The sequence below is a fragment of the Cornus florida genome, unplaced genomic scaffold (assembly GCF_030987335.1).
Source record: "Cornus florida cultivar Cherokee Brave unplaced genomic scaffold, ASM3098733v1 CherokeeBrave_3.0.0_Hap2_Chr01, whole genome shotgun sequence".
In the NCBI taxonomy this organism is placed as follows: Eukaryota; Viridiplantae; Streptophyta; class Magnoliopsida; order Cornales; family Cornaceae; genus Cornus; species Cornus florida.
In genome coordinates, this window is record NW_026775571.1 from 62,189,320 (window position 1) to 62,261,408 (window position 72,089).

Consider the following 72,089-nt stretch of genomic DNA (forward strand, 5'->3'; position numbering starts at 1 on the left):
TCATCAATTTTCACATAGATTTCAACTTTGCCATTAAAGGCAAGGTTGACAAGCTCGACGATGGGTACGTTTTGATCAGGACCGATCTTCGTTTCACCCTTTGGATTTCGGGATTGGGCTGATTTTGTGTTAGCTTTGGGTTTCTTGCTCTTCATTGTGAGGTAGGGGTCTCTAAGCCTCATTTTCTTTGGTTTTTGGTGAATTTGTTGGGATATGTGTGCCCTAGCATAGCAAATTCTTATTTTGGATTGTAAAAGTCATGGTTCCTTATCTGAATATTATTATTAAAGCATTATACAATTGGTGAGTGGAATGTATTATTTTTCGATTCATTATGGAATTGATTGTGTCCACTTGATTACAAGATATATTTATATATGTATATATTGACAATTAATACTAAGTTATAAATTAGTAATCATAAATGGTTCAAAGTCAGTAATTATGGATGGACATTTAATTTATTAAGACTTGAACCGAGTCCACGATAGAATGAGATATATTGCGAGAGCTGTCATATGCAATTGCTCTCTATCACAGTCATGACTTTTGACTCTCAAGCATGAGAGAAGTATAGACTCTTTTATTAATTAATAATTACTTTCATTTGTTCGGCGGATACCTCGGGATCCTTAGATCGACACATTGGATAGTTATATAATTAATAGTTAGAGGTCTATATTCTCAATATTTGCATTAGTGCTTTTTGTATTTATTTTGTTTTGATTATGGTTGATCACAAATTAAATTCGAAGGCCTTCGTATGTTTTAGACAAATGTTTTCTATATATATTTATTTAGTAAATTATTATTTTTGTCAAATAAATATTTTATTGTGATTGTGCCAGAAATAATCAAAGATAACAAAATAATTATATTAATTATGTTGTCGGATTTATGGCTTTAATTATTTACTATTTAATTGGAGTGCAATTAATTTCTTTTAGTGGAGTAGAAATTAATTTATGAATTAATTGAATTGGGTCTATGGTTTACTGGACCGGACCAATTATTAATTTATAGGAGCCAAGAAAATAGTAAGCCCAAAAGGATTCTCACCAATAACCCAAGTTGATATTGGAGTCCTGTTAGAATTGAGAAAGTTGAATTAGAGATGGAGAATGATTTAATGCTTCCTTTTCTTATTTTTATTTTGCCTATATATATATATGGGTCAATGTATATTTTAGGTGTGACTTTGAGAACAAGAAAAAGAATACACTTTCTCTCTCTAAATTTTAGGGTTTGTTTTCTCTTCTAAAGGAGGCTACCACAAGCCTTGATTCCATGGTCATTCATTAAGGCATATTGGTGATTCATAAAAGGAAGATCATAATCAAGAAGAAGGAGAAATAATCTTGCTAAATGGATCTACACTAAATGGGAACATTCACTTTAGAGGAAAGATTAAAAGGTTTACTCAGACCTTTGATGTAAGTTTTCAATCTGTTTATTGAATGATACATCATCTTTTATTTATTTTTGCATAAAACTTGTCTCTATGTGATGAATCAAGATCTATAATTGCAAATCCCTCAAAAATTTTTAAAAACTTGCACATTTCCTAATAGAATTAGCCCCTCTAAATTTCATTATAGCATGTAATAATTGTAAATTTGATTTATAGTCTTTAAGATTTGTTTTGTGAAGCATGATGATTTTGTTTTGTGTGATATTATGAGTTGAATTACCTACTTAAATGAAATTATGTGAGACTACATGATTAGTGGAAATTGCTATGTGAATTATTTGCCTAAAATAGCATGTTTGTGATGTGAACTCTAAGAATAAGTGCTATATTAATTATTACCATTAATCATGCAAGTACGTTTAAAGTTTGATGCATGAATTTTTATATTAAGGACGTTGATATGCTGTATGAAATTTGGTATGGTCATGGCATAAAATGCATGAATTGTACATGCATTTCATTGGGAAAGAAAAAGAAAAAGTGTTTTAAAAACAAATGAAATTGTTTTTAGGAAAAGTTTTTTTAAAAAAAAGTATTTGCGAAAACCGAACGCTTAGGAGGTGCTTAGTGGTCCGTGGTATTAGTGTGGTCTAGAGGGGACTAGGGAGAAACCCTAGCGTGGTTGAGCTAACTAGGCCGGATACGGCGCCTTGGAGGTGCCTTGTGGTCGTGGATGGTTAGTCAATCCTCCTTTCGTGTTGCCTTGGAGGTGCCTTGGGTTAGATTACACTGATGGTTTGGAAGGTGAAACGGTAGTGTTTCGGAAATGGGGAGCGACATTGCATAGCATGACATTTAATTGACATACATTGCACACTTGGTGATTGGACGACTTATGTATGTATCTATTGATGTTATTGTTGATTTGCTTGTTTTTTTCGAGATATAATCCCGTTCTCTCGTATCCTATTCATTGTATGGATTCACGGGGTCGTAAGAGTTGTGTCTTAGGTACATCCTACTGAGATTTATGCTCACCCCATCATTTTAACATTTTTCAGGTCACTGGAAGGAAGTGGCGGATGACATTCTTCCATAGGTTTGTATGGGTTAGTAGACTGTTTTATCATCTTTTATATTTGTGATTTCATTTGTTTTGTATAAGCCTTGGGATGGCAAATACATTATGTATCGAACTTGAAATTTACCATAGTGCCCTTAGACGACCTCGGATTCGGGTAAGGACCCGGTTAGCGATTTTGACCCTCGGATTCGGGTCGTTACAAAAACCTCACGGTGGGTAAATTGTTGGTTTCCTCTTCTTGGCATCGTCTCACCTTTTACTATTTCAGGTAATGTTTCCCGAGGCGGTGAAAATATTGATGCTAACTAAGGATCTCGGAGCTTGTAGATGGAATTAGTTTGTGGTTACATGACTACTTGTTGGAGAAATTTGGCTCTTCTATATTTTGCAATGGCATGTAACATTCTAAATATGTGCAAGGCATAAATCTGTATGCACAGTGCTGAAGCCATGTTGTTATGTCACTTTGGAGTAATTTGGTGGCATGTAACATTCTAAATATGTGCAAGGCATAAATCTGTATGCACAGTGCTGAAGCCATGTTGTTATGTCACTTTGGAGTAATTTGGTTTAATAGAACTTCTGGTCAAATGGTTACTAAATCAGAGTTTATTGATGCACCATTATTAGTCCATCGTCTGAGCACTATCCGCATTATGTGGAGGTTTGAGATTGAATATTTGATCCACCATTATTAGTCCATAGTCTATTCGTGGTGGATCATTGTCTAATTGTTTTATAAATTCAGTTAATAATGTTTATGATCACTCTATCACCGTTGGACTTGATTCTACCTTTTGCTGTGGTGACTTTATACTTATACCACATGCACCAATGACCCCAGTGATTAAAAGAATTCAATTTTGACCAAAATTACATTTACCTTTTTTTTTATTATAATAAATACGGAGTATTTTAAAAAGAAAATCATTCTCGTAGCACATCCCTTTTACGAAAGAATAATGCTAGAAACAATCCCGTTTTTATTTTTTTATATTATTTTTTATTGAAGTTCATTAAATAGTGTTCAATAAAAATTCTAATTAGGACCCCTTTAGTATAACTTTTTTCTTTTAAATAGAAGCGGAAGAGAAATAGAAGCGATTGGAATTAAATTTTGACTCCATTGAAGAAAGAGTAAGCTTATTGATTTATGATTTTAAGACTAATAGTTCAAGCGACTCGGTTCTTTCAAATTGTTTCTCGGTAACCAAGATAAAATATGAAATTGTTTTATAGCAATTGTAATTAATCGTTGTTGTTTCAAGGTCAATTGATTCACTCGCCTACATAATATCTAACATTATTGAATCACAGTGACTGTTCATACCACTGTTGTGGTCTTGTGAGGTTGGCGTGATTGCATTTAACCCCATGTCAAGCTTTGTTATCAATCAGTTTTCGCATATATAATTAATTATATTACAAGTCGGTCAAAAGATATTAGGTTAGCTAGGCATTCTATGTCATTGGTGCTGTGAACAAATTCCGACAAGTTCTTATGTACACACATTAATTGTCTCGATATACCAATGACATCACACAACACAATAAATATATCCTCAAGTTAGCAAGTTCGATCAATCTGCATCCACTGCATCGTTAAACATTGTTATCGCATTGTCAGGAAGTGCCATACATTGTTAACCATTAGATTATTCTATGCCATTTTTTGCGACTCCGGCTGCAGCTACCGTCCCCAGTATTGCATTTATTTTCTAGGCTGTTTAGTTTCAACATCTAAGAGCATTCGGGGCGGCACTCTCTTTAGAGTATATATGTGTGAGTTAAGGGAGAGAAGTGGACGGTATGGTAAGAGAAGTGGAGTATCTGTCTTGTGGGACCTACAGTCATTGTCTAAGCCTTTGTCCACATATAAAGAAGCTTTTGGAGAACACTCTATTTTTTGTTTCCTTTGTTTAATCAATCTGACTGAAAGGAAAAAAGCAAAAGGCAGATATGGATGAAATAAAATAAAAATAAAATAATAAATAGAGAATGTGATAATTGGGTTCCACACCATGGCACATATGGATTAAAAAAAATAGAGTACCACATTATCACTTTTTAGCTTACGTAACACTCTACTTTTTAAAAAGTAGGTAGATAACTTGTGTTGCCGACACCAAATGCTCTAAAAGTGTCATGCGAATCCTCTCTCTCTCTCTCTCTCTCTATATATATATATATATAGATATATATATTACATCTCAATCAATTTCTTATACGTAATCAACTTTGACTTTTCTTTGTCATCGTTGGAACATTAATATCACAATATATATATATATATATATATATATATATATATATATATATTTGGCTATTATATACCTATTAAAGTATTGTTATATTTTATTTTATTAAATATTTATAATTTTTTAAAATTCCCTCCACTAAAATTACAAATAAAACATCACTATTACCCTTACAACTTGTTATTAAATATTGACCCCGGGGGCTTGGCTCAGTTGGGAGATGCTTGGTACTGGCTCACACTAGGCCAGTGTTCAATCCCTGCCAACCGCATTATCACCCCCGACTTTCCCGGTGTATCCTTGGACGAGGCTTTGCACCCCCAGATTTGTAACCTAGGGTGGATCCCGAAGGGGCCTTGCCTAGGGGAATTCCTGGTGCTAATAAAAAAAAATAAAGAACAACTTGTTATTAAATATTGACCTCCTACATAGTTTCTAGGTCGGTCCCTAAACATCAAAGCGTTATTTAAACAAACATAATGTTCATTTTTCCCTAGTTTTCCTTCCATTTTCAGAGATGAGTTCAGCAACATCACCCTCACTCTACACACTAATCACATTTCCATTATTCATTACCTTGCTCCATGTTACAACACACCACACTACTGCAACCGCCCCTAGTACTTCCTCAGGTGGAAATATGACTGATCATCTTGCGCTGCTCGATTTCAAATCATCGATCACTAATGACCCTCAAGGGGTCTTCAGATCTTGGAACGAGTCCTTCCATTTCTGCGAGTGGGAAGGTGTTGGATGTGATCTCCGACACGGAAGGGTCACAATTTTAGACCTCGGATCCAAAGGCTTGGTGGGTTCCCTGTCTTCTCATGTCGGAAACATGAGCTTCCTTCACGTGCTGAGGCTCGAAAACAACACCTTTCGAGGCGAGATCCCCCCTCAACTCGGCCCGCTGTTCAGGTTGCAGAGATTATATCTGAGCTCCAGCAACTTTGAAGGTGATAATATCTGAGCGCCAACATATCTCACTGCTCCAACCTCACACACCTTGTAGGTGACAATAAGCTAGTTGGAAAATTTCCGAACGAGCTTTGCTTTTTCACCAAGCTCAAAGTTCTTCACATTCATAAAAACAATTTAACCGGAGGGATCCCTCCTTCCATTGGGAATCTTACTTGTCTGGAAACTCTATCGGCTGCTATAAATCATTTTGGAGGTAGTCTGCTAGATTTCTTCGGTCAGATGAAAAACCTAACAACAATCGGATTTGCTGGCAATGGACTCTCCGGTACACTACCTCCTTCCATTTTTAATCTCTCCATGCTTACTAATATGTCTTTTGCTGTTCACCAACTATGCGGTAGTCTTCCACTGAGTTTTGGTATCATGCTCCCTCATCTTCAACTGCTTCAATTATGGGGTAACCAATTTTCCGGAGCCCTTCCATTCTCAATATCCAATTGTTCAGCACTGCAGACCCTAGAAATGCAACGAAACGATTTCAGTGGGAAAATAGGAATTAATTTTGGAGGTCTTCCGGATGTCGTGACAGTTAGACTGCACACGAATAATTTAGGAAGCGGAGAGCAGACGAAATGAGCTTCATTAGTTCCATGACCAACTGTAGCAATTTGAAAACATTAGTTCTGCTTCTTAACCAACTGAGAGGGTTTTTACCCAATTCTGTGGGTAATCTGTCGAGCCAGCTTGTTACTCTAGCGCTTGGTGGAAATCTCCTCCACGGAAAACTCCCTTCAAAAATAGGTAATCTTGTCAACTTAACGTTGTTAGGTCTAGAAATCAATCAATTCGTGGGCACAATTCCTACGGATATTGGTAATCTTCAAAATTTAGAAATGTTAGCTCTTGACAGAAACAACTTATCTGGGAAAATCCCAGATTCTTTGGGAAACGTTTCATTGTTGATTCAACTTTTCTTGGGGAATAACATATTAGAGGGCAACATACCCCCGAGTCTTGGAAGCTGCAAGAAATTGTTGTTGCTAGATCTTTCTCGCAATAATCTTAATGGCACCATACCTAAAGAACTCTTGAGAGTTTCAGTTCTATCAATTTCACTAAATCTTGATCATAATCATTTGTCCGGATCCCTCCCTTGAGATGTTGGGAGTCTAAAAAATTTACTGGAATTGGATATATCCGAGAATGAGTTGTCTGGTGAACTTCCGAGTAGCCTTGGAAGCTGTAATAGCCTGGAAAACCTCTACATAGAGGGGAACTTCTTCAATGGATCTATTCCTAGATCATTGAGTTTCTTGAGAGGAATTCAATATTTTGATCTCTCTCGCAATAATTTCTCCGGGCAAGTTCCAAGTTTCTTCGTGAATTTTTCCTTGATGAATCTTAACATTTCGTATAACGATTTTTAAGGTGAGGTACCGATGGAAGGAGTTTTTCGAAATATTAGTGCTATATCAGTTGCCGGGAATAGTAAGCTTTGTGGGGGCATACCTGAACTTCAACTACCCAAATGCAACTTCAAAGAATCGAAGAAACAAAAAATGTCTCTTGCACTGTGACAGTAATCTCGGTAGTGAGCACAGTACTGTGTGTAATGATGGTGCTGTGTTTCTTATTTTGTATTTGGCTCAAGAAGAAAAGAAAGAGTCAACATTCTGAATCACTCTCGAATGAATTGTTCTTGAAGGTGTCTTACCAATGGCCTCTCAAAGCAACTGGCGGGTTTTCTTCAGTGAATTTGATTGGTGTGGGGAGCTATAGCTCTGTCTATAAAGGAATTCTTGATGAAGAAGATGAGACATCTGTTGTTGCAGTCAAAGTCTTAAACCTCCAACATCGAGGAGCTTCCAAACGTTTCATGACAGAGTGCAAGGCCTTGAGAAATGTTCGGCATAGGAATCTGGTAAAGGTCATAACTTCTTGTTCGAGTGTTGATTTTCACGGTAATGATTTCAAGGCTCTGGTTTACGAGTTCAGGCCCAATGGAAGCCTAGAGAGGTGGTTGAATTTGGATCCGGGAACAGAAAATGGACAGAATATTGAGATTCAAAGCCTAAACGTGCTTCAAAGAGTAAACATTACGATTGATGTGGCTTGTGCACTAGAATATCTTCACCATCACTGTCAAACGCCAATTGTTCACTGCGATTTAAAACCAAGTAATGTGCTTCTTGATGATGACATGGTTGCTCATGTAGGAGATTTTGGGGTAGCAAGGTTTCTTCAACTAGTTTTAGATCCAAAACAAAGCAATTCAGTTGGAATAAAAGGAACTATTGGCTATGTGGCTCCAGGTATGTAATTACAATGCACTATTTTTTTTTTTTACTTATTTATTTATTTATTTTTATCTATATTTTTTTCTTATTGGGTTACTTCAATATAGCATCACTCAAATTTATTAATGTTCTTATTCCTTTTATCCACTTATTTTTCAAATTTATTAATCAGCAATAACCTTCGTTTTTCTATTATTTATTCCTTTTTTAGCTTCTTTTTCAAATTTATTAATGTAATTTTATATACTTAATGTCTGTATTTTGTGTCTCTGAATTTTTCTTTACTGTACTTTTATTTCAATAGGCTTAACATGCTATTTGACTTTCGTTTACTGCATTGTTAGTAAACTACTATTTATTTATTTATTTATTTTTATTTTTTCGTGTTGTATTGTTGACTGTGTTCCTTGAAATTAATTCCTGGCTCTTTCGCTTAGCATGTCATGTCAACATGCACGTTCCAACTTTTTCGATTCATTATGGAATTGATAGTGTACATTTGATTACAAGAGATAATTATATATGTATGTGATGGCAATCAATACATGTATATAAATAGTAATAATAAATTGTTCATAGTCGGTAATTATGGATGGACTCATAATTAATTAAGACTTGAACTGAATCCGCGTTAGATTGAGATATATTGCGAGAGCCGTCGTATGCAATTGCTCCCTATCACTGTTATGGCATTTGACTCTTAAGCATGAGAAAAGTATAAACTCTTTTATTAATTAATAATTACTTTGATTTGTTCGGAGGATTCTTCGGGATCCTTAGACCGACACTTTGGGTAGTTATGTAATTAATAGTTAGAGAGTTATATTTTCGATATTTGCATCATTGCTACTTGTATTTATTTTGTATTGATTATGATTGATCACAAAATAAATTCGAAAGCCTTTGTATGTTTTTAGACAAAATGATTTATTATATATTTATTTATTTAAATTATTATTTTTGTCAAACAAATGTTTTATCGTGATCGAGCCAAGAATAATCAAAAGTACCAAAATAAATATATTAATTAAGTAGTCGGATTGATGACTTTATTTATCCGATAACTAATTATGCATAGAGGGGTCACAGTGCAACATTGACTTAGAGGTTATTTATTATTTAGTTGGAGTTCAATTAATTTCTTTTAGTGGAGTAGAAATTAATTTATGAGTTAATTGAATTGGGTCCATCGACAGGGCCAATTATTAATTCATTATAGCCAATAAAATAATAAGTCAAAAGATTCTCACTCATAACCCAACTTGATATTGGAATCCTATTAAATTTGAGACATGTGAATTAGAGATTGAAAAAGAGTTACTGTTTCCTTTTCTTTATCTTTATGTTGCCTATATATATATATGGTCTATGTATATTTTAGGGGTGATTTTGGATGAGAAGGAAAAAGGAATATAGTTTATCTCTCTAGAAAATTAGGGTTAATATTCTCATCTAATGGAGGCTCCCACAAACCTAATTTTCCAAGGTCATTCATGAAGGCTTATGAGTGATCCCTAAAGACAAAACAATTACCAAGAAGATGAAGATCCAAGGAGAAGGCATCTTGCTAAGGGATTTACAATAAGTGAGAATATTCACTTTAGAGGAAAGATTTAAAGGTTTACTCAGACTTTTGATGTAACTATTCAATCTGTTAATTGAATGATACATCATATTTAATTTTTGCATAAAAACTTGTCTCTTTGTGATGAATCATCTATGAATCAAAATCTCTCGAAAAGTTTTTAAAACTAGCACGTTTCCCAACAGTGGTATTAGAGTATGATTTGATTCATTACCAAAGATCTTGTTTTTATCAAAATCATCATCATGGATCCAAATTATATATATATTGATGTATGTTGATGTATGATTTAATATATTGATACATGATGATGTATGTATAATTGTGAATGGATGATGATGAATGTTTGGGTTATGGATGAAGCTTATAGGTTCATTGAATGTAATTTTATCTTTGGATGAATATAATTAAGGCTTTGATTTAGCCGTTTGAAAGTTCAATGATGTAATTTTATTTTTTCCATTGTATTTCAAATTGTAAATATTTGTTAAAGCCATGTAATATTCATCAAAGGATGCTATGAAGCTTCAAGAGGGTCCGAAAGGGTTAAATTATGATTCAGTAATTTTCTGGAATTTTTCCGAATTTTTCTGGAATTTTTTGAGGCTTAATTTAATTTTCTGGGAAGACATATTGGCGCGTGCATCACACGCGCCAGCCAAGTTGATTTTTTCCTCCACGCGCCTGGAGGCGTGTCCCGGCGCGTCCCATGCGCAGCAACGCGCCCCAGGCGCGTGCAAGAGCGTGGGGGCGCGTGCCTTGCCCTGCAGCCTGCTCTAAGCGTGTGCGAGTGCGTGTGGGGTCCTCCGGGTGCGTTCCAAGCGGTGTTTTGTTTCTCTAGACGCGTACCAGGTTCCTACAGGAGTTTACAAACTGTTGAAAGACGCTGGTATTATACTTAGAGCAATTAAATGTTAAAAGCTGAATCCATTGGCCATTTAAATTGCTTCTGTCTGTGGTCTAATTATTTATTGATATATGTGATGCATGAAATAGATAATTGTTTATTAATTATTATTCATGCATTAGATCCATGATATTTAATTAAATGACTTGATTTATATTAATTAAAATTATGAAAATTAATTGGATTTGATTACTAATTAATTTGAGGGCGCTTATTGGGAAACGAAAAATTCATTTTTTGTAAATTATCTTTAAAGTGTGCCTCAAATTAAATATTAGTGAATCATTTAAAGTCCAAATATTTTCTAAATTTAATTGGATTAAAATCAAGACGTTTTGCATGCATTATATCATGTAAATGATTAAATTGAAAACCCTAATTATGTATGATTAAAAATTGAGTGGGAGCGGGGATTTTTATACATTACCACATGGCTTTTGTTATTAAAACCATTGTAATTAGAACTTAAAAAATAAGGCCCCACGCATGATTTGAAGAGTCTTAATATTACAAGAATGGTTGCCTCATGAAAATAAAAATATTAAATGTTCATTGTAATTAGATCTTTAAAAATAAGGCCCTACGCATGATTTAAAAAGTCTAGATTATAATGACAAGATATTTAATGTTTTATTTATCGTTAGAGCTTTAATAACGTTATACACTCAATTTAAAATCAATAGTGTTAGCTCCCCAACGGAGTGGTCTACACTAGGTGATTTTAGAAAGGCTAAACAAAATTGGGAATCATTTCATATGATAGACAAAGCATTGTCTTAAGAGATATGTAAATGATGGGATTTGCCCACCAATAGCAATAATGAACTTCGCCAACCGAATAAGTTATTAGCGTATTGGTTATCCGATTTTTCATGCAGTGGTTAAGGGATCCACATATTATTATTTTAAAGGAAGTGCTTACCTAATAGCAAATGAATCTCAACAATAGTAATAATGAACTCTTCCATCAAGATAAGTTATTGACGTATTAATTGTGTGATTTATTATACTATAAAGTTGAGGGACCCACATTAATTAAAAGGGAATGTTCACCAATAGTGATAATGAAATCTTATTCTATTGAGATTTATTATATTATGTGGTTAACAAACTCATTTTAATTTTAAATATGCATGATAGGATTAATAATTCACCTTGCATATTGTATGAATGCATTTATATTCAGATTAATTATGTCTAACCTTGTTTATCTGCTTGCTAACATACTCAATGTATGTGGATCTCATTTATAATGACTGGAAAAGGAATTTAGATATTTTTTTCACAACGTAAGGGTTTAAAATGTATTTACTACTCCTATAACCTAATCTTTTTACTTTGAGATACCAAATTTGACATTAATGCTTTTAATAAATTAGATAAGGCAAATGATATGACTTGGTGTAATATTCTAGAGTTTATCTCAAATACGCTCCGAAGCTAACATTTGCATTATTTTATTTTCTTCAAGCATCATGTTAAAAATCAATGAGAGGTTTTGGTGAGATTAGATAGAGTTTATGCCTTAGTACTGTGTCAGACTTGATTACCATTGAGACAGTCTAAGGAACTCCAGCAAGAAATTGTATTTTGAAAATGATTGTTTATTATTTAAAAATTTAACTGGAGGTCAATAAGGCTAACTTGGGTGGTAAGTTTTAAGTTGACATGATTATTGCCTTGTTACCAAACTCGTTTGACTCTTTTAGTGTGAACTAAATAAGGAAACAGTTTGAGTTTACACTTGCTGATATTCTTATAGAATTGGTAATAGACGAAAGGATAATCAAAAGTATAGGCGTTCCTATTAATCTAACCTAGTCTATACCATCTTCTTCTAGGCCCAAGTGGACGGGCAAAGGAAAGAATAAGGATGATAATAGGACTAGGGTAGCACAAAACATGGGTATCCAAAAGATTAAAGGGAATAAGGCAGTGTATGTTGAGGGCGAATGAAACTGTTTCTTTTGCCGCTAACTAACACACTAAAGGAGAGAACTGTCTAAGCAATGACGTGGTATAGGAAAATGTATATTTAATCATTGAGCCATGTTATGTGGTTGTATCTATTAATTCCTGATGGATAGATTCTGGAGCCACTAAATATGTTAGCAATTCGTTGCAAAGATTTCAGGAATCCAGAAGCCTCAATGATATGTATATATATTTGTCTTTTAACCTGATGCCAGGGTTGTAGTTAAGTCAGTGGGAGTATAACATCTGCAATTAGAGAGTATGAGGATATTAGTATTAGAGAATTATCTTTATGCACAGATGTTAGACGCAATCTAATTCTTATTTCACTTTTGGTTTATAAAAACTGTATTGTTATTTTGTAAAACTAGTTTTATAAAATTGAATAGATATGCGATTGCTTCTGGTGCATTGAAAGATGGTTAATGTACTATAATCACAAACTCTTAAGATTTGCAGGATGTAGAAACTAATGTTGCATCTTCTAGATTGAATGTTAAGAGAAAAATTGTTATTCCTGACTCATTGTATTTTTAGTGTCTATTTTTGGGTTGTAATCAGTCAAAATGAGATTCAAAGATTGGTCAAAGAAGGTTAATTACCTAGTGAGGTAGAGGAGCCTAAACCAAACTTGTGAATCCTATTTTGAAGGATAGATAACTCTAAGGGCTTAATTAGCCATATGAAATAGACATAAAGGACAATTGGAGTCGGTACACACAGACACGTATGATCTTATGAACATCCAAGCAAGTTTACTCACGTTTTGGATAAATTTACCTGATGCGACACAAGTCTTAAACTTTTGGTATATTGCGAGAGTGTTAAGACTGATGTGCAGCACAGATTAGGTAAACTTATCAAGACACTTCGATCTAATAGTGGATATGAGTTTTTCTTGGGATAGTGCAAAGACTATATGGTCAATGAGGGTGTTGTGTACCTATTTTCCGCAACTGACGCTAAATTGATTTAGGTGTCAAATAGGAATAACAGAATTCCGCTTAACATGGTTAGATCTGTGATCAGTTATACTACATTATCTCTTTCATTTTAGAGTTTAGCATTAATGATATCGATGCGTATTAAGAACTGTATTCCATCTTAGTCTGTCTTAAGAATACCATTTGAGCTGTGTTTTTGACTAAATCTTAATTTGAATCACATGCACATATAGGGTAGTCTTGTACATGTGCGATCTCAATGATAAAAGTTGACTATTTACACTCACTGTTTATCTATAGGAGAATCATATTATGAATCACATACCTAGTAGCATAATGTTAGAGAATATGGTATGAGTACCAGATGTACCACATATGAACACACTTATTATAGAGATTGAGAATAATATATGAATTCCCAATTGATGCGTCAGCATCATCTAATACACAGATTCCTGCATCGGTACATTATTGTAGTGGGAGGATTATCATCCAATCCGATAGAATCATGTTTTTAGGTGAGACAGTTATGGACATCCCTGTTAAACATGAGTTGGACCCAGTAAGCTACATGGAAGTGTGAACCGATATGGATACAGATCATTTTCGCGAGTTGCTATGAAATCAGAGTTGGAATCTATGTATTCTAATAAAACCTGGGATCTTGTAGAACTTTCTAGTAGGGTGATACCTATGGAAGATAAGTTAATCTACAAAAAGATACTAGAAGATTTCTTAGTAAATAAATCATGAGTGTACAAGGGAATGTCATTATTTTTCTAATTCTATATATATTGATGACATCCTACTCATTTAGAATGATATGGAAAGTTTTGTCATCAGTAAAGAGGTAGTTGTTCAATTATTTTGAAATGAAGGATTTTAAATATGTAAGCTATATTCCTAGGATCAAGCTTTTGCAAGATCAGGTTAAAAGGAAAATAGACTTATCTTAATAATCTTACATTGATAAAGTTTTTTACTAGGGTTGGTATGCATAACTCAAAGAATGAGTTTTTGCTTTATTGATATGGAGTGCTCTCTCTAGTAAGTAGTTTTCTAAGACTAGCAGAGGAGATTGAGCAAATGAGACTGGAACTGTATGCTTTGACATATGGGAGTCTCATATATATATTCCATGGTCTATACCAAACAAGACATCCGCTACATTGTAGGGATAGTCAGAAAATATCAGTCCAATCCTGGACTTGATAACTGGTTTATTGTGAAAAATATCATAAAGTACTTTAAAGAGAACCAATAATCTCATACTCATTTATGGATATGATGATGTGGTTCTAGTCAAGTATGCTAGTTATGATTTTAAATCAGTTGTAGATACTATGAGGTTCATTACTCAGTGTTTGTTTTACTCAATGGAAGGAAAATTAGTTAGTAGATTATTAAGCAGATTTCAACTGCTGACTCAAACCTGCAGGTGGAGTACATTGCACCCTTAAAGGCAGCAAAGGAAGCCTTTTGGTTTGATCTCACTGATTTAGAGGTTGTGGAGTATACTACCTTGCCTATCGAGCTATGTTGTGGCAATAGTGCAGAAGTAGTCAAAACTAATAACCCAAGGTTCCATAGAGGAACAAGATACAATGAGACGAAGTTTCATATTTTATTTGATATTGTCCGGCAAGAAAATGTACTCGTGGCTAGAACATTGCATTGGAACACAACTTTGTTGATCCATTAACAAAGGTGTCATTAATCAATAATTTTGATCGTCATCTGGATAACATTGGAGTTAGATGCAATTTGAATTGGCTATGAGGGCAAGTGGGAGCTGTTGGGATTTATATGCCCTGGCATAACAAATTCCCATATAGATTATAGTGACATATGTTCCTGACGTTTCTGAAATATTTATGCTTTATACAATTGGTGAATTCAATATATTATGTTTCGATTCACTATGGAATTGATAGTGTCCATTTGATTACAAGAAATATTTATATATGTATGTGATGGCAATCAATACATGTATATAAATAGTAATTATAAATTGTTCATAGTCGGTAATTATGGATGGACTCATAATTAATTAAGACTTGAACTGGATCCGCGTTAGGTTGATATATATTGCGAGAGCCGTCATATGCAATTGCTCCCTATCACTGTCATAGCATTTGACTCTTAAGTATGAGAAAAGTGTAAACTCTTTTATAAATTAATAATTACTTTGATTTGTTCGACGGATTCTTCGGGATCCTTAGACCGATACTTTGGGTAGTTATGTAATTAATAGTTAGAGGGTTATATTTTTTATATTTGCATCATTGCTACTTGTATTTATTTTGTATTGATTATGGTTGATCACAAAATAAATTCGAAGGCCTTCGTGTGTTTTTAGACAAAATGATTTATTATATATTTATTTATTTAAATTATTATTTTTATCAAACAAATATTTTATCATGATCGAGCCAGAAATAATCAAAGGTACCAAAATAAATATATTAATTAAGTAGTCGGATTGATGGCTTTATTTATCCAATAACTAATTATGCATAGAGAGGTCAAAGTGCAACATTGACTTAGAGGTTATTTATTATTTAATTGGAGTTCAATTAATTTCTTTTAGTGGAGTAGAAATTAATTTATGAATTAATTGAATTGGTTCCATGGACCGGGCCAATTATTAATTCATTATAGCTAATAAAATAATAAGCCCAAAGGATTCTCACTCATAGCACAACTTGATATTGGAATCTTATTAGATTTGAGACATGTGAATTAGAGATTGAGAAGGAGTTACTGTTTCCTTTTCTTTTTCTTTATGTTGCCTATATATATACATGGTATATGTATATTTTAGGGGTGATTTTGGATGAGTAGGAAAAAGGAATATAGTTTATCTCTCTAGAAAATTAGGGTTAGTGTTCTCATCTAATAGAGGCTCCCACAAGCCTAGTTTTCCAATGTCATTCATGGAGGCTTATGAGTGATCCCTAAAGGCAAAACAATTACCAAAAAGATGGAGATCCAAGGAGAAGGTATCTTGCTCAGGGATCTACAATAAGTGAGAACATTCACTTTAGAGGAAAGATTTAAAGGTTTACTTAGACCTTTGATGTAAGTATTCAATCTGTTAATTGAATGATACATCATATTTTATCTTTGCATAAAACTTGTCTCTTTGTGATGAATCAAGATCTATGAATCAAAATCCCTCGAAAAGTTTTTAAAACTAGCATGTTTCCCAACAGTTACAGAGATCGTACATCTAATGCTCATGAAGACTAAAGAAGAGGAGTCAACAACTATGCCCAGAAAAATTCAGGTTCCAAAAGAATCAAGAAATGACATCAGAAAAAAGTGTCTCGTATCCTTGATTAGGATTGGAGTTGCATGCTCTATGGAAAATCCGCAAGCTCGAATGGATATAACCAATGTCCTTCACCAGCTAAATCCGATGAGGGACAATCTTGGAGGAAATTGAAACTTAAATGTCTTTTATCATTCTTGTTCCCCAAAAGTCTTTTTTTTTTTTTTTTTTTTTCTCAAATTTTTGTGTGTTAAATGCTTGTATATGGAACGTTGTTCCATCAATTAATGAGATCAAATTTGAAAGAATCACGAATCAATATTAATGCTTTTGCATGTAATATATATATATAGTAGACATGAATGATCACTCACTGTTTTCTTATGAAGATCTAACACCAACTCTTTTTAGATTGGAGAGTGTACAGGTATTAATAGACGCGAGAGCGAAATCAGATCATAACGGAAGAGATAGACAGATTGTTAGAGGCAGGTTTCATAAGAGAAGTGCAGTACCCCTCCTAGTTGTCCAATGTGGTGGTTGTCCAAAAGAAGAATGGAAAATAGAGAGTTTGCATTGACTTCACAAACTTAAACAAAGCTTATCCTAAAGACAGTTTTCCCATACCAAAAATTGACCAAATGGTAGACACAACCACTGGGTATGAGCGTTTAACATTCCTAGATGCATATTCAAGCTATAATCATATACCCATGCGTCCGGACAATGAAGAAAAGGCATCTTTCGTGATAGAGCGAGGGATCTATTGATACAAGGTGATGTCGTTCGGTCCAAAGAATATAGGTGCCATATATTAGAGGTTGGTCAGCAAAGTTTTCAAGGCCTAAATGGGCAAAATCGTGGAAGCATACATTTATGATTTGGTGGTAAAAAGTACGAAAAAGGAATACCACCTCCTACATTTATAAGAAGTGTTTGACGCATTGCACAAGCATGGCATGTGGTTGAACCCCTCTAAATGTTCTTTTAGAGTTGGCCCTGGACAGTTCTTGGGGCATATTGTCAATAACCGGGCGATTAAAGTGAGTCTTACCCAGGCAGAGCACTACAAGAAAAATGGGCTTTTACGATATAGTGTTTACGGGGCTTTTTTATTTTGCGTCGTGATTACCACAATTTACGGAGTTTTTAAAAGAATCCTCATAATAGGACATGTTTTCACGAGGATTTTATAGAATCGTCGTAGAAAAATATTTTTACGGTGTATTAAAGAGCCCGTGAATATTTAGATACATTTACGGTATATTTGTACACCTTTAACGGGATAAATGTTCCTCGTTGATAAAGCACACATCTACGACACCTTTTTTGCTCTGTAAATAAGCAATAAAAATTTTCACATCTAAGGCACCTTTTTTGCCCCGTAAATAAGATGAACTTACGGTGTATTAAATAGCTCGTGGATAAATTTCACATCTACGGCGCTTTTTTTGCTCCGTAAATAAGCAATTAAAGTTTTCACATCTAAGGCGCTTTTTTTGCTCCGTAAATAAGCAATTAAAGTTTTCACATCTAAGACGCCTTTTTTTCTCCGTAAATAAGTGGATAAATTTCACATCTACGGCGCCTTTTTTGCTCCGTAAATAAACAATAAAAGTTTTCACATCTAAGGCGCCTTTTTGGCCCCGTAAATAAGCTTTTACCAGCACTCCTTCCACTTTTTCCCTTCCCTCCATTTTTTTTCCCTTCCCTCCATTTTTTCCCTCTGTTGATTTGTAATATTTGGGCCCTAAACTACGTCATTTTTGGGGGCCAATTAACAATGTATTCCACTTTCCCATTTCATTTTGCAATAGCCCTAACTCCTTTAGCCGCTCTCTCTCCTTCCATCACAGGTCTCGCCCTTCTAGATTACAATCTATATACACACACAAACACACACATATATATATATATACACACACATGTAAGTATACTACAACTTTCATTTCCATTCTGCAATCACAAGGTCAAGTATTCAATTGCTCTGACTTCTTGTACAGACATAATGTTTTTGGTTTTGTGTCCATACCGTTAGTTTTTCTTTTTTCTGCTAATTTTAGCGGTTTCAGAATCGATTTTTGGGTTTTTTTTCTTGTTAATTTTCACTAATTAGATCTCACTCTTGCTGTTTAAGGTCGTATGGTTCAGTGTGATTGCTGTGTTTAGCTGATTGAAGAGCTTTACGTTTCATGAATTTGTGTTGATCTGTTTGGGCGAGAACTGTCTAAGAGTTTGTTGAGTTTGGTACATATATAGGTATATCTGGAACTCAATCTAGATTTGAGGGTTTTAGTCTTGCCCTTCTATCACCAGTGGTTTAGAGAGACAAAGTCATTGCTACTACGTCAAATGGGGTTTTTGGAAGGTTCTGCAGAGCTCTGATGGCTGCGGCCGCGGGCATTCCTAAGGACACTCGGGAAACCAGGGTCTTGAAGGTTGGACCCATCTCCCCGGAGCTGAAAAAATTTCTAGGAGTCCCTTCAACGTGTCGCACCGATGCCGTGAGAAAGGTGTGGGCACACATAGTGCAGCACAAGCTTCAGGTATGTTCATGTCTCTGTGATTCCATTTCATTATTGTTCGACCAAATTTTTTCCTTTTCTGTTTACAGATTTATATATATATATATATATATATATATATATATGTTTCCACTACACAATTTTCTCTGTGTGCTCTTTTATTTGTTCATGATTTTGAATTTTTTATTTTTTATTGGTAAGTTATATTCTGAATTTTTACTTATGCAAGTTCTTGTTATTTGAATCATTTTATGTGCTTGATTTTTCTCTAGAATTTTCCAATACCTTCTTGTATTTAGTTGGTTTCAATTCAATGCTGTATGTTGGTGACAAAGCACTTGTCATTGAGTTTATTAATCTTTGAGAGTCAGTGAATTCTGGGTTCTTTACTGTAAAAATCAGATAATTTTCTTGATAATTTTATTTTAAAGGTTGTGGTATGATATTCTTTAATTCCAGATGGGACTAGTTGGTTAGAACTGGAGGAAGCTGTTGAAGATGGTCCCGTATCAGGTTTTGGGAAAAAGCTAAGCTCAATCTTAGAAACCTATATTTCAGAGTAAGTTTTCAGTCCCTATTATATGAAATTAAATAAAAATCTTCCTAAACAAGGAAAGTTTTCATTGCTGACCTCTCTAATCTGAAGGCATTTTTAAAAATTGAAGAACTGTCAATAAAATGTACGAACCATTAATCTGTTATTGTATGACTGCATCATTCAAATAAGATGGATTATTCATTATTCAAAAGGCTTAGAATCTTTTTAGGGAAAGCAACTGGTGAACCTATTTTACCGTTTATAGAAATATGCCAATTATATTGTGACATCTTTCAGAAGTTAAAAGACCCTTCAAAATATACTACTGTAGAATTGGTTCCAAATTGATTGTTATCCTCTCCTTATATTTTTTTATTTTTATTTGTTTACATGTTATTTTTGTCTAGTTATTATTATTTTGTCACTTATTGTATTGTCTTAATAAATAGTCATCTCAGTTATGCTCCAAAACTTCATGCAACGCTTGTTTTGCAAATTGAATACTTGACATTATTCTAAATGTTAAGGGTGCTTAATCTGGTAACTTTGATGTCTTTAAGTCCCACTGAACTGGCATGTGTTATGGGAGGCATGACTTATAGTAAAAAAGAATGAAAGAAGATAATTTATGTGGCCAATCCCATTTGATTTGGACCAAGGCAAAATTGATGATCATTAATGGTTTTGTGCTTCTCAAGAACTCATTCTTGTATTGGTTCTGCTTTTTAGGGGTGGAAAGTTCAAGTGAAAGTAAAAATTAAGACCTGTTGTACTTGTTTCAGTTTTTGTCCTTTTGAACTTTCTAAAACTTTATAATACTTTTCTGAAATCAAAATTGGAAATGTTGATTTTTTTGCTCTAATCCTCTTGTTTATTTTTTGAGATAATGTTCCTTTACTAAATTGATTTGGATTACTCTACGTTTTTGTTTATATGCATATGAACTGGAGGCCATGTACTTTGATAAAGGCGTGAGAGATGCAAAACGACGAGAATTGGAGTCGAAAATGTTGCAGGTGACACATTTTTAATCATTTCCATCATATTTTTTTTTAGGTCATTAATAGATTCCTTATTAAGTTGTGGCAATGGAATGCTTTGTTGCTGGAACTGGTTTGGAGAAAATATATTAATGTATATATATTTTTTTATTTGTTGTGTTTGTTTCTCAAGTTGTCTAACCCCAGATTCCTTTATGTGTCTAGTACTTCTGAAATTAATTCTGTGATTTTTGGCCAAATTGGTATTTATATAAAAATCCAACAGTAGCTACTATTTGATTTTTTACACTAGTTGTAACTTGATTTTTGAACATTTTACTTGACTGACTTGTTGACCTCTGAAAATTCCAAGAACTTATAGATTTATAATATCTTAAGTCAAATTTCAAAATAAATTAAGTTTTCTCAATTTGGATATCAAACGAATGTTCTAAATATATTTGAAGTATCAGCTGCTCTGATTTTCTTCGAACTGGGGACTATGGTCCCAAGTTGCATTCTAACACCACTATGGTTATTTGGTCTCATTTTCAATGTCATGTATTTATTGTGATCCTGTGTCAGTAAGTTATCAGACCTTTTTGACTCTTTTAAATGGCGTAATGTGCTCTACTGGATCATTTATATGGATGATTTTTTATCACTTATTGTTGTAAGGCAAGCTTAGTAAGAATATATTTTTTGTAGTGGCCATGCTTGATATCTTTGTGAGTGAAAGAGATGTAGTGGCATTAGAAGGTTAAAAGTAAGGATATATTAGACATGAATTTTAATGTTGAAAATTTCTGGAAATTGAAAAGGACAATTTTCTGAACTATGTTTTATCACAGCCTATGGTTCTGGGTCTTTACAAAAACTACATAGAGTTAAAACCGTGTTAATTATATTATGTGGATATGAATAAAAATAAGTGCATTATTGGCAAGTGGATATGAATAAAAAGAACAGAATTATTAGCATTACTCTTTTCCCTTTCATGAAATGAAAGACTTCCAATACAAAATGCTTCAGCTATTGTTGCAATCATTTGTGTTCTGAACTAATATGTGTGTAATGTTTCATCCCTAGACTCAATTACTTTTAACATTCTTTACTACACTTGGATAATATGGTCTAAATATGATCATTCATACTTAATCTATGTTCCTAGTCTTACCCCTAATGTTTCTTACTTAATCTATGTATTTGGTGGCATTACATTTTTGAAATATTTTTTCCTGACAGGATTGATTATCACTAGTTCATTAGGAGCAAAAGAATCAGAATTTCTATGATTCCAGTCTACAACAAAGGTCAAATACTATGCTTCTTTTATGATTGCACAGTAATGCTTTTTTATACTCATACTTAGGGGGGTCACGTGCCTTCAAGTGACCAATTTTGCGGTGTATCTTGAACTTTATTACCTTATTGGTACATCGGCTTGTGTGGAGGCCATTTTTATTTCTTGTTTGAAAATGTTGAAAGCATGGGAGTATGGGATCATCGTATGTAGAGGTTTTGATTGATTGTTGTGGAGGAGAAATTGTTGATATGTTGTTTATACCTTTAAATAAATTCATAACATTTTATGTAATGACTAAATTTAAAAAAAATTCAATCCTAGGAAAACAATATTTGTAGGTAAATTGGAGAATGACTTCTCCATATTCTAATTATTTATGACCCTCTACTAATGAGCAGACATACCACATATCATCAGAGATAATGAGAACCAATCCTAGAATTATAATTTATTTCAATCAGGCTTTATCATGAAAAATCATTCCTGAGCACACTAGTATGTTGCATCCCACATCTAAAAGGATTTAGACTAAAAAAATATCATACTAAAACCTTTAAAATAACACTTCCCATGCCCTCTCTGGAGGGTAATTGCTTAGTTATATATGGCCAGTTCTATTGATCCATGGATAATTAACGTGTAAAAGACTTGTTAACATAGCGTAGATGTTGAAAAAATATTCAGGTTAATTGGACTTGGAAAACTTACTACCATAACTTAGGTTACTTTGCTTATGAAACATGTGAACATAATTACAGATTTTGTTCTCAAACAAAATTTCTACCTTCCAATGGACTGAAATTGTGGTATAAGATTCGCCATCATCGATCAAATGGAACCATATACAGATTTGTGAAGTACAGTTCGAATATTATAGATCTAAACAACAAAACAAAGAAAATCAGTTGTTAAGTAGTTGAAGTGTAAACCTAGAGAGAAAGAGGGAGGGAGGAAGAGAAAGCAGACCTTTGCCGATTGGAGTTCCGTCACCATGCAAATTGATTATGAATAATAGCTGAAACTTAGGTTTACACACAATAGGAAGATGAAAATGATTTAATTGGGTAGAAGATTTAGGTGCTAAGATCCCGTATTAGTGGGCATAACGCGGCAAATTTTATTTTTCAATAACTCATTGTGCGAGGGAAATAAAAATTTTGGCCCGATATACACGACTTAACAAACAAGTCATTAAAATAAATAATGCAAGTCATTAAAATAAATTTAAAATAAATTTGAATAGGCAAATAAGTGTAAACTATTTTTCCATGAGTCATTATGCGAGGAGTGATTATTATCATTTAAGAACCTTCAGATTTTGATAAGATGTCATCTGTTAGTTTTCACTTTTTAGACATTACTTTTAAATAGCATGAAAGAATTATCCACACTACAACTGATTTTATCAAACGAGGACAAAGTACAAGATGGAATCCACATTTGAAAATAATAAAAATTATGACTAATTGATAGTTTTCAAATGAAACAAGGATAAAGTACAAGATGGAATTCAGATTTTAAAAATAACAGAAACCTGTAAAAAGCTATATATGTAATTCACATTTTGAATGTGATAGAAAATTGTAAAAGGCTATATGTAATCGACATTCTGGATGTTGTATTTATGTGCTCTTTCTTAATGGATTATGTGGCAAAAGAGAGCTAAGTGGTTAGTTTTGCTTACAAAATGATAAGGCAATTTATAAGGAATTACATAGAAATTTAAAATATTCATATTTGTGCTTTGTGAATATAAGATAATTTACAGGTGTTCTAAAGCCTCAAAAGCTCTTCTGAAAAACTAATATATTTTGAAAGTTTATTGGGACAAGCTATCAAAAGAGAGATTATAAGGCCCCACTATTTCAAAGCAGATTAACCTGACTTCTTGCATGTCATTAAGGACCTGGATGGACTACACTCTCTATAAAATAGAAATTTTAGGGCTTCACCTCTCTGTTTCAAAGCAGTAAACTCCCTCCCTCCCACCTACTACACTCTTTGTAAAAGAGAAATTCCAGGGCTCCACCTTTCTGTTTAGAATTTAGATGGGACTGATTAGCTTATTTATTGCCATTTTGTTAAAAAGTGAGAAATCAAATTAACCACCTCATTCTATTTAATTATCTTTTGTACAAATGAATATACAAGATATGAGTATTTTCTAGGTTGTAGCAGAACTTTGAGGGAATTATTAGAAGACTATGATGAATTTTTTCAGATTTGCTCATAATCGTTGCATCAAAAACCTACAATGTTTCAGATTTGTTTCAGATTTGCTTATAATCGTGAGATAAAGAGACTACATATTATGATATTGTAGTATTCATGAATATAAAGATATTATGATATTATCTGTTCTCATACATCCTTGCAAAAATCTAGTATTCAATTAAGGAAAATTATCTGCTTGAAATTTTTTTGGTAGATCTAAGGAAGAAATTCTTAGCAAAATGTCTGTATTTGATTTATAAATGATAATCTTGTTATTTCTCTTTTTTATTAGCATTCTGAATTTGAGACTTGTGTGATGCAGCTACTTCCTTGGATTTTGTACCGTGGATTTTGCAGCTACTTCCTTGGATTTTGTATAGTGAGGTGGTTTTCTGACAAGTGCAGACTGAAACTCAAGTGCTAGAAGGTTTATCAATTTTTTAACGTAAGTGTTAAGAAATTAATGATTTCTTGACAAATGGATTTATTTCCTGTTTTGGAACATTGTAAATGTTGAATTGTTTTGGCACATTAATAAATGATGAATTGTAAAAATGTTTTAACTCTTTTGATATATTTAATGGAATATGTATATTTTTTGAATTGAATTATAGCTGAAAGTGATGTGAATTATAGGTAGTGGATGATTAACTGGCATTAATTAAAGGTGTTTTATTTATAAAAAAATATATATATTATTTACGGGGAGCTTGAAATCCCGTAAATAAGTGAAAATCCTCCTAAATAACTTTTTACAGCATACATGGCAAGTCGTGAGAATGGTTTATATTATTTATGGGTACCTAAAATTCGCCGTAGAAAAGTTTTCTACGGCATATTTCAACGCCTCGTGAGATTATTTACGGGTAGTTAAAATTTGCCTTAGAAAACTTTTCTACGGCATGCTTTTATACCTCGTGAGATTATTTACGGGTAGTTACAACTCGTCGTAGAAAAGTTTTCTATCGCATGTGACGGTACCTCGTGAGATTATTTACGGGTACTTACAATTTGCCGTAGAAAACTTTTGTAGCGACCCGAGTTATTTAACCTGATGCGTCAGTGATAAACCGAAAGTTGACCCGGTAACGGATCCGAAATACGAAAGTAAAAGATGAAACCAAAGTCTTTAGAGATATAAACCATCTCTAAGACATCAATGTGACCTTCCATGAAGCTACGAAGCTCAAAGAGGACGAAATCAGAAACAAAGGTCAAAACGGCCAAAAACCGTGAACCAAGGGGCGAAATGGTCAACTCACCATTAAAAGGAGAGACTTGACTCTAAACAAGTCAAATAAGGTGAAAAAAAAAACCTAATCTAATCATTTCACAACATTCCAAGAGGTTCTAAGAACATTGGACATGAATCCCTCAAAATGCCCTATCCCGGTTGAAGTGAAAACTGACACCCTCTTACTAAAACTTGAATAACTCCCACTATGATTGAAATCTGAGAATAATATTGGTACCATTGGAAAGCTGATTCAAAATTCATGAATTTAGGCTCAAGAATCACCCCATTTGGATTTAAAACGAAGGAGTTATGGTCATTTGAAGTCGGAAGAATTGTGCTAAAACTGGACTGAAGCTACTCTCGGGATCTACCTATTTCGGTCGACCGAAATGGACAAAATTTTAGATGAAAACAAGTCTTTAAGGCTTGGTTGGTTTGATACACCAAAAGGAACCATCGGTCGACCGAAATGAGCCATCGGTCGACTGAAATGACCCTAAATGCTGACTTTGGCTACTAGAAAGTGAAGTTTCAAGGTTCAAACAAAACTCAAAAGGCTTCGGTTGACCAAAATGACTCGAGAAAGTGCACTAACCTCCTGTTATGCATTCATGGCTGAAAGTCCACTTGGAATCCCCCATAGCATGTTCAATTTGCATTATATGCAAGTATGTGATGATGTGAGCATGCACGCAAGTGTAATATAGTAATTTAAACATGTTACGATGGCCCATGCCCTTATTACAACTCATTTACAAAAATTGACATGCCAAACCTCTAAGTTGGAAAATAATGCATTTCAAAGGCAAAATTTGAAGTTTACATACATAAACTTGAATTTTAAGGTTCGTGGCCCTTGGCCTCATGTCGTACACATCAAATAAATTCCAAATAGTGTATCTAAGTATACTTTACATATATTAAAGCAAAAGAGCATGTTGAACCTAACTAAGTATTACAACACCAAAAGTAAAACTTAAACATGCTAACACTTGCATGTGAACAAGAATGCATTAAAAGAAACTTCAAATCTCCAAATCATCCAAGGCAAATGCAGATCTTTGAATTTCGAATCCTGTACCTGAAAAATGTCCCCACTACGTGGGTGAGTAACATAAAGCTACTCGAAGGAGATAGGCATGCATCGACCTGGCATTTTACAATTATATCACCTTAAGGTGAAACATGTCAAAATGGCTCATACCACCTAAGGTCTATATCACAATGAGACTCAAAGAGCATCCTAAGCTACTCATGCTATTTAAGTGAACAACGACATACAAGTATACATGCTCAAGTACACTAAACAATGTTAAAGCATGTTATATGACATACAAGCATACATTTCCATGTTTACTAAACCATATTGAGATAAGTCATGCAATGTCTAAGCATTTCTATACAAGTATGCATTCGATATGGAAAACTCATAAATCAAATACACCACACAAGTATACATATTCAAGTACCCTAAATCATATTAAACAAGATAAGAAATATCTAGCATACATACGCAAGTATCCGATGCTATATATATATAGAGTACTCATAAATCAAGTATACAATCACAAGTATACTAAGCTAGATGAAATACACACAATACAAGTATACACGGCACAAGTATACTAAATGAAATTTAAACTCATAGAGCAAGTATACAAGTCCAAGTATACTAAATAGGATCCAAATACCCAAGGCATGCATTAATTCTCAAGCTACAAATAATCCATGATTAACAACTTGAAATTAAATGCAATAACAAATAGTGGAAAGACTAGGATATGTGGTCGCTAGACCAAGCAAGTATTTTCGGGTAATTACAACCCACAAGGTACCACATAGTGCGTACTTATGACTTAGAAGACTCTTGTCTCCGTACTAGAGCCAAACCCTAGCCATCACATAAAGTATGTCCTCACAAGCTTTCCAAAACCAATAAGTTCAAAACTTATACAAAATCAAATGCAAGTTTCCACCTTTCATGCACAAGTAAGGTTGAATTCATACAATTCATGTCCTAGAATTCAAGTCTAAATAGTATATGACATGTCAAGTCTCCAATATGCAATTCATATACAAACAAGAATATTTAACAACAATTGAGCCACAACACCATCCTAAGCCACAAGTACTAAATAAGCTTCAATTTAGTTACTGACTTCCAAGGTAAACAATTGTAATATTCTAACAAGCTATATTCTTACACAAGATATGTTTAAACAAGCTATTCAAGAAAATGATATCACATATCATGTTAAGTCAAATTACCATCTTTAGAGACCATAAGTACTAATTCTACAACAAGTTAGTCGCATGCGCACAAGGTAATTAATTGAACTACGATTCATGAAATTATCACCTTAAGTGACTACAACACTTAAAATAAAATTAATTAAGCTAATTAATTAATTTTCCTCTAGATTTCCAAACATATCCAAATGTCCTCAATTTAATATATGTTAAATAACTCATTAATGCCTACTTTAATATTACATTACAAGTTGATTTCATACTTGATACAACTATATGAATTAATCTTCACAAAAATAATTATTAAATAAGTTTTGTAAATCTTATTCAAATGCTCCAAATCTAATATATGTTACTCAACATACCAAGGCCTAATTTACTAGTATGCCACAATTTAATTTCAAGTTACACACAACCATATGAATTAAATCTCAAATATAGAAATTAATTAATTAAATTTTAAATCTCAAACAAAAGCATGCTCACAAGTTGTATATGCTTATATAGCAATCAATAAAACATTAATATAAATCTAAGACATTCCCTACCTTAATTTGAGATGAAAACTCAAATCCCCACCAAAAGAAAAGTGCTCCGAATCCGACGATACTCCTAGGTTTTGTCGGGGACAACCCTGTGGACAAGAATCCCTAAAAAGCCCCATGAAAATCACAACTTGACCTTAAAACCAAACTCAAAATTTGGCCAAAAAGGGGTTCTAATAAGGTCAAAAGATGCGCGTCGTCAAGACGAACAACAAATACTAAGGCACGACTATATTTTGACAAAGAAATGAAGTTCAAATGAGGAGAGAGAAGATGTCAGCCTCCCTTGGGCTGCCATGGAAGCTTCAGGTCGTGCATAGGGAGTGGGGAAGATGAAAATCAAAATATCTCATCCTCCTTTTATAGAAAATCTTAAAAAGTGCCCCAAACGGGCCCCGCCGGGTCTGAAAAAGTGAAATTTAAGCAAACGCACTCAAATCGAAAAACTCTGTGAACAAAAAAGGTTCAAAATGAGAAAATATGAATAACGGAAGAAATGGCGTCAAAAACTGAGTCCCGAGCAGAGAGATATGCCTAAAACAAGTTTGGGGCAAATAGGGGTCAGAAACCCTGAAACTGGAAAATAACGACCAGAAGGAAATTCTAAGAGTACATGACTCGACGAAATGTGAAAATGAATCCCGTTCTAGGATCCACGCTCCAGATGAGATATTTTGCAATAACTTTCGTTAATTGCACAATGGCCCCTACAAAAGGGGTTAACTGCAAAATTGCCCCTGAAAGAAAATATCTATCAAAAGATGTTTTCTTAGATACCCCTGAAATAAAATATCTTCAAAAGATATTTATGAAAAACATCCCAAGAAAAGAAAATAATTCCAAAGAACTATGCATCCATGCCCCTATGGACATCGGGAGCAACCATAGTACTTTTCTGCAAAAAAGTAAAGATACGTATTTTGTGGAAACCACTGAAGATGAAGACACGTGAAGTCAAAAACTAACTCCGAACACAAGAAGTGAGGTTTTGCCAACAAAGTGACAAACGGGGAAAAGACAAAACAGGGAAAAGGACAACAGTGAATAGTGTCCGAAAAGTGAAAATGCGGAAATAACTCGGTCCTCAAAGGAAGTTGTCAATCCACACGAAAGAGTCTCAGTAGTCATTTCTAAGCACTCAAAACAACACTAAGCGACGAGAAACTGAACTCAAACAAGAAATTTCAACGAAAAAAAATTCATCCGTGAAATTTTAAGGAAAAAGAAAAGAAAGGAAATGACCGGGTCATTACAAATTTTCTATGAGATAGATTTTTTCCCGTAAAAAAAATTGAGTATTTACGGAACCCTCATACACGAGGGCCTAGAATGCGCCGTGAATGAGTTGCCACAGCGTTTTTGGCCCCTCGTAGAAGCCTTTTTTTTCTTGTAGTGGAGTCACTAGTGCGAAGCGAGGAACCGAAGACCCTTAAGGAATTCTAGACCCTCACATGAATAATAGTGTCGCTCAGTAGATTTATCTTGAGGCTATCAGATTGATACAGGTTATTCTTCGATACGATTAGAAGCTTAACTGAAGGCGGATATAAGGGAGCAAATAACAACGAGCATTATCCGAACTGAAAGAGTATATACGGAATCTACCAATCCTCTTTACCCTAAAGCAGAATGAACGATTGTATCTTTACCTTGCAGTATCGAAGTCTGTGACAAGTGCTGCACTAGTCAGAGAGGAAGAAGGGAAACAGTACCCCGTATTTAACGTGAGCAAGACAATGGTCGACCCCGAAAAGAGATATTCAAAGGCGGAAAGAGTCATACATGTACTGGTGCATGCCAAAAGAATGCACCGACATTATTTTGAGTCCCATCTGATCATTGTCCCCACTACTTATCTAACAGAATCATCCTACACAAGTCCAACCTATCCGATAGAATCACCAAATGGATAATTGAGTTCAGTTCATTCGATATTACCTATCAACCTCAAACAGCCATAAATGGCTAGGCTGTAGCTGATTTTTGAATAGAATTTGAGGCTGAAGATGAAGAAGAATTGGTGGAGGAGCCATAATGGAGGCTTTATGTTAACGGGTCATCAAAGCAGATGGGGGAGGCGTAGGCATTAAACTACAAACACCCAAAGGCACAAGCCTATATCAGGCAATTAAGCTTGAATTGGAAGTAACAAATAATAAGGCAGAGTATGAAACACTACAAGCAGGATTGAGGCTTGCCAAGGAACTTAGAATCAACAATTTATGCGTCTCCAACGATTCACAGCTGATCGTGAATCAAATGATGGGAGAGTATAGTATAAGGTACAGCACGATAGAGGTATACCGTGTTGCTGTCAAATGAGAAGTGAAAGGATTCGACCTCATGCAGATACCTAGAGAAGAGAACTTCGAGGTCGATCGACCTTCGTGCAATGCATCAAGTTCAGGCAAAACACTAACTAGGGTAATATCGGTGGACGTGCTCTACCAGCATCCATCTTTTCATCCAGCCTTAATTATCTATAGGTATACATGATACCGTATGAACCTAGTTGGATCAATTCGATCGTGTAATACACAAGGGATGGTGTGCTGTCTGAACTAAAGGATGAAGCAAGAAAAATCTGAACAAATGCAGCGAACTATGCAAACCTTCACAACCAGCTCTATCGGAGATCCTTTTAAGGACCTTACTTAAAGTGCATCACCCTAGCAGAGGCCAGACAAGTCTTGCTCACCATTCATGAGGGGATATACAGTAATCATGTGAGATATTAATTTATTTTTGGTAATTATCATGGACGTAACAAGTCCAAGTTGAGTTGTAATTTAAATTACTTGTTCTGCAAGTCATCAAGTTTGATAGGTCTACAGAACTGGGAAGGAGTTCAAACTTACTATACTTAAAGAGTTCATGAAGAAAAGGGTAAGAACACTACTTTAGGATGGAATATGAACAAGGTTGGACATTCTATACTTACCATGTTGGTTTGAAATTCCCGTAGGAGGAAATAAGGCTAAAAGAATTCGAATATTCAGGTCTGCCAACCTTGAACCGATTCAGTTCCTTTGAACTGGTTCAAGATGCTCAAGTTTGAGTCACTGCCAAACTTAAACCGGTTCAGTTTCTTTGAACCAGTTCAAGAAATCATGTTTACTATACAACTTCAGTTTCCTTATCCTGAATTGTTTCCTAGTTGGTCTAGAATTGTACCAAATCTTTTGCACGAATTTTTCCTTATTTTTCATAGGGATTAGGTCATTCGATACTCTATATAAACCATGTCATATACATTGGTTGATTTACGGCTTTTAATCATTACTTATATATCATACAAAGCCTTAGGAAGTTTATCCCTCTCAAAAATCAAAGTTAATTTTTTTGTTGTCTTCTTAGAACATACACATATTCACCTAGTTAGGTTAGAGTTGTGGAGTTCGAATCTTGATCATGATCATACAGTCATATTAACATTGATTAGATGAAGCAGATCTTCTTCTACATCACTCAGACGATTGAAGAACAAAAGTAAACGTAGTCACACTTTGAAAGAGTTGGAGCATTTATGGAGTGCTATCTGATCTACCTGCTACTCTTCTACAAATATCAAGTGTAAGCCTGAGGTCAAGTTGCTGTTGGACGGGGAGTCCTAAAGCTAGAGGATCGTCAGCGGTTGGTGTTGGGTAGAATGATAGGGTGTGAGCTAGAGTCAAAGTTCAGTATACTTTGTTTCAAGCATAGTGGATTGGTTTGCTTTGGACTGCATAGTCCACGAGGTTTTTCCCATCATAGTTGACGTATTTTATCAACTAGGGTTTCCTCGCTAAAATCCTAGTGTTATCTCTAACTTTATACTTTGCTTATTTTATCTGTATGTGATTAATTGTTTAATTACTAAAATAAGTAAAGTTGGTAATGATATAGATCTGTTTTACAAAATCTAAAACTTTCTAAAATACATTCCGCTGCGTACGACTCACAATTTGGTATCAGAGCCAATCTCTACACATTGAGTTAATCCTTGTTGGAAAGTTTTATTTTGTTTACAAAAATTATTTTAATCATGTCTTATGCGTTGAAAGAAGATGGTTCTAATCAACGTGGTCCTTTATTTAAAGGAGATAATTACAATTTGTGGAAATCAAAGATGAGAGCTTATTGTAAAATTCTGGTGGGAAAACTTAGGCGATAGTTGAATCTGGCTATACACCTCCTACAATAGATACAACTATGGATGATAAAATAGTCAAAGAGTTAAAAGATACTTTTGCTTTTACTGCTATTGAAACTGAGCGTAATAATGCTAATGGCAAAGCTTTATATTCAATTATTAATCCTGTTGTTCCATCTGAATATGCTAGAATTTTTTATTGTAAAACTACTAAAGAAGCTTGGGATATTTTGCAGGTTACTCATGAAGGAACTTTAAAAGTGAAGTTGTCCAAAATTCAGTTACTGTCTCATAAATTTGGCAATATTGTGATGAAAGAAGATGAATCCTTTTCTGATTTTTATTCAAGTCTTCGTGAAATAATTTCTGAATTGTGTCACTTAGGGAAAAAAGTTAGTGATAAAAAAATCTATGAGAAAATCTTAAGGTCTTTTACCTAAAAGATTTCAGATTAGGGTTGAAACCATCTCTAAACATTGGGATTTGGCTACTTGTGAAGTTGATGAGATGGTAGGTTCATTAAAAACTTTTGAGATGCATAATTTTGATTTAAGTCAGAAGGAGAAAAATCTTGCTTTGAAATCTACACAGGTTGAGAATTCTGTGGATGACAACTCTGATGATGATCTTGCATTCTTGTCAAGACAATATAGTCAGATTTTGCAAAGGCAACAGAGAAGTAGGAGTAGTAACGTGGCTAATCCTAAAATTTTTGACAAAACGTCAAAGTTTAGGTTTAATGAAAAAAAAGTAGATAAATCAAAAGAAACTGAGTTCATTTGCTGGAATTGTGGTGGCAAAGGTCATGCAACCAATGTTTGTCTTAGTCCTAGGAAAGAACAAAAGGATAGGAATAAAGGAAAAGCAATGAAAGTTTCTATGTCTGAAATTCTACTTTGAGTGATATTGATTCTCCTCTGAATGATACTAATGATTTTTCTTATGTCGCTTTTCTTGATAGAGGTCCTCATGTCGTGTCTTTATCTGACTCTAATATTTTAGATAATGAAGACAATGAAGTTTATGATGAACAGGTGTAAGAGGCTGAAAAGGATGATGAAAGGTTGAAGAAAATGGTCAAAAAAACCATTGAAGTCAAACAGACGATTAATAAGCTAGCAAAAGAGCTTATCCAAGCAAAGGGAGAGAATGAAGATATAAAGAAACAGATTGATGAAGGAAAAAGGAAAGCTTTTGAAAGCAATTCAGTCATCACTGAGCTTGAAAAATAGATCATCATTCTTGAGGATAAGGTAAGTATTGCTAGTTTACTGAAGGAGTGTCTTGCTTTGAAAAATGAATATCTTGAAATTGAATTGAAATTTGAAAAAGATAAACTAAAATGATTCAATATGAGTCAAAACAGTTTGAATAAGATAATCAACATGGGTAAGGATATGAATGATAAAACAGGGTTAGGATTTGTTAAAGGTTCTTCTAGTAATTAAGGTAAAATAATTTTTGTTAAACCTGTTATTATGCCTAAACCATGTTTGCCTGATGCATCATATTCTGATATGTCTTATGTGCCTAAATTGTTGCATTGCACTTTTTGTGGAAAGAATGGACATAAGTATAACTCATGCCTTCATAAGAAAAAGAACGACTTTTCTGAAAATCATTCTAAAAATTTTCATGCTAAGAAAAAGGTGCATTCTAAGAAGAAAAAGAATGTTGTGTCACCTAGAATTCCTAAAGCTGAAAAGTTGCCTAAGAAAGAGGTAAAGAAAGAAAAAGATTTTCATGAAATGAAAGTGACAACTGTTTGGATCAAAAAGTCTGATTTGGTCAACTATGTGTCTGTTGAGTCATTGCAACATGTTTCAGAGAGGACTTCACCTTTAAACTGAGTCCTACAAAAGTCAGTGATCATGGCTTGTGTTTAAAAGAAAATTTTGCTGCCATTGGATCACTTGTTAGGGTTTAGTTAGGATACTGAATTTCTGATCATAATCTTCTTGATATGCATGTGAAAATTCTTTTGAAGAATTTATGAACTATCTTTGAATGCAAATTGACACATGATAATTTGAGTAAAAATAGATTCTTAGTCTGTAATCTATACATTGAAAGATGATTTGCATTGATTAGGGGATGTTTAGATTTGAATCTCTTAAGTTCATAGACTTTTATGCACTAGTCCATCTCTGAAAAATTTGGTTGAAAATCTTTTGATCTGTTGACTAGGGTTTATTGTTCACAAAAGATATAAAGGTTATTGTCTAAAAAAGATAGGAGCTTAAAAAAATTGAAAAAAATATTCATCTTGAAAAGAAAGAAAAAAATTACTGAATACTTTGCTGAGGAAAAGCTCCCATTAAACTGTGAATTAAAGCTAAAAGTGGAGATAAGTTGATTTGGGGAATTGCTGACTATTCTTTAGAGTGAAAGCCGCCTTGCTTAAAAAAAATTGCTCAAAACAATTTTACCTTGATGCTTTTCGATTAATAAGGTTTAGACAATGATCTATTGAAATTCAACTGAAGATGGATTAGATTGGATTTCACACACACATGAACTTGCTAGATTAATTTCTAATTTTTTCAGTAAAATTTACGAGTTTGCTTTCATGTTGTGATTACTTTATGAGATTTGAAATTATTTGAAGAATTTGTGGAGTCAAATATTTGTTCTCTGAGATATTTTTAAAATTCTCTGAAAGGGTTTTGAATCGTGTGTTGACTGGATGTTATTAATGATTGGTGATTTAGTTTTTGTTTTAATGAGAAAAAAAACACAAAACATATAAAAAAAAAATTGAAAAATTTGGAAAATTCAAAAAGATTTTGATTTTTAGGTTTTTAATTGTTTTTGTTTGATAGTTTTAATCACCGATGTGTTAAAAATATTTTTCTGGAAATACTTTAAAACATTTTGTTTAAAATTTTTCTGAGAATCCAAGACTGAGAGTCTTGAACCGGTTCATTGGGGGTTGAACCGATTTAAGAAAGTCACTAGGATAAGCATAAAGTGACTGTCCATCTTGAACTAGTTCAAGAAGGCTGAACCGGTTCAAGAACACGGGATTTAGGATTAAAATTGCTTCGGGCCTCATTTGTTTGCAACACCTTTCTATCTCTCTTGCACTCTCTCACTCTTTCATACATTCATATATATATACATCATATATTCTTCATCTTTGTCATCATTCTATGCTATAACTTTGATCATTACATGTTAATTGGAGATTGATAACAAAGATTGAAGAAGTTGTGAGAAGATTTAAAGTTGAAAAATGAGTTTCATAAAGTTTGGGTTTAAATCTTAGAGGAGTAGTTAAGTTGTTGGTTGATTGAAGGATTGAAGCTTCTTAGTTGTTTGTTGGGATTATACAACATTATCTGTTAATTTTGGGGAGGATTGAAAATCAAAACAAGCTTTTCTATAAACACTTTTGGAGTTGCACACCAAATGATAAAATTCCTGAAAGAGTTACAAGCTTCAAAGTGAAAAATTTTCTAACGGACATGGCTCCTAAATTAACTAGGGAAGCTAAAGGGAAAGGAATTGCTAATCCTAGACCACCAAAAAGGTCCAGAACTGGTATCTCCATTCAAGAACCCCAAAGTGGTTCACAAGCACCTAGCATGGCTTCAATAAGATATCCTTCAGTTTCTAGCACTGGAAGGATTGAATTTACAGAGTCGCATTTTTACAATGAAGAAGCTTGGAAAGTGTATCTCTTTGTTTACAAGGATGGACCGATAAAGACAGAGAGGATGGTAATCTTCAGAAACTTCAAGACACTGCAGGACAAGCGCTAGTGAACTACATCAAATCTCATAATTGGCTTTTCTTCACTAGACTTGACAAAGGCGTTTATTGTCCGGATATGATTAGCTATTTCTATGCTAATATTCGTGAGGTTCATGACTCCTAATACATTGTATCGTTGTTTGGAGTTGATTATACAGTTGATGAGCAGGACATTGCAACAATCCTTGGCCTTCCAAAAAATCATCAGTTGTGGGGACATACTCTGCCTTTGACAGTTACGGGTCCTGATTTTTCCAAGATTGTTCCAAAGATATGTGTGCGAAACTCCTCTATGAACCAAGATACTATTCCAGTTCGATTTCTGGCAGATGAAGCTACCTTCTTCAACTTATTCGCTATGGCGAATCTGGGCTACTTTGGGAAAAAGAATGTATTATCTTTGGAGCGAGCACAAGTACTTTATTCTTGCCAAGAATAAGAACATTTTGCTTGATTACTTTATTGTGAAGCTTATAATAGCTCATTAAAAATTCTCCCAACTCCATTTCTAATGATCAACATGGAAATTCTGAAAAAGAAAAATGTGTCGATTCTTCTAAGAGCTAATCATAAGCCTATCATGACTGAATTAGATCCTTGTGCTTTAGAAAAATCAAATACTTCTTGGAAGAATGCTAGAAAGGCCAAGAGATCTATTGATGAAGGGCCATCATAAGTTTCAGAGATTACTCAGCTCTTTACTCCAAAAGGAACTTTCATGAAAACTGATGCCAACATCATGTATTCCCATCTACCTCAGCATCAGAATTTGTTGTTTGAGAAGATAATGGTTGAGATTCGAGATCTCAAACTATAAATGACTCAGCTGAGAGGACAGCCATTTGGGGTTCCGGATGAGGATGTCTACAGGCCTGTACCTCCAGGTCCATCTCTGCGAGTTGAAGATGAGGACGATGATGAAGATAGGGATGAGTATACAGATGAGGATGAGGAAGATGAGGATGAAGAAGAGAGTGGTGGAGACTAAAGAAGATGTTTCTTATCTTTAAGTGGTTACGGAGACATGATGCTGCTTTTGATGTTATTTTCTCATGCATCATGATATCATGTTTTGTTGAATTATTACATAACTTGTCTCTATTTTTGGATATTCCTAGAATATGCTTTCATAGACTTCACTATGCTTATCTGGAATGTGCTTTACTTGACTTATTTGGATTGGTATTATATATTTGTCTCTACACTTTGTCAATTTGTTCCAAAAAAGGGGAGATAGAAATCTGATGTTTAGGGTAAAATTTTGGATTATTTATTTATTTATTTTTTACTTCAGGGGGAGTTCTTTGGTGGTGGAATATGTCTACCAATTATAATAAACCATTGCAATAACACAAATCATTATAAAATAGGGCTATCATAGGGGTAAGTCGAACCACAAGGACTGCAAGTTTATGGCAACCAAGGTTTTTAAAATCACTTTGTTTGAGGGAAGAGGTGTAAAAGGTTTGGTTTATTTGTCACTTAGAACTAGAAATGAATTTTGCATAAAGCCATAAATGGAAGGAATTTAAGAGGAGAAGAACTTATGTAGAGAGGGCTAGGGAAGTGAATCCATCACCGACCATATAAACATGCTTACTTGTGAGTAACTTAGGGAACAACTTATGTATATGACAATGATAAGTAGTAATACACTATTGCTACATTATCTTCAAGAAATTCATAAAATCAAGAAGTAAGCATAATCTATCAAAGTTTTACATGCTTGAACTACCTAAACTAAGATATAGCTCCTGACATGCTCACTAAGCTAGAGACTATCAAACTCCTCAATAAATATGGTAATAGCACATAAAGTCAAAAACCAAGAATAATCAATCAAAGGGAGGCCCTAAGCTATGGACTATCAAACTTCTCATACAACATGCTATTAAACACCATTTCATAATCTCATCTCCATTCTCACTATGAAGATGCAAGCTATATAATCATGAGAAAATATAATCTAAGACAAGATAATAGATTCAACATAATCATTTATAGAAATTAAGATCCATTACAACTTGTGTAGCCCTCTAGATTATGAAAATACCATATATATACTTCATTCCCCAAATTAAACAAAACTAAAGCATGCTTACAAAGAAGAGCTTCATTACCTCCCTAGAAAGGGAGTTAGTTACCCATAGAAGCAAGGGACAAAGAGGTGGAGATGATCAGCCCTTCCATTTTCGCCCCTAATAGCCACCTACAACCCAAGCTCTCAAGAACACAATACTTCTCTCTTTTGAAATCCTTTCCATGTTTGATATTGATTTACAAAGATTCAAGCCACACAAATAGGCCAAAAATCCTACCAAACTCAATTAATCTTGTGGCTATAAATCCCTAGAGTAATGCAGAGCCATCCCTTCAATCAAGGGGACAACATTGGGTGAAACAATGCAACCCACGACCTACTGTCTCTAGCTTGGCGGGCTCCCGTATCGGATGGCGAGCACCCATGAGGTGTCAAGGCTGGCATCCACGCACTGGCAATAGGGCATTTAGGGCTGCTGTTGGCAATTGGTGGGTGCCCGCAGTGCATGGCGAGGCCCCGCCAAATCTAGAGGCTACTGCCCTTTGGCTCCCGCAACAATTGGCTAGTGTTGGCGAGCGCCCTCCATGGCACCACCAAGGCTCATTTTTCCTTCTTGAATTGACTTTGGCTTGGCCTGATGATGCTATCCTTCGTCTTAGCACTTTGCAGAGAGTGCCATGAGTTCAATGGCACATATTAGCTTGGTAAAACTGTAGATCCCCGGCCAAGCATGCTTTGATCTTCAAGAACTCACCAAAACGTCATTTTTATTCGTTTTTGGGAAATAAACTTGAAAATATATAAAAACATGCAACTGAAGATAACTTATACAATAGAACTAACTAATGGACTTAACTAATGCAAATAAGGGCGATTGAATATGCAATATTCGATACTTATCATTCTTATAATTTTTTTTTTAAACCTTCACTGGTAGTGTTGCTTGATAGTGTGTAGGAATCAGGTCAAATTTTTTTGTCCAAGAGGAATGGTGATCATATGACCAATTTTTGCCTTTTCACAATAAATGTAATTTACTTTTCTGCTTTGGGTAGACTGGAAAAATTATTTTAGGGGTTTTGTCACAAAATTGCCAAAGGCGAAGATTGTGAGATATTAATTTATTTTTGGCAATTATCGTAGACATAACAAGTCCAAGTTGAGTAATAATTTAAATTACTTGTTCTACAAGTCATCAAGTTTGATAGGTCTACATAACTGGGAAGGAGTTCAAACTTACCATACTTAAAGAGTTCGTGAAGAAAAGGGTAAGAACACTACTTTAGGAAGGAATATGAACATGGTTGGACATTCTAGACTTACCATGTTGGTCTGAAATTCTTGTAGAATGAAACAAGGCTAAAAGAATTCGAATATTCAGGTCTGCCAACCTTGAATCAGTTCAGCTCCTTTGAACTGGTTCAAGATGCTCAAGTTTAAGTCACTGCCAAACTTGAACCAGTTTAAGAAGTCCTGTTTACTATACAACTTCAGTTTCCTTATCCCAAATTGTTTCCTAGTTGGTATAAAATTATACCAAATCCTTTGCACGAATTTTTCCTTATTTTTCAAAGGGATTAGGTCATTCTATACTCTATATAAACCATGTCATATACATTGGTGTATTTACGGCTTTTAATCATTATTCATATATCATATAAACCCTTAGGAAGTTTATCCCTCTCAGAAAATCAAAGTTGATTTTTCTATTGTCTTCCTAGAACATACATATATTCACCTAGTTAGGTTAGAGTTGTGGAGTTCGAATCCTGATCGTGATCATACAGTTGTATTAACATTGATCCGATGAAACAGATCTTTTTCTACATCAATCAGACGGTTGAAGAACAGAAGTAAATGCAGTTACACTTTGAAAGGGTTGGAGCATTCGCGGAGTGCTGTCTGATCTACCTACTACTCTTCTACAAATATCAAGTGTAAGCCTGAGGTCAAGTTGTTGTTGGACGGGGAGTTGCAAAGCCAGAGGATCGTCAGCGGTTGGTGTTGGGTAGAACGATAGGGCGTGAGCCAGAGTTAAAGTTTGGTATACTTTGTTTCAAGCATAGTGGATTGGTTTACTTTGGACTGCATAGTCCACAAGGTTTTTCCTATCACAGTTTACGTATTTTATCAATTGTTCCTCGCTAAAATCCTGGTGTCATCTCTAACTTTATAATTTGCTTATTTTATCTGCATGTGATTAATTATTTAATTACTAAAATAAGTAAAGTTGGTAATGACACAGATCTGTTTTACAAAATCTAAAACTTTGTAAAACATATTCCGCTGCGTATGACTCACAAATCATACATGGAAGAGATCATTGGCACATAAAGCAGTGACCTAAGGATATTTTTGGCCACACATGTCACTAGATGCAAAAGAATATTCCAGGAGGTGCAATAAGTTCCAAAGATTTAGACCACTAATACACGAACTACCTGAGGACCTACACGTAATGGCCAACCCATGGCCTTTCGTGCAGTGGGGGATGGATGTGGTTGGTCTACTACCAAAGGCAAGGCTGTAAAATAAGTACGTCATGTTCGCAACATATTATTTTACTAAGTGGGTGGAGGTGGAACCCTATCTTAGCGTCACACACACATACAAGTGAGGATTTTTAAATGGAACAACATAATTTGTTAGTTTGGGGTACCAGTCGATCATCATGAATAACGATACCAACCTAGACAACAAACATGTGAGGAGATTGCTTGATGAACATGGGATTAATCAAAAGCTTATTGCAGTAAGCCATCCGAAAGGAAATGGGTAGGCTGAAATCATAAACAGAATAATTTTTTAGTTGTACAAAGAAAAAACTGGAGAAAAAGAAAGGCAATTGGCTAGATGAGAAAGGCAATTGGCTAGATGTGCTTCCAAACATCTTATGAGCCTATAGGACAACCCTAACAAGGCCAACTGGTGAAATCGATTCACCATAGCATATAACACGAAAGCTGTGATACTGACCAAGCAAGTTGGACCAACTGCTTGAACTATAATATGGAGCCAGAACGAGAATAATAAAATGCTAGAGCTCAACCTCGACCTAACAGAGAAGAGGGATTCGGTAGTAATTAAATTTGCTTTATACCAATAGACTCTCGCTAATAGCCACAACAAAAGGGTGACGCATAATAGCTTCACCCTTGGTAAGCTAACACTAAAAAAGGTAGTGGGCATTGTACTAAAAAGGATGTCCCCATAGGAAAGGCCTACAGAATCACAAAATTTATAGGAAAAGGGGTATACAGGCTGGAAACGTTGGCCGGAAGGCAAATTGGCAAGCCATAGAATGCAAGCTATCTTAAACAGTATTACCAGTCTTATTGTATCGTTAGCTAGTTTTAGTTTTGTTTATTTCTTCTTTATCTATGTACTCTCACCATTAACAAAAATGAGAAAAAGTGGACAATATGTCAATTATTAAACAGTATTACCAGTCTTATTGGCAAATAGCAGAGTAGTCAATCGCCAAACTTAGAAATTTCATGAAAGTGAAGGGGCAAATGACAGGGTTGCCAAATGCCAAAATTTGAAATTTTATGAAAGTGAAGTGCCAAATGGCAGAGTAGCCGAACGGAAAACACTTAGAAATTTTATGAAAGTGAAGTGGCAAATGGCAGAGTAGCCGAACGCCAAACACTTAGAAATTTTATGAAAGTGAAGTGGCAAGTGGCAGAGTAGCCGAATGCCAAGCACTTAGAAATTTTCTGAAAGGGAAGTGGCAAATGGCAGAGTAGCCGATTGCCAAACAAAGAGATTTCATAAAGTGAAGTGGCAAATGACAGAGTGGCCGATTGCCAAACACTTAGAAACCTTATAAAAAAGTGAAGTGGCAAATGGCAAAGTGGCCGAGCACCAAACACTTTGAAACTTAAAAAAAAAAAAAAAAAAAAAAAAAAAAAGAGAGAGAAGAAAAGGAGAAAAGAGTAGAGATAGAAAAGTGAAAGTGGCATATGGCAAAGTGACCGATCGCCAAACACTTAGAAAAAATTCAAAGAAAACTAAAGGCAAAGAAACTAAAAAGAAAAGTTTCTTTCTTTAATATTAATCATTTAGATTACATATAATCTTTCCCCTCTTACATTATATATATTAAAAAATAAATGGAAAGGAGAGGGAGAAAGGAAAGTGCGAGAAATAGCAATGGCCAGAAACCTAGGCCTCATCTTCTATAACTTCAGCTGCCACCTCAGATCCAGAGCCAGGAGGAGTAGAGTAAGGGCGGGGGTAAGCCCACTTTTTTCAGATAAAGAAGGAGGGAGAGTCATAGAGCCAGCTACAGCTGCAACTACGCTCTTACACTAGGCAAAGACCCCTTTGAGCTCACCAGGAAAAAAGATCTTTGTAAGTTCTAGGATGATCAATCTTCAGGTCCCCATCACAGTCTTTAGGACCATTGTATGCCCTACCTAGATCGGTCGGGTTGCTTCGGTCCATGAATCCGTCCCTATAGCCATTGTCATAGAGAATAACCCCAATCTGGGAAAACCATTCATGCACGGCTTTCTTCCTGGTTTCCACCCTGCCTATACGTTCTAGAAGGTAAACCCTCTCCCCAATAAGCTCCTCGTTTCTCTACTCCAAAGCAAGATGAACATCACGCTCAACCTCTAATTGGCCGATCATTTCTATACATTTACCCTTAGCAGTAGCAAACTTATCCTCAACAGCCTTTGCCCAAGCTAAAGCACTCTGTAGATCTTCCTCAGCCTTTTTGACCTTGGAACAGAGCTTGACAATCCTCCCATTGCCCTGTTCGATCGTCCACTACATTGCGGCAATTGCAAAGGGAATCTGTAAGACCAACAAAGGCATCTAAGAAGTCAAATGAATAAGTGACGAGTTAACCTTTAAAAGAATACACAAACAAGAAAGAAAAATTTATAACAGAGATATGTATTTACATAGTACCTCAACAACGCTTATGGGGATCCGGGAGAACATCTTCTCCCTGCTGAGTTTGACCTGGGTCTGTACATCATTAGGGGTGCACATATTTCGGTAGTAGGCCAAAATAATAGGCCCATCCTTGAATATAGTGTCCTCTATGGACATAGAAGTCCCTTCCTCCCGCAAAAAGAGAGACCTCCAAAGCACAGGAGGGGCAACAGAAGCTCTGGAAACATTAGCTTCCGAGGAGAGGTCGATCGCATCAAGATCCTAAATCATGACCCCTTGGTTCCTTCAGACAGGAGTCACCCTGCATCTCAAGGCAAGATATGCATCATCCTCTTCTCCCCTAATAGCTGGCCTTTTCTCCCGGGATGTGTGCCAGAGGAAGATGGAGAAGAAGTAGGAACGGGAGGAGGGTCCGTTCGAGCCTGGCCATCCACAGGAGTCGGAGCAGCAACCTAAGCACTCCTCATTGACCTCCTAAATGTAGGAATCTAAGTGTCATCCATTGCTGATGCTTTAATAACAATCCTCCCTAAAGCCTCATTTGTTAGAAAAGAAGGAGCAAAAGGAGTATTGTTCCAAACATTCTCCCTCAAGACTCTGACCCTTGCATTACACATTTTAAAGTTAAATAAATTTGTAGAAAGCCCTAAATGATAAGCAATAAAACTACAGAAAAGAGGGAGGCAAGTGGGACATGTACACTTGTATTTATGAGTTTTGTGGGGAAAGTAAGTGGGAAAAGTGCATGTCCTAAAATTTCTTGGGATGTTTGATGAGCACTGAATATATGCATATTTGAGCCCTTAAATACATATATGTTACGGACTACAGTGATATTTCTATCCATAATTAGACTAATTTATGTTTAATGTGTGTTTGTAGGTACTTTCCCAGATAAATGGTTAAAACAGGGACTTTATGATGATATCGAAGCTTGCAGAGTCATTACCGGTCATTTAGAGCAAGTCGAGAGCTTAAATGGTGAAGTTTGAAGCAATTCAAGCCCCCGAGCTCAAGCCCAAGTGTTGAGGCTCGAGCATCACAACAAAGAAGAGAAGAAAAGTCAATAAGGTCTAAATACTCGAGCTTTGTACCTTGATGCTCAAACCTTACCATAGGGTGCTCGAGCCTTAACCAAGGGTGCTCGAGCCTTGACCCTCAAGCTCGAGCATGAGGCGTCAGAAATAAAAGAGTTGATTTAATTGAAAGGCTATGCTCCTAGGTCTCGTGCCTCACCTCCAGGATCGAGCACCATCCACTAAAGATCGAGCATCATCTACTGATGCTCGAGCCTTGAGCCCCAAATGGTCGAGCCTGGTACCTAGTGTTTGAACCCATGAAGCTTGGATAGAGCAATGTTAAAAAAGTTTAACCCTAAAAATATTCTAATTGTTGAAGAAAAAGACGTTACGGAAAATAGTAGAAGAAAATTGGCTAAGTGTCAAAGTGAAGATCAAGCACCATTTATGGAAGCTCGAACATCCATCTAGAGAAGCTCGAGCATTATTCCTAATACTCGAGCATGAATCATACTGTGGACCTAACACATTTTCGGTGGTGCTCAAAGCTGAGCTAAGCGGAGAGGAAGACCCCAAAGAAGATCCAGATGGAGAAGACACCGGAGCATCCACGAAGGAGAGCACCAGAGTTCAAGGATAAATGCTCTTTTAAGAGTACTATAATTTTATCTACTAGTAGGAGTATAAGTATTGTTTAAAGAATAGTACTGTTTACACTAGTTTTGGTTTTAAAGAATTTAAGACAATTATTCTTTTGGAGGCTTATGGATTTGAAGGTGTTTTAATAACGTAAACTAGTGGTTTTGGTTATCTTCATTGTGTTTTACGATAGTATTTTTGGGATATAAATATACATGTGGGCCTAACCCACTCCTTTATTTTTCAGGTGTTCGTCAGTTCCAGGGTTAGAGCTTGGACGTGCCAAGCAGATACAGATATTCATTCCTCGGACTATGTAGGAATCTTCTTTATGTTAGCTGTAGAATTTATTTCTATGATTTAAACTCCTATTTGAGAATTTTTAAGGGGTCCAATAGATGGATTCCCGAGTTGTAAACTTACAGAGGTTTTGAACCTTGGATTTTTATAATTATATTCGAAAGATATTTACTTCTAGTTCCTTTCAGCTTTTAAATTTTTATTTCTTAAATCAATTTTGTATTCCGTGTTCGATTTAAAATACTTTAATTGTTTGATATCCCTCGGGTTTAGGCCTGGGCCTGATCAACCCGTGTCTCGGATCCGAGGGGTATCACATTAGGGCACTGATGTAACCCAACCTAATATTATGGTTTGATTTAACTCTGGGATTATTTTTAAGATATGATTATTTTCTTGATTATATGACTATGAGCACTTGAGACAACTTAAGTGGTTTTCACGCTTTGATAGATTATAAACTGTTATTCCCTTGTCTTAGATATAATAGTTTATTCTCTATTCTCAACCTATCTTGTTGTGCAGTATCTGGCAGAGCCCTGCCGGACACAAGAATAGAGGTCATATAATGGTACTTTTATGTTTTTTACAAAAAACTGTTTTCATAATCTATGCTTAGGAAATGTGGTTCATTCGCAAAGTAGTTAAAGTATGTAGAGTAGGTAGGCGGATAGTTTACGCTAACCGCAGATAGGTTATAGTTAGCTAATCTTGTAAAACATATTTCTTTAAAACCCGAATTGAACAAATGTTATTGAGTTCAATTCTTTTAAAAAATATCATTGTTAAATTCCCAGAATTAGTATAATTAACCATAATATGATGGTTGTGGTGAAGTCAAAGCCCTAAGACTCTCTCTTTCTGATTATTTAAATTCGTTTAATTCACTCTAGTTAAATATTTTGTTATAATTTTAGTTTGTTTAATCGTGACAACCAACAAACTTTCCAACTAAGTTACTTGTAAACCATAAAATGAAATTAAAGACTAATGTAAATCTCATCTCACTGTGGGTTCGACATCCTATTTGCATGGAGCTATCCTACACGATACCGTTCTATTACAAGTGGTTAATTTATTATTACGAGATCACACAAACAATTTTTGGCGTCGTTGCCGGGGGAATTATTTTTGTTTAGTTTTTAATTTGTTTATTTTGGTTTACCAGTCTTTAGACTTTCTAATATCTCATCTTAATTCTTTTTCTTTTCAGGTAGAAATTAGCAGTGAGGATAAAGACGCTTAAGGGAGAAAAACTTCGGTTTATTAAACCTTTTGTGAGTTTTTACTGTTTTTCTATTACTTGGAATATTTTATTTTTGCTACTGTTAGGATTAGTGGAACCAGTGCATGTTAACTCGCCAAAATAGGTTAAAACCTTTAGTGCATGATCCTGAAATAGAGAGAACTTTGAGTCAGTTAAGAAAACTTAAAAAACATTTGAATAATATCGATAGTTCCTCTAATAACATGGCTATGCAACTTAATGCACCAAGTAATAATGGTAATGGTAATAGAGAATGGGATCCACCTGTTCCTCCGCCACAACCACATTTGAGGGACCATTTCATTCCTACCACATATACTTCCCCTTCATGCTTTATTTTTCCGGATGCTGATGTAACCCATTTTGAGATCTTTCCTGCTATAATCCAAATGCTTCCTACCTTCCATGGGTATGCAACAGATGATCCTTATAAGCACTTGGATGTGTTTTTGGAATTGTGCTCAACTACCAAGTTGACCACTTTTACCAATGATTCATTCAAAATGTGTCTTTTCCAATTGTCTCTTAAGGACAAAGCAAGAACTTGGTTGTAGTCCCTTCTAAAAAATTCCAAATCTACATCGGACATATTGCAACAGGAGTTCTTGAAGAAATATTACATTGTGGGTAAAACCACATAAATGAGAAGAGAAATCATGGCATTTTTCCAAATCCTGGGAGAACAGCTCCATGATGCATGGGAGAGATATAATGATCTTCTAAGAAAGTGTCCACACCATGATATTGTACAATGGCACTTAATACATATTTTCTATGATAGTCTTACAGACTCGTATAGAAATATGGTTGATGCTTCTAGTAATGGAGCTTTTCTGCGTAAGAGTCCAGCTGACGCTTGGGAACTGTTTGAGGCCCTAAGTGAAAACTCAGTGCAACATGCTTCTTCCTCTAGGTCTTCACCTGGAATGCATAAATTTGAAAAACTTTATGAGGTATATAAATCTAGCGAGTTAGCCATTCAAATAGAAGCCTTGAACCATATGTTCGATCAAATCTTATCATCTGGCTTTGTTCCTGTTGCTAATCCACAAACTACCTTGCGATAGGAAGTTTGTTCCATCTGTGTTAATCCTAACTATTTTGTTAACGCTTGCCCTACGCTGGGACAATCATCTGAGATCCCACAGGAGCAAGTGAATACTGTATTCTCTAGACCAGCTTAAAATCCATATTCTTCTACATATAATCTTGGCTGGAGAGATTATCCCAATCTGTCATCGCGTAATCAAAGTCAAGGAAACACTACACCCCAATCTCAGGGGCAGTACCAAAATTTATCCAATCCTATGCCACAAGATAATTCTTTCAATCAATCTGGTATTTAACGTGCACCTCAGTTTAGGAATTAACCCACTCAAGCTCCAAATCTTCTACCTCCTCCTAGAAATTCTATTTTTGAGGAACAAGTACTCAATGCTCTTATTTATCTTAAAGCCAATACCTAACTTCTTAATTCTCATTCTTAAGCCATAGCAAAGCTAGAGGCACGAGTTGGGCAAATAACAAGTACTCTATCTCGAAGAGAGGATGGAAAGCTGCCTAGACAGCCAATATCTAACCCAAAAGGGCAGACTTACATGATTGATGAAACCAATTCCTCAGGTATTCATAATGAGCAAGTTTAGGTTATCACTACATTGATGAGTGGTAGAGTGGTTGATAACCAAGTTGAAAAAGGACAGGAGGAAAAAGAAAGGCTTAGGATTCCCATTGTTCCTACCATTCATCATCCACATCATAAGGATGTTTCCTCAAGTGTTATTCCATAATCCACAAAAGGAGTTGAAGGTAGAGTCACTTCTTCATCTACTCCTAACCTTGAGACAGCTTATGAGCCAAAAGTGCCTTATCCTGAACATCTCAAGGAACCCTCCCATTTTGGTAAACAAGGGGAGAAAATTCAAGATATGATGGAGGTCTTTAAACAGGTCAAAATCAATCTTCCTCTGCTCGATGCTATAAAACAAATTCCAGCCTATTATGAATTTCTAAAGGACTTGTGCACCCTTAAGAGAAAGTCAAAAAGCCAAGTTCCTAAGAAAGCTTGTCTCACCGAGCAGGTCAGTGCTATTCTTAAGTACAACACTCCTTTAAATGTTAAAGATCCTGGTGCTTCTACAATTTCTTGCATCGAAACAATGTGATAGAGCAAGCACTTCTTGACCTTGGAGCAAGTGTGAATCTTATTCCTTACTTGGTGTATGAGAAGTTAGGTTTAGGAGAGTTGAAACCTACGTCAGTTGTTCTACAGCTTGCATACCATTCTGTCAAATAACCACGAGGTATTGTTGAAGATGTACTCATAAAAGTGGACAAGTTCTATTTTCTGGTCGATTTTCTAGTTCTTGATACAGAACCGGTCCACGATTCCAAAAAGTATATTCCAATCATTCTTGGGCGACCTTTTCTAGCCACAGCAAATGCTTGCATTAACTGTAGGACTGAAGTCATGGATTTATCTTTTGGAAATATGAAATTCAAGTTAAACATCTTCAATGCTATTCATTATCCCTACGATGATAGTGAACGCTTCTTCCTTGATGTTATTGATGAGTTGGTTGAGGAATCACTCCCAACTATTTTATCCAAGGATCCTTTAGAAGCTTGTCTGAATCACTTCAATTATAAAGATTTCGATATTGATTCTTCAATAGCTGAAGTGAATTCTTTGCTCAATTCCACTCCTATTACAGATTTTCCTCCATGAAAATCTAGGTTGGAGCCTCTTCCACCACTTTCTAGTACTCCGCCTAGTCCTTCATTAGAGTTTCCACCTAAGCTTGAGCTTAAACCACTACCGAAAAAGCTCAAGTATGCTTTCTTGAGTTCCTAAGAAAGTAGTCTCTTAAAAGTTCTTGAGCAAAATAAAGAGGCTATTGGGTGGAATTTGGCTGATTTAAAAGGAATTAGCCCCACAATTTGCATGCATCAGATTCATTTGGAGGAGGATTCTCGAATATCTCAGGAACTCCAACGAAGATTGAATCCTAATATAAATGAGGTAGTTTTGAAAGAAGTTGTGAAGTTGCTAGATGTGGGAATAATCTACCCCATCTCAGATAGTAAGTGGGTGAGTCCTACTCAAGTAGTACCCAAAAAGACAGGTATTACAGTGGTTGAGAATTCCGAGGGTGAATTAGTTCCACAACGCACCACCACTGGATGGCGTGTGTGCATTGATTATCGAAAACTAAACTCTGCTACTAGAAAAAATCATTTTCTACTTCCATTTATTTATCAGATTCAAGAGCGATTTGCTAGCCAGAGCTATTATTACTTTTTAGATAGATATTCTGGCTATAATCAGGTGGCCATTGATCTTAAGGATCATGAGAAAACTACTTTCACTTGTCCATTCGGTACGTTTGCATATAGACGGATGCCTTTCGGATTATGTAATGCGCCAGTAACATTCTAGAGGTGTATGCTGTCTATCTTTTCGGACATGGTTAAAAATTTTCTCGAAGTCTTTATAGATAACTTCTCTATTTTCGGGTCTACATTCGAAAACTATCTTCAAAATCTTTCCTTCGTGCTTCAGCGTTGTAAGGAAACGAATCTTATTCTTAGTTGGGATAAGAGCCATTTTATGGTTCAAGAGGGTATTATTTTAGGACATATCATTTCAAAGAGAGGTATTAAAGTTGATAGAGCTAAAGTAGATTTGATCTCCAAATTGCCTCCTCGTACCTCCGTAAGGGGAGTGCGATCATTTCTTGGGCACACCGGGTTCTATCGACGCTTCATTAAAGATTTTAGCAAAATTTCACGTCCTTTGTGTAATCTACTTGCAAAGGATGCTCCTTTTGTCTTTGATGAATCATGCCTTGAAGCTTTTCAAAAGCTTCGCTCTCTTTTTTCTTCAGCTCCTATCATGAATCCTCCGGATTGGCCTCTTCCATTTGAGATTATATATGACATATCTAATTATGCTATGGGTGTTGTCTTAGGATAACAAGTAGATAAACTTCCTCATGTTATCTACTATGCTAGTAAAATTCTTTCAGATGCATAAATGAATTATACCACGACTAAAAAAAAGTTGTTTGCAGTTGTCTTTGCTTTGGACAAATTTAGATCATATCTATTGGGTTCCAAATTCGTAGTCTATTATGATCATTCTGCTTTAAAACATCTTCTTTCCAAAAAGGAAATCAAACCCCGTTTGATTTGATGGATCCTCTTGCTTCAAGAGTTTGATTATAAAATCCGGGATAAGAAAGGGTCAGAGAATGTGGTAGCTGACCATCTTTCTAGAATTCTGATTGAGGATACCTCAACTTCACTTCCAGTTTGTGATTCCTTCCCGAATGAACAACTGTTGGAGGTTTCGCATAAGGATTTGCCTTGGTTTGCTGATATTATGAATTACCTCGCAATAGGCAAAATTCCTTTGTCTTTGTCAAAGCAGGAAAATGATCGATTCTTCTCCCAAAGTAGGATGTACTATTGGGAAAATCCTTAGCTGTTCAAATATTGTGCTGATCAAATTATTCATAGATGTATTCTTGAGAGTGAATTTCATAGTAGTTTGACCTTCTATCATAGTTTGGCATGTGGAGGTCATTTCAGTGCAAAGAAAACTGCAGCGAAAATTTTTCAATGTGGTTTCTTTTGGCCTTTGGTCTTTCGAGATTCGTATTTATTCTGTAGGTCATGCCTTAGATGTCAGCAGCTAGGATCGATTTCTAGAAGGAATATGATGCCTTAACTCCAATCTTAATTATTAAGGTTTTTAATGTTTGGGGTATTAATTTTATGGGTACTTTTGTTCTGTCCAATAACAATGAGTACATTCTTGTGGCTGTTGACTATGTTTCTAAATGGGTTGAAGCAGTGGCTACTAAAATCGCCGATCACGCAGTCGTGGTTGAGTTCGTTCAAATGACCATTTTTACTCGGTTTGGTATGCTGCAAGCTATTATTAGTAATAGGGGTGCTCACTTCTGTAATAGGTACTTCCGTACCTTGGTCCAAAGATACTCCATCACTCATAAAGTTGTTTCTGCCTATCATCCCTAAATAAGTGGCCAAGTAGAAATATCTAATTGTGAAATTAAGAGAATTCTTGAGAAAACGATTAAGCCAGATCATAAAGATTGGTCTTATAGACTGAATGATGCTTTGTAGGCTTACCGTACTGCTTTTAAGACTCCGATTGGTATGTCACCTTACCGTCTTGTCTACGATAAAGGGTGCCATCTTCCTGTAGGGTTAGAACACAGAGCTTTCTAGGCCATAAAGAAGCTCAACTTCGATATGACATCTGCTGGTTCTAATAGGAAGCTTCAATTAACTGAGCTTGAAGAATTACGTAATGATACTTATGAGAGTGCTAAGGTTTACAAAGCAAAGACTAAGGCATTTCATGACAAGTATATCTTGCGTAAGACTTTTGAGCCTGGGAAGAAGGTTTGGTTGTTTAATACACGACTGAAACTTTTTCCTGGAAAGTTAAAGTCATGTTGGGAAGGTCTATACATGGTTATTTCTGTTACACCTTATGGTGTAATAGAGATATAAGATTGTAAGGCTGGACAACTGTCTAAGGTCAATGGACAGAGACTGAAACCCTACATAGAGGGTAGTGTGCAGAGAGGCACAGTGGAGTCAGTAGAACTTCATGATCCTATTTACTTGGACTAGAGAGGTTAGGTTTTCATTGAGCTATAGGCGTTAAACTTAGCATGTTGTCGAGCTATCAACATTAAACTTAGCATTTGTATGTTATACCATAGTTTATTTTCATTTTGATTTTCGTTATTTTAAGTTTTGATTTAATTATTTTCTTTTCTAGATTTTAGGTTTATTTCAGTCTTCAATTAGGTTAGGTTAGTTTAGGCTTGAATAAAATAGAAAAAGAAAATAAAAATTGAAAAAAAATCCAAAAATCTAAAAATTTGCCATAATGCTCGAGCCTGAAAGTTGAGGCTCGAGCATCATCAGCTACAAGCTTGAGCATCAGTACCCATAGCTCGAGTTTTCCCTCAGCGTGAAGTTAGAAATTGATGGCGGCAAGCTCGAGCTCATACCCTTAATGCTTGAGCCTGAGGTTCTAAAAGTTTTAAAATCAGGAAACTGAGTACTCCATTGCCTAGAACAAAAAGGAAAGCCATGGTTCTTTATATAAGCTTTCTAAGTTCTCTTCCTATTCATAATCGGTGTTAATTCACATTCTTATTCTAGATCTGTAGGAAACATAAAGGTAAACTTTTTTTTCTTCTTCCACTTTCAAATTAAATTTCCTTTAGTTCACTAATTTTCTAGATCTAATGATGGGAAATATGAGTCATGTTTTGGATATATGAGTCTATGAATTTTGGTCATACATCATCTACATAGACTAGTTGTTTAGATCCACTCTTTATTGCTTAATTGAGCTAAGTTCTGTAATCTAATTGGGGGAAGTCCAGGTAAAGCTCGAGCTTTGTAAGTTTAGGCTTGAGCATCATCTATTAAAGGCTCGAGCATCAGTACCTGAAGCTCGAGCCTCAGTTTACAAATTGCAGGAACTGGAGATTTTTGAGAACTTTGAAGGTTTATTTAGAAGATGGTTCGTCCTACTCCTGCTAAACGAGCTAGAGGGATGAAAGATGTGTTGCCAAGTGCGTGGCAGAAAATTCCAATTTCTTATGAAATGACTTTTGATTATCAGGCATTCATTAATGATTCACGTACTAGATGGGCTATGAAATCTTTCAGTTATAGGCACCTTCTTCATCTCTTGGTCCCTGTTACTCAGGTTGCTTATCCTCGTCTTGTTCGTTTGTTTGACCTCAATCTGGTTTATAATGAGGATGACCCTTGGGAGTTTAGGACTAGAATTGATGGGCATGATTTGATTATTAATCCCGATGCTATTGTTATTGCTCTAGAATGTTATAATGCACTACCAGAATTAGTAGATGAGAGGTGTAGCTGTCCTAATTTCACACCTTTCCCTAGTGTACCAATTGCTGAGAATTAAATTCAGAAGCTATATGATGGTCAATTTTCTAGGAGAAAGCGTACTAGTACTACCAAAGCCAAAATTCCTAAGAGGTTGTGGATTTTAGATTTTATCATCTCTACTAATGTCATTCTTCTTGGACATAAGAATATTAGGAATACTAACTTTCTCCAGGCCTTTATGCTATTCAGTTTGAGCACTGGTATTCGTTCCCTAGGATGATTTTCTTTCAACTACTAGAGTTTTGGTCTGACATTGGACCGCATAAGGATATTCCTACACATGCACTACCTTTTTCCATATATGATTACTTGGATATTAGAGCTATAGGGTTTTGTGGTAAGTCCAAAAGAGGAATCATGTAATGAATCTCCATAATTTGGAATGAGGGAATGGAATAAAGTATGGACATATATGCCAGCACATTGGAGAGATGCAATAGAGTTTGGTGATGAGGGATATGAAGCGGTTGTTGATAGGAGAGCAGATGATGAGGCTACGGAGGAGGAGATGGATCTCTCCTATAGCTAGTCCTCACTGAGGAGGAGACCCGCTCCTGCAGCCTAGCCTGAGATTTCTTCTCAGGCTGAGATTTTAAAGGCCAAGGTGGCCGAACTGCAGGATGGTCAGATGGTGCTACGGCAGATGCTAACTACGTAGTAGAGCATATTGGAGGAGTTACTTCGCCGTACTCTATCCGCTCTATCCACTTCTTTCAATCCACCACCACCACCTATGGATTAGTTTTTAGGACTTTTCTCTATTTTTGTTGACTAGGGCAGTCTTTTTGCTATATTTATTTCCATATGACATATACCTGCCCTAAGTCTTTCTTTCAAAAGCATTGTACTGATTTCTGATATAGATACATGCTTTTTGGTTATATTATCCTTGTGTTTATATTTCTCTATGCTTACTCCATATACTTGATACTCTAATGTGTATTGGAGTTTATTGATTTTGCCAGATACAACAGATTAAGTTTGGGGTGATTTTGAGAAGAACCACTATGTTAAAGGAGACGATGTTGGAAACTTATTTTTTTACCCATCTGTGCAGTATTTTGTCATACCTTTGCTGGTTAACTTGTATGGTAATATCTTTCTCACTCTCTTTTGTTCTCACACATTGAGGATAATGTGCACAATAAGTTTGGGGGTAAGGTTGGCTTGGAAATTTAAATTTAATTTATTTTGCTTACACAAGGATAAGATTTGATATTTGATGATATAAATATGTGTTTGAGTCTGTTGATGGTTATATACTCTGTTTGAAGTCTGATGTTGGTTGGAAATGGTTTGTATGCTAAATTACTATGAAAGGGATTACTTGAAAATTTTTGAAATCAGTTGGTGGCCTGTGGTTCACGCTATTAGGGTGATTGTTGTTTAATGATGTTGATCTCTGAGATGCTACACTTTGCACATATTCATACTTACATGAATTCTATGGGGTAGAAATTGGAAGTCTTGTTTTGTTTTGAGTTAGACTGAGATGATCAGGTAGATTTGATAATTTTGATGACCAAGGCATAGGAAAAAAAAAAAATATATGGTATGTAAGCAAAAAAAACAAACGAAAAATTTCTTTACCGATATGATTGAAAAATAAAAAAATATGATAAAAAAAAGAAGAAATAGAAAAGTAGAAAAAGATCAAGTTTAGGTTTGTACTTTGATTGCTTGAGTGATTAAGTCCTTAGGGGTGTGTTCTGACACCTAATGCCCTAAGATCGTCTAGTTTGGGAGTCATTAGCTGAAAGCTTGTTACATAAGGGTTTAGGTTGCCTAGAGTGCTTGAACAATTAAGTCCTTAGGGGTGTTTTAACACTTAATGCCCTAAGACTATCTGGTCTGGGAGTCATTGGCTGAAAGTTCGCTATAAGGTTGATTTAAAAAGCTTAATAAACCTAAACATTGCACGATATCCTTTTTGAAAAAGTGCATACCCAGAAAAAAAAAAAGAAGTAAAAATGCCTTGGGAGTTGGAATTTGAAAAGTCTGCCTGTGAATTAAGGAATAACAAGGAATAAATGCAAGTATAGACAATAAGCCACACGTTGAATTATAGGATCACTTTCAAAGTATCTTTAGAGATTAAAATTCTTGAAAGAATAATTAAACTGATATGTGGCGACTATGGTTGCTTAGTTGAAATTGGAAGTTAAAAGTTTTTTTTTATTACATGATTAGTATACTTGCTGTATTTGACTGATTAATAAACTGTAGGGATGATATGATTTGAAAATAGGCTTGAATAAGCTTGCTTTGCATTTGAGGCAATGATTTGAGAAGTTTGTGGTTATCTTCACTAGAAACCTTCACGAGACTACAACTCGTCCACTAAGGGTAACCTAGGGGTTTAAAGGCTTGTTACATAAGCTAAATGTAATCGTGATTCCTACGAAAGCGGCTTTTTAGGTTTGTATTGCTAAGGAACTAGCAATATGTAAGTTTGGGGGTATGATGAGTGCTGAATATATGCATATTTGAGTCCCTAAATACATATATGTTAAGGCCTAAAGTGATACTTCTATCCATAATTAGACTAATTTATGTTTAATGAGTGTTTGTAGGTACTTTCCCAGATGAATGGTTAGAACTGGGACTTTATGATAATATCAAAGCTTACAAAGTCTTTGTCGGTCATTCAGAGTAAACCGAGAGCTTAAATGGTGAAGTTTGAAGCAATTCAAGCTCCCGAGCTCAAGCCCAAGTGTTGAGGCTCGAGCATCACAACAAAGAAGAGAAAAAAAGTCAACAAGGCCCAAATACTGGAGCCTTGCACCTTGATGCTCAAGCCTTACCATAGGGTGCTCGAGCCTTAACCAAGGGTACTCGAGCCTTGACCCTCAAGTTCGGGTATGAGGTGTTGGAAATAAAAGAGTTGATTTAATTGAAAGGCTATTCTCCCATGACTCGTGCCTCACTTCTAGGATCGAGCACCATCCACTAAGGATCGAGCATCATCCACTGATGCTGGAGCCTTGCGTCCCAAATGCTCGAGTCTGGTACCTAGTGCTTGAACCCATGAAGCTTGGATCGAGCAATGTTAAAAGAGTTCAACCCCAAAAATATTCTAAGTGTACTGTTTGGGCAGCAGAGGATTGACGGCATAACAAAACCTATGGGAATCTACAAGCATGTCTTCCTTTGGTTAATCTATTTTAGAACAGCTTGAATAAGGGGAATGATCCCATTTTATGTCATTTAGAGATCTCAAATGTAAAAACGGACTGCAAATTTTGATTAAACACGAAAACTAGGTTAGGTAGGTGTTTTTGAAAAAAAATTCCGACACTAGTGTTGTGGCAGTGGTGATGATGTGGTGCTAAAGTGGTAGACAGTGGGAGGTCGTCATAGCTGTTAACGTGGAAAATATGCTAACGCGGAAGATGGCATTATCTGATGACGTGAACTGCTAACGTGGCAATATGGGCCTCCTGGTTGATATGTTAGTGTGATGTGGAAAAATTGGGGCCTGTATGCTGACACATTGGATGATGTGTTAATGCTGACGTGGCGGGATGTTGATGTGGCATTGCCAACTGGACAGTTGGAATCTGATGCACATGGGTACGTGTAAGAGGTGAAGAGTACGTCAGAAACGCGTTGGTGCTTGAAATCTCGTGTAAGCACTGGATGGAGTGGCTCTGACACACATTGGCGCGTTTTGGCAAGTGTCACGTGGAATTGAGTGAAACTGACACGCTGTGCTGCATGACTCCGCGTGGTGGAGCAAAAGGTGAGGCAGAGGATTCTGGCAGCACGTATGTGCGCGTGCGGTGGTTTTTCAGACTATTTTTGTTGGCTTTGGGACGGTTTAACCCTGTATTTTCACGTGATATGATCATATTTGTGTAATGACTTGTGGAAGATGTGATGACCGTGTCATCTTTGTCACTTTTCCCTACATTCCTTTTTTTTATTTGTTAATTAATTAATTAATTATTCGTTTGTCCATTTCTTTTCTCGTTGCGTTAAGGTTTTGTATTCAGAAGTGTTTTCCGGCATCGCATGCATTCACTTTAATTTTATTTATTGTCAATGCATGATTCAATTTCATTGAAAAACATGCTAGCTTGTTTTTATTTTTGAGGGGTATGAGTGCATAATTTCTTTGGAAACATTTTAATTTTTGGGGGTTATTTGTGTAAATAAGTTTTTGAGATATTTTTGCTTAAGGACCATTTTACAATTATTTTTGCTAGATATTTAGAAGAGGGACCAATTTGTAAAATTTTGAAAAGTGTGACAAATGTCACACTTTCCTTGGACCATTTGTTGACTTTTGGTTGGATTTGACAAGTGTAAGGTTATGATTAAAGCCTTATGAGGAGGCCTAGGATGGTGATAAGTGGAGGGTGGATGTGTGTGTGAGAGAGAGAGAGGTAGTGTTAGTATAGTATATGTGACTAACAAATGCATTTTAGGTTAGTGAAAAATCTAGTAAAGTGTTGTCTTTTTCATTTTTCACACCTAAGCCACCATTGTGGAAATAAAACCCTAGCCTCCATTGCTCATTTTTAAGCCTCTTCCCTTTGGCTTTTGGTCTTCCACCTTGAAGACAAAAGCATTCTCACATCCATCTCTACCACACCTTTGCTTGGTTTCATAATTTGCTTCCATTTCTTTGGATTTGTAACTTATTGTATTTCATTGCAGATTCTAATATTGTTAAGTACATTACCTATTGTAGATTGTTTTTAAAATGTTTCAATTATAGTGTAGGATGATCCCTTAGCTCCCCCCTTGAAACTAGACGTTAGGAGGCATGATCCACATGTGTTTGGTTTATATTACACTTACAAAAACCATCGAAACTTTAGGGTATACGTATACGCTTCATCCTACTGAGTAACTCGTTTACTCACCCTAGTTGATATTTGTTTTTCAGGTAAGGAGACACTCTTTTTGGGTGCACAACATCCTTAGCTTGGATTGAGTTTCATTTGGATACTTTTTGTATAGTTTTGACATGCAAGTGTTAGCATGATATAGCTCTTTTGAAGTTATTAATATATAACTTGTTTAGAAGCATGCCTTGCTTCCTTTTGGATGTGTAACATGAACTTAAGTACTCCATTTTGATGCTACTTTGACTTATATGTAATGAGGCTAAGGGCCAAGAACTTTTAATGTTTGAAATGTATGCCATTTTATAGCATGTTTTTACCTCTTTGACATAGTTTGGTCTTGGGGGCATTTTTGTCATTTTACATTGCTTATTATTTCTGGTTTGGACCATGATTGATCAGAGGACTCATTTTTAAGGGGGGTTACTTCATAATTTTTTTTTTCAAAAAGTCCCATTTTGCCCTTCAACTTTCCACATTTTCAGAAAATGTCAGCTCTCAGCCAAAGCCATTTATGATCCATCCAAACCATTTACAATCGATCCTAACATTTTATAACATATCCTAACCATTTAGGATCAATCGCACCTGAGCACACTTGGGCAGTTTTTTGTAAAACTTCAAAAATTCATATCTTCTTCATTCTAACTCCAAATCAAGTGATTTCTGAGTCTAAGTTTATTAATTTTTCATTGTCTATCCAATGGTATGCACAGTAGCATCCATTTATGTCTTAAACGACTATTTTACCCCTAGTTCAACACTTTATCCATTTTAAACCCTATCTTCCGCATTTGTTTCTTTTTGAGTTCCCTGACTTCTTAGAAGATCACTTCAGAGTCTTTAGGGTGCTATCCACCCCTAGAGACCACTTTTCTTTTTATTACTTCTACTTTCGAGATTCGTTATCGGATCAATTTTTGGGTTACTCGTTGATGCACTAGGGTTCTTTGAAATTTGGGTCGTCATATATGACCTGTTTTGAATACCAAACAGATTATGTGTTCTTAATGGGTTTATTAAAACAATACCAATAAATTAAAACACAAAAAATAAAGAAGTAATTGATGGCTCTGATACCATATTAGAAATAAAAGAGAATAGAGAAACTATATATTAGATTGATGTGTATAATATAATGAACAATACTTCTATCTAGGGAGGATGAAGTTCATTCTCTCTGCGCATGTGTTAACATATTATTGCGCCATGTATCCAATCCTAAAAGAAATTTAAAGATGGGTCATGCCCATTTTTGTAGGTTAAATCCGCTCTTCTCTCTCTGTCTAAATTTAGAAGACCCCCAATCTCAGTCTCAGCCTTCAGCTCTTTCTCCCACCACCATTATCGCCATCATCATCAAAGACTTCACGGTGGCACACTCCGCCAGAGAGCTTGGCCCCAAATCCTACCGGGAGACCATCCGGTGGCTCCTCGGGCCCCCAATCTCAATCTCAACCTTCGGCTTCTTCTCCCACCACCATCATCTCCATCATCGTCAACGACTTCACGGCGGCACACTCCGCCAGAGAACTTGGCCCCAAGTCCTATGGGGAGACCATCCTGTGGCTCCTCGGGCACGACGATCCTGCTATCATTGAAGCCACTGGTATAAGGGTTCTTCCGTCGAATGCTATAGCTGACATAGTATTTTTTGTAATGACCCGGTCATTTTCCTCCCTTTCTTTTTTCTGAAATTTTACGGATAAATTTTTTCCGTTTAATTTTCTTTTCTGAGTTCAGTTTCTCATCTCATGGTGTCATATTGGGTGCTCGGAAATGGTTTCTGAGACTCTTTCATTTGGATTGTCAACTTTCTTTAAAGACCGAGTCATTTCCATATTTTCACTTTTCGGACACTATTCACTTTCGTCTTTTTCCCTATTTTGTCTTTTCCTTATTTGTCACTTTTTGGCACAACTTCACTTTTCGTGCTCAGAGTTAGTTTTTGACTTCACGTATCTTCATTCTAAGTGGTTTTCATGAAATGCGTATATTTACTTTTTCAGTAAAGTACTATGGTTGCTCCCGGTGTCCATAGGGGTATAGATGCATAATTTTTTAGAATTTTTTTCTTTTATTGGAGTGTTTTTCATAAATATCTTTTAAAGATATTTTATTTCAAGGGTTTTTAAGAAAATATTTTTAGAATATATTTTCATTCTGGGTCATTAGTGCAATTAACCCTTTTTGGAAGAGCCATTGTGTAATTAACGAAAGTTATTGCAAAAATATTTCGTTTTGAGCCTAGATACTCATACGGGATTCATTTTCACATTTCATCGAGTCGTGTACTATTAGAATTTCCTTCTGGTCATTTTTCTCCAGTTTCAAGGTTTCTAGCCCGATTGCCGCTGAACTTGTTCGGGGCATATCTCTCTACTCGAGACTCAATTTTTGACGTTGTTTCTTCCGTTATTCATATTTTATCATTTTGGTTCTTTTTCATTTACGGAGTTTTGCCGTTTAAGCGCGTCTGCTCAAATTCCACTTTTCTAGACCTAGCGGGACCCTTTCAGGGCACTTTTTGGAATTTTTATAAATAGGCTGCCCTAATTTTTAAAATCAGATTTTTTAGACCTTCTTCCTCCTCTTGGCCGGCAGCCATGGGAGCCCAAGGGGCTGCCTTCACTCTTTCTTCTCCTCCACTTGATTTCCTTGGTAGAAAGTCTTCGGCCTTAACATTTATAATAGGCCTCGACGTGCTCTACTTTTTCCCCTTATTAGAACCCATTTTAGACCATTTGTTGAGTTCGGGTTTGAAGTCCAGTTTTGATTTTCATGGGACATCCTTGGGATTCTTGTTCATCGTGTTATCCCCGACAAAATCCCGCGGTATCGTCGGATTCGGAGCACTTTTCTTTCGGTGGGGATTTAAGATTTCTATCTCAAATTGAGGTAGGGGGTGTTATAATTTATTATTCTTGTTATATTGCATGCTAGTGATGTTTATGCAACTTATTTACATACTTTGGTAACAAATCTAGAGATTTTATTATTATTATTTTTTTTTTGTGAAGGATTTAATTTTCCCGGTTGCTCATAACTTGGTTTAAACATGTGGTATAATATTATATTACCCCTTGACATGGTCATTGACATATATTAAATTGAGGACTTTTGGACAAGTATTGAAGATTTTATTTAATATTTATCTTGAATAAATATTTAATTCGTGTGGCCTTAACTAGCTTGGAATCAATATGTGTTAGCATATTATATTAGGCCATAGCATGCTCTTCAACATTGGTGAATTTGAGGGTGATCAGTGATGTTTTGAAATCTAGTAATATTTACTTAATTTGATTAATTAATTTATTCCATGTGCACTATTCACTCCATTGGATTTTCGATTTGATATTATTGATGTGCATGCCATATACTTTCACATATATTAAATCGGGAATATTTGATTAGGTTTTGAAACCTTTCATTTAATTATTTTATAGTACTAAAGTTTAATACTCATGGCGGTACCTTGCATGGAATTCATTTGTAATAGGCTTTTAAATCAGGTCTTGGCATGTTATATAACATACTTTAAATTGAGAGCATTTGGATGAGTTTCAAAATCTAAAGATTTTAATTAAAAGAATTAATTAAAACCTATTCAATGGTTCCATGAGCTTAATTAAGTTTTTAACTTTGTATTCATGATTTTCTTGATAAGTTCCTTCACGTGTATCAAATTGAGAATAATCGGATAAGTTTTTAAACTTATATTTAATTATTTTTCTTGAATGGAACTTAATTCACATGGTTGTAAATTGTATTTCATGGGGCTTTTAGCTTTTTATCATGTATCTAGACTTCTTGTAACTTGACTCCATTAATGTGTTTAATGAACTAGCAGAATTGTCTCGAAATGATTTAACTATTCATGTATTGCTTAGTAAATAATTAAATCATTAATCTTATACTTGTGGTATATTGGTATCAATGGATTCCATGTGTTTTAAATCCTAGTTTGTAGTCTATGTAAATGCATACCATGACTTCCTGACATTTTACATGCCATCATAGTTGAGAACTTAGGGCATGACTTGTGTGTTTCCAAAATTTTGGTTGTGCATGAAACGTGGTTAATGCATTACTTGTACCTTGATACTATCTTGATTTGCATAACTTGTTGATTTTGAAACTTGGGATATCAATCAAGATTTGACATGGCTAGGACTTGGTTCTAGTACGGGAGATAGAGAGCTCCCTACACTATAGTGCGCACTAGGGGAAGGTACCCAATGATTAATAGCCCTAAAGTGATCCTAAGAGTACGGTTTTAATTCGGGCGATATCTGAGTTTTCACATTGGTTGATTTCACTCTTTAAATTTCAAGTTGATATTCCTTGAAGATTTAAAACTTGTCGTGTTATGTGAAATGCTCCAATCTTGTTAATTACATAGATATTATGACTTGTCATTGATTTCATATATTACTCCTATCGTGTTAATTGGAATGCTCCAAACATATTAATTGCATTGATAATGTAATTCTTGTTGACTTATAACCGAGTATACTTCATATCGTGTTAATTGGTATGTTCCAATCATGTAAATTGCATTGATAATGTGATCCTAGTATTATAGTATTTTCTTGTCGTGTTGTATGGATTATTCCAAACCATGTTCAATTACATTGATGGTGTGATTCATGTTAACTTATAATTTTATCGTATTTTTTAGATTATCCTAATCTTGATTTATGTCATATATGTATGTATATCATGATTCTTATTGATATTGCTCTATGGTAGCTTAGGATGCTCCCTGAGTCTAACCTTTGACATAAACATTAGGTGTCATGACCCTTTTGAATTGTTTCAAGTCAATGTAAAAATCTCTAAAGAAATCGAGTCGATGCATGCTTATTCTCTACGAGTAAACTTGTTTACTCACCCCGAAATTACTAAGGGATTTGTTTCAGGTACGAAGACTTGGTTCGTGATGCTTATCGTTCATTGGGATGACTTATAGCTTTTAAGTTTCCATTTCATACAAATTTTAGCATGAAATGCCTTTTTGTAGCTTTTTATGTCAAAACTTGTATCTTTGATTCCATATATGTAACATGTACATAAGTACACCTTTTACAATGTATTCGACTTGTATGAGATGAGACCAGAGGCCAATGACATGTATATTGCATTTTATGTAATTCTTGACTTCATGAAATATTATGAAAATATTAAAAAATCACAAGTCATTGTCTCACCATGGTTGCATCGGGTGTGGGAATTCCGTTTTTATTCTTTCATAGGGTCTCATTAATCATGTTTGAAGTGTGGCGAAGCGCCAAACGGTAATTTGAAATCATTTGTTAATTTTGGTTTTCAAATTTCCTATTTCTTGTTCATTTTTGCCTTTTTGGCCGTTAGGGGGTCGGATTTTGCATTGGCGGTATTTTTAAGCCGTGGACCATTATAGCACGTCCAAATAGGTAAGTTACGTTTACGTGTATGATTTTAATAAAAACCCTTTCCTTTGTGATTTGAGCCTCCTATGGACTCATTTTACAATTTTCTTGCATAATTTGATTTTAGGGCATTCTGGGTTTTTCCTTCGGGAAATAAATTTCGGTCTTTACATAGTCACTTAGAAAACGTGATTTTAAGAAGGGGGGGGGGGTTTCTTCTTTGTGTTTTTCCAGAAAATGTCATCTTGGTACCGAAAATCTCTTACAAAGTTCAGCTTTCAGTTTTGCAATGTAGCAGCTTTTTCACCCTCACTACCAGATTTCATGGAGGGGCATTCTGGGTATTTTACAGCGCATTTTCTTTGTTTCCGTTCACGTTGCCTGGTAGAATATTTGATTTCGGGAGGGGTTTTTTTTTCGTGTTTTTCCAGAAAAATTTGTTTGGTAGCCCGTTTTTGATCTCAAATGTGGACAGTCACTATAGCAACTTTTGCCTTCTTGTCCAGTTCTGATCTAGGGGCATTTTGGAGATTTTGCAGTGTGTTTTTCTCATTTCCTTTTGCGTGGCCAGGTAGAAAACTCAATTTTAGGGGGGGTTTCTTCTTCGTGTTTTTCCAGAAAATTTCATCTCGGACCCAAAAACCCCGCGTCAAATCTGATTTCCTGTGCGCATTTGCACTATTTGAAAAAGTCTGTTGTAAGGGCATTTTGGGGATTTCACGTCAAAAATCAAATTTTCGTTTGACATGGTCAGCTTGGAAAAATTATTTTGAAGGGGTTTTCTTATTTGTGTTTTTCCAGAAAACGTCATTTAGTGCCTCAAAACAGCATACGGATTTCCACATTTTGCCCAAGTTACTATTCACGGCCGCGGTGACGTCAAAACCTTGTTTTGACTTTCTCTTCCATCCAGACTCTGAATCAAGTGATTCTTGAGTCCAACTTAATTAATTTTTCCCTGTCTTCCCTGTGGTGTGCTCGGTAGCACCCGATTTTATATTTTCAGAAATGACCATTGTGCCCTTGGGGCTATTTTTGTCCCCTTTTTTTGTAATTCGCTTCCGTTACTTTTTTTTAAGTTCCGTGACTTCACGGGAAGTCATGGATGTATCTCGGGAATAATATACATTCCAGGGACATCATTTCCATGTAAAATGACTATTGTGCCCCTGGGGGCTTATTAGTCATATTTCCAATCTTTTACTTCTGCATCAGTTTTCATTGAGTTCACGACCTAATGGAAGGTCATTAAAGTGTATTAGAAGTGTGTTATGCCTTGGGAGACCATTGTCTTGTTTCTTGCTTCCGTATTCTGGATTCGTTATCGGATCTACGTTTGGTTCATCACAGGACGCACTGGCCTAAAAACCAGGGCAATCACATTTTTCATGATTTCTCCCACTGGTGCGGCCATTGCTCAACCTTTGAATTAGCCGCAGTTATGGGCAATCCCGGCTACGGTAACCCCTGCTTTTAATGTATCCACCTTTCCACTCCTTCTCCTACCACTGAGGCGAGTCAATGTCTACTACAACGAGGCTAATTATGAGAGGTTCGTCACATGCGCCGTCCTCATGGACCTTGAACCGGGCATATAGAGATAGAGACCACCTTCTGTTTTGCTTTCACAGGTCTGTAATTTTTTTTTAGTGTTTTTTTTTTAATTCCTAGTGTCAATTTTCCAGTCTTATTTAGACCATAAAAAAGAAAGCAGATTTTGTGGTGGGTATTTGCGATTTCTTAGTTGGTTTTTGTTTTATTGGTCTCTCTCTTGGCGATAATTAGGGTTTGGGAGGTACCCACCAGATGAGTTATTCAAATTTTGTGTTTCATGTAAAAGCCAATTGGTTTTAGGGTTCAAAAAGGTTTCAAATTTTACATCGTACCTTTACTTTTCTAGCGGATAGTCTCGCTGTAGGACTTGTGGCCAAGCTCTCTGGTGGAGTGTGTTGCCGCGAAGTCGTTGAGGATGATGGCGTTGATGGTGGTGGGAGAACGAGTGGGAAGGTGGAGGCTGAGACAGAGATTGACTGAGGTCTTCTGCATTTAGAGAGAGAGAGAGGAGCGATTTAACCCGTAAAAATGGGCATGACCCATCTTCATATTTATTTTAGTATTGGACACGTGGCACAATAATATGTTGCCACGTGAACAAGGAGGATCATCCTCCCTGGATGGAAGTATTGTTCTAATAGAAGAGTACACATGGGTTTATATTGGAGAGGTCTGTGTGGAGAGTAAGTAAACTCCATAAAAGATAATGCTATATATGACAATAAAGATAGATGAAAACGTTATCCTTAACCTTAAAATACACTACATATTAATATAATCTAACACTCACTGTCCCTCCAAATTCCTCAATCCAAACTGAGAGTAAGATTGTGATTTAGAGAGTGAGGAAAAATCTAAAGAATCTAATTTACATTCACGTGTTAATGATAATAATCGTACACACATGTACACGGCACAAACGCGTGGAATCAAATAAATTGCGATATCCTTGGTTCGATTTTCTAACCAATTGGAATAAAATAAATTGCGCTATCATTCTGAATGTGATTCTTTTCTTTTGTGTCGTAAAGGAGAGAACTTAATATGTTCCTTACTTTTCCATCATCTGTCATCTTAATTGTGTGTGTGAGAGAGAGCGAGAGAGTACGTTTCTGTACCTCACCAATTCTGACTCTAAAAACCGTGGGTGCCAGAAACCGCCCTCGCATTCTTCTTTTATCTTATGCCCATACACTTGACAGTCTTTCCCCACATGCGCTGATGCCTTGGGGGACCTTATCCTCTTTCATAATTTGTCTCGCTAGTACGCTAATGTACATGCATCTCATCAAAACGATAAGGTATTAAATATCATTGAAAAGGTATTAAATATGTACTTCTGAGATGTGTAATATATAAAATCCGAAAAAACAAATTTTTTTTTTTAATAAAGTCACCCACAAAAAAAAAAAAAAAACAAAAAAAACAGCACCACAAATGTAAATTTTAATCATCTTAAATTAATGATTCATATATGTTTCCCGTATTTATGCATATTGTAAGTAGTACGTGCATGGTGCTCTCTCTCTCTCTCTCTCTCTCTGTCCGTACAATGGTATTCGCGCCATATCTTGCAACTTTTATTGCGTATCGCTACCCGTTGTTTCGTCTTTGTCAGCTAACCATCAAGGAAATCATGCAAAATCTAATTGGAAATATTCTCTTTTACTCAGTCATGCAAAATCTACTACCATTGTCATGCTATAAATAATCCCTTGGGGCTCAATTATCATTACAGCCAGACCAAAGTGTTCTCTCAGTCATCACAACTCACATTTCTCTCCATCATTGTTTTGGCATTTAAAACAGTCTAGTCAATGGAGGGAATATTAAGGACAATGGTATCTGCAAGGCCACTAGTGATTTTCACTAAGAGCACTTGCTGCATGTCCGACTCCATCATAATCTTCTTTAGGAACTTTGGCGCTGACCCAGCCATTCACGAGCTCGATCAAATACCGAAAGGCCGAGAAATGGGGCAGGCTCTTTCGAGGCTCGGTTACAATAACATGCCGGTAGTGTTTATTGGTGGTAAACAGGTGGGAGGAGTTAATGAGGTCACTAGTCTTCACATCAGGGGCTCCCTAGTCCCAATGCTTTTGGAGGCAGGAGCTATATTTGTTTGATGTTATACGTACTTTGCATTTCCAGCTAATTAATAAACTGTGTTTTAGTACTTAAAAACAGTGACATTAGGTGCCCTCTTAACTACTATCATATAGAGCTAACCTAGTACCCTTCTGTAGTTCTAATGGCAGTTCTACTGAATAATGTATACTTTGCTATATATATATATATATATATATATATATATATTTTTTCGTAATTTGAAGTAATATATGTAATCTGCTTGAGTTTTTGCTAGTGACAATGTTGAGCATACAATGATTAAGTTCCTTGTCTCCTTGAGTTTTTGTAATAATAATGTTTACAATTATTAAGTTCCTTGTTTGCTACGAAGTTGAATGTCAAAGCAAAATGTCAAGAACAGTATAGCTCTTTAGCTATAGGTTTCGTAGTGTGTGTATTTATATGTATATTTTGTTAGGTTGTGTTTGGAAGCAGATGTTGCTGTTTTCGTAGACTGGAGTGACAATCAAAATAATACTAATTTTATCATTTGAAAGATTAATACACCTTGTTTTAATATTTTTATTTTTTATTTTTTATTTTTTTTTTGGTGTGGAGTTCGTTGTGGATTGGGTTTATATGGTTGGTAAATTTGGTTTATGAATCAATTGACCTTGATTATAAAAATTTAATATTTAAAAAAAAAAATTCGCTTCATTTAAATATAATGTTATAACCTGTAAAATAAAAGTGTCATTTTTCACAACATTTATATTTGCGGCCATATGTTTTTCATATATGGAAGCAATGCCACCATACCTATCACAGCACATGTTATGATAGCAAATACAAATGCTACCGAAGTAGTTATGTCAACATTTTTTACTTTTTCTTTTTTAACTTTTAACAGTAAATAAAATTGCTTTTAGAGACCATAATTGTTGTAGTGTTATTGGTATGCTCGGCAATAAAAACTCAACATACAATAAAATTGATCCCTAAACTTAAAGAAAAACTACCTCTCACAAATTGATTTGTTAAAATTTTACTAGTTGGCACACCAACATAACATGGCATGCCCGACTCAGCCTATACCTCTATTGGTTCTGGTAACCAAACCTTCGACCAAGATATTAACAATTTGGTGAGTTTTAAAAGTTTAAAAGGTAGAACTATAAGAAAATTAGTTTCAGATTTCTCTAAACCCAAACAAGTGAAGCGAGTTGGTGATACAAATTGGAAATCTGATGGGATTCAATTGAAACAGTACAGTAAAAACAAGGATGATCCTGATCACCTAGACCTAGAGGGAAGGGATGAATAGGTATTGATTGTATGGAACAATTGCAAAATTCACTTAATAATTTGGTTTCCCAAATTAATATTACCAAATAGTCAAGAAACAAATCACTATATATCAAGCATGCATTTAAAAATATATAAAGGAATAAAACAATAAGAAAGCAATAGAGAATGCACAACATATTTTGCCTGGGAAAACTCCAAAGCAGGGTTCAAAAATAATCGCGGGACCTAGTTCTACAAATCAATTCATTTTAAAGAAAGAGACGTACAATTAGGTCACAGCTCAGTAACCTCAAGCACCTAGTTAATCACTAGACACAGACTGACACCAAATCCTCAATAACCTCACAGATTTCCATGTTGTCTTTCTAATCTATCTACAATGTTGTCTTTCTAATCTATCTACAATGTTTGGTGCACTCGGTGAGTTGCACCATTGTGAAAATTTTATATAAAAATAACTTAGAGGGAGGTGAATAGGTTTTACTTGTTCCTTTATTCAGTTGTTACATATTTTAATTTTATCAAAATAAAATTAAAATAAAACCCACAAAGTAATAAATAAAGTTTGAGAGATGACACTATAGTTTTTGTGCGTGGAAACTCTTGTTGGAAGAAATCCAACTAACTAGGGTGAAAACCGCTAGACTTTTGCAGTCTCGAGCGAAACAATATCCACTAATCTTCGAAGCAAAGTACAACAGACCCAGACTCAGGCTCACATCCGCTCAGCTCTACCAACTACTAGTTGCTAAACATCCCAGATTTATTATCGCAACTCTTCGTCCGATTGCTCAGACTTCAGGCTTGCTCATGAATCCATGTAGAAGGGTTGCTGGTAGATCACAAATACTCCGTGAATGCTCTGACCCCTTTGTAGTGTGATCGATTACTCTTTCCTTCAAATTATGAATTAGTGAAGGCAAAATTGAAACCCCTTCTTTTCTGAACGGAATCTCTATGAATCTTCAAATTGCTCAGACTCCGATCAGATTGAGAACATCACGCAAAAGTTACTCAAGTGTAATAGTGTGTGCTCTCAAATATATAAAAATAAAAAATGAAAAATCAAAGATAATTTTATGTGAAAAATAGTCTTAAAAAAAAAACTATCAATAGAAAAACTATTTTTCTCTTTAAAATCCTAATTAATCAAGAGAGAGAGAAAGAGAGTCTCCTTATAATAGGTAAAAAGATGTTTTAAAATCGTGCAGGGACAACCCTAGAAGTTTGGGTAAAAATAGGAAACTGAAAAGTTACTAAAATCTGATTTTTTGCACATTCTCGAAAGTGCAACCGGTTAGACATTTAGTGAGTACTATTTTTCATCAAGAAGTTCAATTGGTTCCACTTTCAAGTTCAACCGGTTGGACTTCTCCTGAAAGCAATTTTTTATCAGGGAGTACAGCCGGTTTAAGAAGAAAGTGCAACTGGTTGGACTTTGCTCAATGCTATTTCTAACCTGTGCTTTTCAACCAAACATTAAGCATGCATACACTAATTCTACATGATGTTCTTATCGGTTTGAAGTATGTTTGTACTTGTTCTGCTTCCGACATAGAGACTCAAAATAAAACAAAATTTGCAACTCGATCAGACACGTTTTGACACCAAAAATTGCCAATTATAAAATTTATATGTCACACACTCAAACCTGCTTCTTCATTGAGTGATTTTTGCAGCTAATCAGTCCAAACACGAATGTAGTAGATTTTCTTGTGTAGTGTTGACTTGATCTTTTCTAACTCAACAATGCTTGTATCAACACAGAATAACATGTACTCAGCAATACTAAGATGTAAAATGAATGATGAAAATATTTGCACTCAAATAATCAAAACTCCCATAAAATTATGATAATGTGATGAACATGTGTTGTTTGAAATTTTAAAAAATAAATAAAAACTTAAGCTTGAAGAAAAATATGAGTATATGCATTGCAGCTCAAAAACTCTCTTCATGGGTTATTCTAAACATGGGTATTTAAAATCAACCATTAGAAGTAGTTGGATTAATTAATTTAAAATTCAAGAATTTGAATCTTAAAAAAGTATTATTATTATTGTTGAAATATATAAATATATTTATATAATTGTGAAGCAAAATCTTTCACCAATCATATGGTGATTTGGTCAATTTCCTTCCAATTATAAATATTTTTATATAACGGTGGAGCAAAATCCTCCACCAATCATGGTGCCTACTTTGACTATTGTACACCTTCCATATATTCTTATCTTTACCGTGCCTATATATAAGCTCCTTGTACTCAAGCAATAGATAGATCTGAATAATAAAATGTAGCCTTTAGTGACTCTTTGTCCATGAATGTAGGCCTTAGTGTCAAACCATGTATATGCCGGTGTTTTCTCTCTTTCATTTTCCTTTTCGCATTTCTTATTTTCGCATCTAATTTTAACATGGTATCAGAGTCAAGTTGCTCTTATAATCCCATCTAGAATTTGAGGGGGAGTATTAGAATTATTATCATGGAGAATATTCTATATGTCTTCACATTCCTTTCCCAGCTTAGTTTTGGCCATTTCCCAGCTTTGTTCCGTTCATTTCCCGGCGTTGTTCTAGCCTTTTCCAACTTAGTTCAGGCCATTTCCCAGCTTAGTTCAGGCCATTCCTGGCTTGTTCCGAACACCTTTTCATCATCTTTCAAGGCGTTTTTTTAGCAAGTTGGGCATTCATAATATTGATGCTCTAACTTGAGGGGGAGTGTTAAAATATATAAATATTTCTATATAATTGTGGAGCAAAATCCTTCACCAATCATATGTGATCCGGTCAATTTCCTTTCAATTATAAATATTTCTATATAACGGTAGAGCAAAATCCTCCACCAATCATGGTGCCTACTTTGACTATTGTACACCTTTCATAAATTTTTATCTTTACATGCCTATATGTAGGCTCCTTGTACTCAAGTAATATATAGATCTGAATAATAAAATATAGCCCTTAGTGGCTCTTTGTCCATAAATATATCCCTTAGTGCCGAACCATGTATATGCTTCTGTTTTCTCTTTTCTCTTTTCCTATTTAAATTTCCTATTTCCGCATCCAATTTTAACAATTACGTATGACCTAATGTCCCTCTCGATTGATCGACACATATTTCTTATTGATTGAAGCATTTTAGACAATTTACGATTGATGTTTCACCTTACCTCGATCAATCGATGTATTATATATTTTAGATTATGATCAGTACAATATACTTTGTTTTTATACATCACTGTACCATGATAGAAAAATGATCCCCACATTGATGAGTGAGTAAAAAACTGAAACTTAACAGAAAAATAGAATTTTGAAAATATATGCAAATTTTATATATCATGTTTTTTTATTTCAAATTTTTAGAAATATATAAAGAGAGAAATATAATGTATTGTATTGGAGAATACATGAAGGTCCAATATATATAGGAGAAGATTTGGGGTAGATGGGTGATGATCAAATCATCCATACATGGTAACTAGGTAGGTGGGTATGTGTAGGTGTAGATGTGTAAACCCTAGTTTGTAGGTAAGGAATATTATAGTACTTTTATAATCTAACAACCCCCTTCAAACTTAAGATGAGTATGAAACCAGT

The 72,089-nt window shown here is 35.3% G+C and overlaps 1 protein-coding gene, 1 long non-coding RNA gene and 1 other non-coding gene across 7 annotated transcripts; 2 read left to right on the forward strand and 1 right to left on the reverse strand.

The window, feature by feature from the left end:
- Positions 1–6,924: 6,924 nt before the first annotated feature.
- On the forward strand, positions 6,925–8,516 carry LOC132299133 (probable LRR receptor-like serine/threonine-protein kinase At3g47570). Its single transcript, XM_059795632.1, has one exon. It carries the CDS (start codon positions 7,203–7,205, stop codon positions 7,992–7,994), a length of 792 nt encoding a protein of 263 aa, XP_059651615.1. The 5' UTR covers positions 6,925–7,202; the 3' UTR covers positions 7,995–8,516.
- A 9,919-nt stretch (positions 8,517–18,435) lies between these two features.
- Positions 18,436–24,826, forward strand: LOC132298695 (uncharacterized). 5 transcript variants are annotated; one of them, XR_009479933.1, is made up of 6 exons: positions 18,436–18,582; positions 18,793–19,201; positions 19,640–19,739; positions 20,669–20,734; positions 21,944–22,011; positions 24,541–24,826. It is a non-coding gene; the product is annotated as an uncharacterized LOC132298695 (long non-coding RNA). The 5 variants fall into 5 exon arrangements; XR_009479929.1 differs by having other exon boundaries at positions 18,443–18,582; positions 19,640–20,734; XR_009479934.1 differs by having other exon boundaries at positions 18,444–18,582; positions 18,915–19,201; positions 19,640–20,734.
- A 22,128-nt stretch (positions 24,827–46,954) lies between these two features.
- LOC132283744 (small nucleolar RNA R71) lies at positions 46,955–47,060 on the reverse strand. Its single transcript, XR_009472124.1, has one exon. It is a non-coding gene; the product is annotated as a small nucleolar RNA R71 (small nucleolar RNA).
- Between the last annotated feature and the right edge of the window lie 25,029 nt (positions 47,061–72,089).

Coding starts and splice junctions, on each gene's coding strand:
- LOC132299133 (XM_059795632.1), top strand. CDS start 7,203: ATGCAACTTCAAAGAATCGAAGAAACAAAAAATGTCTCTTGCACTGTG.